At 41.1% G+C, this 72,089-nt stretch overlaps 1 protein-coding gene and 1 pseudogene across 1 annotated transcript; one reads left to right on the top strand and one right to left on the bottom strand.

The window, feature by feature from the left end:
• Positions 1–34,754: 34,754 nt before the first annotated feature.
• On the top strand, positions 34,755–37,865 carry LOC148011116 (pentatricopeptide repeat-containing protein At2g39620-like; annotated as a pseudogene).
• A 17,377-nt stretch (positions 37,866–55,242) lies between these two features.
• Positions 55,243–62,278, bottom strand: LOC148011115 (uncharacterized). Its single transcript, XM_087669885.1, has 7 exons — positions 58,542–62,278; positions 58,272–58,448; positions 57,821–58,099; positions 57,575–57,771; positions 57,237–57,478; positions 56,567–57,158; positions 55,243–55,491 (listed from the first exon to the last, which is right to left on the bottom strand). Exons 1-7 carry the CDS (start codon positions 59,053–59,055, stop codon positions 55,243–55,245), a joined length of 2,250 nt encoding a protein of 749 aa, XP_087526011.1. The 5' UTR covers positions 59,056–62,278.
• Between the last annotated feature and the right edge of the window lie 9,811 nt (positions 62,279–72,089).

The raw sequence follows: 72,089 nt of genomic DNA, 5'->3' as shown, positions 1-72,089 counted from the left end.
ATTGGCCCCAAGATGCACCATGAACACATAAAGCATGTATGACACATAATCCTCTCTTTTAATTAGTGTTCCAAGAGATGTGATATATTTCTTACTCAATTCTTGCCAAAGGAAATGAGCCACTAACCCTACAGCTTAGGATACTTCACCTTCTCAACATAGGTCATCACTCATAAAAACAATTGATGTGCATCCAGGATGATACCATGCTTTGCATGCAATGCAATTGTGTATGATTTATAGTGCTCAAACAATTTTCTTTATTGACAACTAGTATTGTGAAGGTGCAAAAACATGTCTTTCTGTGCCTTTACTCTAAACAAGATTAATGCATTACCTAGGGCCAGCACCGAGCATATTGGACTCTCTTAATTTTTAAACCACACGTGTCCTATATGCCATGCATAAAAAAGTCATTAGAATTCAATGTATTATGAGCACTTAACACCCCCTTCTCCCTATTGTTTAAGGTTGTGCATTCGGTCGTAGGTTTAGAGAGCATTTTTTATGTAGTTTTCCTTCATAAAAGTAATAAATACCCACTTTCACATAAAATTAGGACTCAATTGAGGTTAAACCTCATGCATTAGACTTATCATACGTTCATAAACACAAATGTGATTGTTTTCTATTTTTCGGATGTAATTTTTTTCTTTTTTCTCTTTTTTTCTATTTATTTTTTATAATAATAATATTTTTTAATTTACTAATTTAGACTAATCAAGCTTACTAAGAATATTTTTCTATCACATTCCATCCCATACAAATATCATACACACAACAAAACCCCAAAACCACAATGTTGTGGGTTTTGCGTGTTTATAAAGAAAATATTAGATGACTGATTTTTTAAAATTTCCTTAATATTTCTAATCAATCACAGTATTGACAACCAAATACAACCATTTACAACCAAAATTTATCGTAAAATGATTAAATTTACAACTTACTCATAGAATCGTGCTTTATATCATATGTATCTCGTGATATTGGAGGCCCGTTGATGCTTTCCAATAGCTGCATCCACTGATGATCCTTCCAACCTCGATCTTTGCCCTTCGCCCTCTAACATTATTCCACAATCAAATTACGGTTAACCTCTTCCTACAGAAGAATACTCTCAACATCAGATAATTTCAAGATAGCAGTAGAGGCACATAATGCAGTGCGGAATACATCCCATGACTCATTAAGAGTACCAAGCAAGAAAAGAGGAGTGACATCCTCTGCAAAAGTGATGTCCTGTGAAGTCAAGTTCTTAAGTATAGCATGGAACTGGCTCAAGTGAGCAGACATAGTCACATTCTCCTTCATGCACAGATCCATAAGCTGCTTCAGCCAATACATCTAACTCGCTGGACTTTTCTTGTCATAGAGATTCTTGATTTTATCCCATAACTACCATACACTCTATTTTTCCTCAAATACATTGTAATGAACCTGTTCTGTGAGAGATAATACAATAGTGGACTTGCATAACTCATCAAGCTCAAGCCATTTCTCATCTGGCATAATTGCACGCCCCGCTCAACCTCAAAGGTTTGATTTGCAATTTCTGCACCAACACTTGTCAAATCTAGCTCTTCCAATAAGAGTAATTCGTACCATCAAGCTTAGTGATGTTGAAAATAGCATGATCAGTGGACGAACTCGCCATAATGCAGACTGGAAGACTGTAGACAATTCAAAACTGCTTGCTATTTACTGTAGAAAATGACCAAAAAAATCACCAAAATCGAAAGAAAATGGTGAGAAAAGTGTAATCAAAGTTGCTGCCACCAAGTACTAATGAAAGTACATCATTTCAAAAATTTCAGCATGAAAAATCCATGTCAGTCCATATGTATATGCTTGCTGTAATAAATTACATATTTCGGTAGATGAGAGCTAACAGTGCCAAAATCGGATCCCAAGTCAATCAGATACTGCCGAGACTAAAGCCGGCATCATGTGGGCATAACATAGGCATATGATAGTCGATAAGCATGACTCCAATACCCAAACATGTCATACAAACATCTGCCAATGAGTAGGCACACCCCCCAGTCAACGTGGCAAAGTGTTCCTACCACTACCAAGACTTGACACAAGTAGGTGTCAGCTCACAAAGAGAGGGACCCAAAGCAAAGAGTCAGCTCATAAGCATCAGAGGAACCAAGACATATGAACCATGCATCATTCTGAAGGGTAAAAGATCCCAAATAGTCTCAAAAGCTCAAAGAGCATAAAGCGCCTGCTCAATGGCTGTCAAGCATCCAAAGACGCTCCCACTGGCACAAAAGCCGTAAATATCAAGCAACAAAGCTCGAACAAAGCATGTACAAGCACCAGTGACAAGTTTCCAAGATCAAGCATCAATTGTACATCCAGGACATGTAGGCGGTAGAGCATCCGTATGTAGCATCCATAAGCATGTAAGACATCAAGTACATCCCAAGATACAACTCTGGCAATCCAATAAATAGCTCAAGTAAGCCAATATCGAGCTCCAGTAGCAATAGACTCCAAACAATGTAACTAGCATGTAGTAATGGCATAGGCTAAGCATGTCAAGACCGATCCAAGATAAGCAATATGCATGCCATAAGTACATCCAAGATGGAGCATCCAAATGCTTTGCAAAGTGAGCTCAAGCTCAACCAACGATCCCGAATCAAAACCAAGCTCTATGTCGAGTCCCAAGTGTCAATACATCACCATATATGCTCGAAACATAGCCCGAAAATCATAGGCATAAGCATACATGAGTAAAATAACTTCAGCCCAACTGTGTACAGCAGTGATTTACTATTCAAAACTGAGAATTTCAGCACCAAAATCGGCTCCAAATGGTTGCCAAACAATAGGCATACATTCCCCTAGCATCCGAGCATCAAACGGGACCAATAGGGCATCAAATGACAATGCCAAACAAGCTGTCGCATCAAATGTCAGTGTAACACTGTCAACTACCTGTGGACTGTTATGACAGTCCCAAAACAATGTTAAATCAATCCAAATGTTATGCCAACACATCAACCATCAAAAGCAAGCATCAAAGCATGTTCATATGCCTGAAATGGAGCCTTTCCAAGTGCCAATGGAAGGGGAGAGCTGCTGTTGTGACTGTCAATGCTGAAGACACATATGGAAGGGTTGCGTGATTCCACAACTGTAAATGCTAGTCTTGGGGCTGCAAAAAATGGTGGCCAAGCTTCGGAGGGGTTCGGTTAAAGCCAAGGAAGGCCTCAAACAAGCTCCAACAAGGGGAGAGCAGCCCATATATGAAATGAGAGCTGGGAGTGTAATGGCTGCCTTGTTTCAAGAGGGCCAAAAACTGAGGTAAACCCTATAAAGAGTGAAGCAATACCTCTGTGTGAATGTCTTGAGGGTGCCCAAAGGGTCCGGAAAGGTGCTCGGGAAGCCGGGAGTGACAGGAGCTCGAAGGAGTTGAATATGGCTACTGGGAAGGAGACCCAATGCGAGTGGGGAGTTGATGGGAAGCTGAAGAATGCCATGAGCCAAGCTCAAGAGTCGAGAAGCTGAGCTCTGATACCAGTTGAAAGGTGAGAAGGATTGAAGCTTGCACTCGAGAGCTATGGCGGGAGAGCAAGAGCAAGAAAGAGAGAGACAAGAAATGGGAACTCCAACAGTCACAATGTGTGACTGGGCCTTCCTTTATTCAAATTGTTACTAAAAGAATAAAGAATAAAGTGACGGTGACAGGCATCCCCCACCTGCAGTGTGCAGTGGTGGTGACTGTCAGTGTAGTAATACACAGGCGGCTAGGCGGAGGTGCCTTTACCCCCAACAATGTGGCTCATGAGTAGCTTCAATCCTTTGATGCATGCTGTAGGCAATTCCTACACTAATATCTTCATCCACTTGTTGCTAATGATTTTGAGCCTCATTGCTATAGTTTTCTTGCCTTCGTTGATTGGCATATGCCTTCTATCAATGCTTGGCAGCTTGAATATCTTACCTTATAGCTTTCACGTGTTGATCCATTTCTTCTATCATTTGCCTAGACCCCCGTAGAGAGTAGGTATATAGTGCCTGAAAAGGAGTCATTTGGATACTTTGATGGTATGACGCATTGTAGGTGAATTCAACTTAGGGTAGGTATTGGATCCACCGTTTGGGTTCCCTATTACAATAAGCTCTCTGACATCATCATTCATTGCTTTTAAAACAATATCCTTCTTCTTGTTCTTGGCCATTGAAAGAAGAGTACTGTAATAATAGACTACATGTTAGTAAATCCTTTGTATCTCCCCAAATATAGCTCCAATCCAAGTGTTCTATAGCTTAATAGGAAGCTTATAAGGTAGGCATATAATATTTAAAGAGGTTTCAACTAGGGATAAATGTCTAGGTAAAATAATGTCAAATAGTGTTATCCTATCATGTTGTCCAAGTGCGATCCTACTATACCTCTTGTTAGTAAAATTGAAATATCTTGAGCTTCTGATATCAGATCAATGAGATTTTTTATTCCAGAGATAGTCCCAGAGACAGGACCAGAGGCCCAAGAGATAGATGATACAGAAGCACTTCCAGAAATAGAAGAAGTGCCGATGTTGCAATTGTTAGAAGAAAAAGGAAAGATGAAAATGGGTGTAGCCCCATTCCCCAGCCGGCTGGAGAAGCCTATGGATCCTATTAAAGATTATGACTTGGTCAAGGACCTAGACACTTTTAAACCGAACCTAACATTCTAACAGTTGTTGATGCTGTCTCCCAACTACCGAAAGAGATTCAAAAGCATCTTGACAAGAAGGCATGGACTAAGGATCACTCCGTCAACAGCGACCAAGACCAATAAGACCCTAGAGCCTGTAAAGGAAGTAGATGTGGCTAATGCCTTCCTAGATCCTGGAACCCTAGAGATTAGTGTATGGATAGAAGGATGTTTCATTTCAGATGCATTGATTGATGGAGGCTCATCAGTAAACATAATGACGGATGTCACAATGAAGGACTTAGGGTTGCAAGGAATTCAACCTACACAGTGGCTTATCAGATTGGCAGACCAAAGTAGAGTCAAACCGTTGGGCATCCTCCCATATGTAAAAACAACCCTTGTAGAAAGAGACTATTGGCTGACATATTTGGTGGTCAAACCAAATTCTTATGGGACTTCATACCCTCTGTTGTCGGGAAGACCTTGGCTTTTTGAAGCAAGATATAGGACGGACTGGTTCAAAGGAACCTTAACCCTAGGCAGATGACCTAACAAAGCGGTGTTAAAGTTGTATGGATCGCAAAAAGGCAATGGATCCACATCCATTGAGGTCATAACTGACTCTTCCAATGAGGTGACAGATGGTACATTAGGAGATGAAGAGGCTGTTAAGAAGATCTTTCCTAAGAAAACAGAGACACAGTCCCTAATAGTGGGCACTGTAAGCCAACTGCCACGGGATGTAAAATCCTTGTCCATGGGAGAATACCTCCTGCCTCAACTAGAATCAACTTCTGAAATCACCTCTGACAGTGAAATAGAAGCATGGATGTATTGTTCTCCCTGTTACATGACAGTCGCAGAGACAATGCAGAGACAGTATAGAGACAATACAGTTACAGAGCAGAGATAGTATAGAGACAGAGCAGATACAGAGCGGCTACAGAATAGAGACAGAGCGGATACAGAGACAGTTATAGAGACAGTAACAGATACAGAGCCAAAGCCAGAGGCAGAAGCAAAGTCAAAAGCTGTGACAGAAGCAAAAGCACATGCAGAGGCAAAAGATCTGTTCTTCTCCTACAGAGCCTCTACAGAAGCAGAGTCAGAGCCTCCAGAGGATGAGGATGAAACTAATGAGGAAGAAACTAAAGCAGGTTATGAAGGTGCAAATGATGAATTCCCTCTGATAGAGGATGATCTTGTTGATGTCCCTACAGAGACCTCACAGGCCGAATATCTCACGGTACTGGATGGAATGATCATGGTTCCGTTTAGGTTGGTCAATGGACCACAAAGTATGCAGAATCTGTATAAAGCAATGGATTAAAAGCATAAAAATTAAGTTAACCAGTGGCTCCTGTCACCCTAACTGTTCAGTCCAAAGAAAAGATGATGATGATTCCCCCTGCCAGCAGAAGCCCAAGCCCTCAAAGCCACGGCCTTTAGCAGGTCTGTGCTATGTGACATTCCTAGACGCATCCTCCGAAGATGAATCCCTAAGTCCAAAAGAAATTATCACTCGCACCGAAACAAACAAAGCTCTGATACCCTTCCAACAACCTAAACAGATGAACGAGCCATCTGCTCAGAAGGACACTGGTTCTAGTGGGACATCAAACAAGGATACTACTCTCTTGAAAGAGTCAGACCTCTATCCAGAAGCAATCCGTGGAACGCTTATTTGTGAAGTGGAAGGTGAAAGACAAGTAACGTTCCTAGATGCCTAGGGTACTGAACGTCACCTCAAAGTGGGTCTCAATCTTCCAAAAGAAGAACTGGTGGTCTTGCGAGACCTACTAAAGGAGAACCTAGATGTGTTTGCTTGGTCATACAAAGACCTAAAAGGGATTGATTCCACAGTATATCAACATCACATTGACCTCGAGCTTGATGCCAAACCTGTAAGGCAAAGACAAAGATGGATGAATCCTAATTACTCTGCTCTGGTGAAGGCCAAATTATTGAAATTTCTTGAAGCTGAGTTCATCTATCCCATGGCTAACAGTGAATGGGTTTCGCCCATTGTGGTAGTACCCAAGAAGAACGGGAAACTTCGAATATGTGTTGACTTTCGGAAGCTCAATTCGAAGATGAAGAAGGATCATTTCCCTATCCCTTTTATAGACCAACTGTTAGACACAGTGGTAGGCCATGAGCTTTATTCCCTCTTGGATGGATTTAGCGGATATAACCAAGTCCAAATCACAGAAGAGGACCAATCCAAAACAACCTTCACCACGGAATGGGGGACCTATGCCTACAGAGTGATGCCATTTGGGCTCTGTAATGCACCTGCCACCTTCCAATGAGTAATGATGGTTGTCTTCCAAAATCATCTGCATGATTTCATAGAGGTGTATCTTGATGACTTCTATGTCTATAGTTTGATCCGTGAGCACTGGGGACACCTAGAGCAATGTTTTGACAGATGCCGAGAGTATGGGATTTCTCTCAACCCCGACAAATGTGACTTTGGCGTCTCTTCAGGAGTTATTTTGGGCCATATTGTCTCTGCACAAGGAATTGCAACAGACCCGACAAAGATTGAGAAGATTGCCGCCTTAACAGCACTAACAAACCTCAAGCAATTAAGAGGATTTCTTGGTCATGTGGGCTATTACAGAAGATTTATTGCACATTTTGCAACTAAAGTAGCCCCTCTACACAAGCTCCTAAGGAAAGAAGCTGATTTCCTTTGGACTGATGACTGTGAAGAGGCCTTTAATACCCTAAAATAGTGCCTAATCCAAGCACCTATTTTACAACCTCTTGATTGGACGAAGGAGTTCCATGTGCACACAGATGCATCAGTTGAAGGGCTAGGTGTTGTCCTATGTCAAAAGGGCCCCTCTAAATTAGATCAACCGATATATTATGCAAGCTGAAAGGTCAGTGATAGGGAACGGAACTACACAGTGACAAAGCTTGAGTACTTGGCAATGGTCTTTGCACTGGAGAAGCTTCGACACTATCTATTGTCAACTCATTTCAAGTTCTATGTGGATCATGAAGCCCTGTCCTTCTTGATGAACAAAGCAGATGTTAAAGGACGACTGATGAGATGGTTGCTTCTATTCCAGGAGTTTGACTTTGAAGTAGTCACTAAGCCTAGTCGTTCCCATGTCCTAGCCGATCATCTATCACAGATCCCTCAAACAGAAGAAGAGGAACAGGATGATACAGACCTTCCTGATGCTTCCTTATTTCTAGTTGAAATAGTTACTCCCTGGTATGTAGACATAGCCAATCTCCTAGCAACTCAACAATATCCTCTTCGCATCTCAAGCCGTGAGAAGAAGAAGCTTCTGTTAGAATCGGCCCCCTACACTTTGCTAGGCGGTGCACTGTACAAAAGAGACAAAGATAAAGTGCTGCGAAGGTGTGTTGCAGGGGATGAAATCGGCATAGTATTGAAAGCATGCCATGACGAACCATGTGGTGGACACTTCGCAGGAGAAGTGATAGCCAGGAAGGCTCTATTAGCAGGATACTAGTGGCCGACCCTCCACAAGAACATATATGATTACTGTAAAAGATGTGATGCTTGTCAGCAAATGGGGAAGCCCACCAAAACAAGTGCCATGCCACTACAACCCATTCTTCCCCTAAAGTCGTTTGAGAAGTGGGGGATTGACTTTGTGGGTCCCATTGATCCACCTACCAGACGGAAGCAAAACAGATACATCTTAGTATGTACGGATTATGTCACAAAGTGGTGTGAAGCTAAAGCCCTAAAGCGGGACGATGGTAATAGTGTCGCACTGGTCATGTACGAGAATATTATCACCCATTTTGGCAGTCCCCTTGAGCTGGTAAGTGACAGAGGTACTCATTTCCTTAACAAGATTATGGAGGAGCTGACGGAACTGTATAAGATCCACCATCGTAAGTCCACTCCCTATTACCCTAGAGCCAATGGCCAAGTTGAAGTCACCAATCGCATTCTTTGCTTGATTCTGACAAGAACAATTGCCGCACATCGTCACGACTGGGACGATCGACTTACAGAGTCCCTCTAGGCGTATAGAACTTCTTATAAGGCAGCTACAGGACAGACCCCTTTCCAGCTAGTGTATGGTACAGAAGTCGTCTTCCCTGTTGGGCTGGAATTGCCCTCCTTGCGAGTGGCAGTTAAAGAACACTTGGGAGATAATGAGTCACTACAACGCCATCTCCTACACTTGGAATGCTTGGATGAGATACGGCGGATGGCCCTACAGTGCATGGAAACCACTCAAGCGCAACGCAAGGCCTATCATGACAGTTTCATCAAGCACAAAGAGTTCAGTGATCTTGTTCTACCTATGATTCGAGATTTGGCAAGTTTCCTGGCAAGCTCCAATAACGGTGGATGGGCCCGTACAAGGTACTGGCCATCAATCCTAACGGCTCTATTCAGGTGCAGACCGTTGATGCCTCTGATGATCCTTTCCTGGTTAATTGATATCGCTTGAAGAAGTACTTCCCTCCCTGGGGATCTTGACAATCACAGTCGACCTACCCTTTCCCTTTTGGGCATCGCATTGTCCTTCTTGTCATGCTTCTGATAGCCATTATGATTCTCCTCATGAGGCGGTCTCATTCTGCTACCCCCTCGCAAAACCATCTTAACCCGACATTGTTCTCTTCTCGTCTGATCCAACAATGGTGGCGAGGTTAGTCCTGATATATGGTATTTCTACCATTCTCTTTCTTAAGAAAAAAAACACAAGAAAAAAGAATAAGAAAAAAAGAGAAAAAAAAAAGAGAGAAAAGAAAAAGTAAAAGAAGAAAAAAAAGGAAAAACAAACGAAACTGTTATGGGAGAAAAGAAAGAAATTCCCTGTCATAACAGGCCTCGCTCTAAGAAAAGATGGAAACACCCTTAGGCGAGAAGCTGACTGTGGAAAAGGTGGTAACACCCCACAGTTCAAGATAGCTGATTCAGCAGTAGAATCTCTTCAGCAAGCAATTTGAAGCCACCTCCCTTGGTGCGCTGTCTTTGCAATATCAATCCGTCTGCCCTTCTTAACAGATGACTCTTCTTACAAATCATTGACGTACGAGATTTGTAGGCTGCCTCCCTGGGTATGCCTCCCCCTTAAGATCCTGACGACAACAACAGCCGACATGATCTTCATCACCAACCCCTTGAGTGATGTGAACTTTCATCCTAACCGGATGGGGATGTGAGTATGGGCTGCCCTCTGTATCTATCAAAGAGTGAGATAGAGGGTGGGGTGAGTGACCAGTCTTTCCTTTCAAATCAAATGAGAGGTGAGATGTGTGAACAGAGTGTTACACGTACGGGATGGGCCTCTCTATGCACAAAGCACGATCTGTTCATGTGCACTGCACCATAAGGCTCCCTGGCCTTCCTTCTTGCACTGTATGCCGGCATAGGGCAGGATGCACAATTGCACCATCAAATGCACACAAGGCATACAACCTTTGCACAAGTGACCGTGAGGATTACATCAACGGGTTTCAGGACATGGCTGCCCTCGGTATCTTTCAACAGAGCGTGAGACAGAGGGTGGGCTGAGTGTGAATGGCATTTCTTCAATCAATTACCGAGAGGTGAGAATTGAGGGACGTTACGACATTTGGAGTTAGATACGTTCCCGTTTTCCTATGCACCCATGGACTGGGTTTCTGCCATCAATACATGACACATCATTCTTTTCTACAAACTGCACTACAAGGCTCCCTGGCCTTTCTCCTTGCACCTATGCCAGACGGGTTGGACGCACTGATGCACCATCAATTATGCACCCTGGCATACTCCCTCTGCATCATTCTTTTGTCAATTCCTAAAACTAGGTGTGAGCTCTTGGTTTCCTCATCATTCACTCGAGTGATGTCAGTAATGGGGCGAGTGACGGTTCTTTCATTCCAGTTGAGTGACCGTGAGTTGAGTTCAATATTCCTCATCATCGACGAATTTCCTGCGATTCTTTCAACCAGCTACCTCCCTGGGTGCTGCCGCATGGTCCCTGCCACAAAGGATGTGTGCTGTGAAGATACCTTGGTACCTCTTGCAGCCGACAACGACAGTGGACGTGCCATCGACAATCAACCTTGATTCTCGACAACATGGGCCAAGTTTTTCTAACCCTACACCTTCTGTTGTCAGTGTACAGTCATGTTTTAAGTGTGGGGACATTGGCGGTTGGTCTGTTGTGTGGTACTAGGTTCATGTTGCTCGATCAACCCTATCCATTAAGGTTAAGTGTTGGGATGCGTCCCTGCACGTCTACATTGCATACCCCTCTGCATTTGCCTTAACCTGATAATGCATCTATGCCTGACCTGCTTTTACCCTGATGGGGTCCCTTCCCCACCCACCCGTCCATTTTCAACCCACCCTTGGGGCTGTTCCCTTGCAGTTTTCCTTCATTCCCTGATTTTGTTGTCCTTCCATGTGAACGCATCCTACGTTCACCGAAATTCCAATCCATACTTATAGCCCTATTCATCCCTTTGAACTGGCCATTTTTTCTTTTTACCAACCCTTCTTCTGACAAACGGTTCTAAAGTTATTAATTTTTGAAGTATTTTGCGTAACTTGGTTGGTTTTCCATATACACGCGTCTTTGTTGCTTCGGAACGGTGATCTGACATGATAGCCATGACCTACACCTTCCCCCTGATACTTTTCCTTTTTACTCCCTATCATTCCGATGCACGGTTCATCCATTATTAATTTTTACGGGTTTTCAAGGCCATTTTTGTGCGTCTTTTTCATATTTTTCCATGTGAACATGTCGTATTTTCATCACAATTCCCATTTGATGTGATGGCCGTGTTTCTTCCACCTTTCCTCACATTTTTACTTCTTTCTCCCCCCTATTTGCACGTCGCATTTTTAGTTATTAATTTTTCAATGTGTTTTCGGGTCCATTTTTCTTGTTTTTTGCATGTGAACCCCTCCTAATTCCCCTGGAACTAAGTTTTGATATGATAACCTTGTGCAACCCCTTCCCTTGCATATTTTCCCTTTTTTCTACCCTCTGTTCCGGTGAACCAATTTTTTGTTATTAATTTTTGACCTCGTTTTCGTGTGCAATTTTTCTGTTTTTTCCATGTGAATGCATCCTATCTCAGTCGAAACTGTGTTTTGACGTGATAGGCTTTTTGGACACATTCTTCTACACCTTTTTCCTTCTTTATGCCCTGCGTTCCGGCGAGTGGATTTTCCGATATTAATCTCTGTATGTGTTTTCGAGCTTTTTTTTGCATTTTTCCCATGTGAACACCCTCATTTTCCTCCGGACACCCCGTCTTACTTTTCCATCATTTTCCTCTCCTCTCTAGGCCCATTTTTTCTTTTTACAGATTTTCGTTTCGACGAACGGTTTATGAGTTATTAATTTTTCTTTGTTTTTTCTTGTTCTCGCGTGCCTCGCCTTGCGCGTGAACACGTGCGTTTTCGTTTTTCCGTGTCTTGAGACGCCCCCATCGCGTCCGCGACTTGCGTGTCGTCGTCCTCGCCCCGTCAGGTCCCACTTACGCAAATTTCTTTTTACCCCCGCCCCACGCACGCGCGCGGGACGGGAGCGTGCCACCTTTCCCTCTCTTTTCTTTCTCCATTAATTAATTCATTTGTTAATTAATTTTATTTATTAAAAAAAACAAAGGGAAAAATATTTTTTTTTTTTAAAACAAAACAAAAAAAATCTCTTCCCCTCGCGTCCCAACCAACCCCCCTCCTCTCTCTCTCTCTTCTTCTTCTTCTTTCTTCTTTCTCTCTCCTACCCCTCTTTCTCTCTCCCCGTTGGGTACCCTCCCCCACCCTCTCACCTCCTCCCTCCACCCTTCCACCCTCCTCCTCCTTCTCCCCTCCTCCTTGCTGGCCAGCCGCCGCCGGGCTACAGTGCCGCGCCGCCCGCCAAGAAGATCCCGCTGCCGTTGTAACGCTGCTCCCTCGGCCGCCGCCTCTGCTCGCCTGCCGCCTGGGCGCTATTGTGGCCGCCGTTTCGAAACGCCGCCCGCCCGCTTTGAAGATGCCGCCCGCCGTTTGAAGGTTGCCGTTCGCCGACGAGTTCGTAGAGCCGCCCACCGTTTGACGTTCGGGCCTCGCCACCGCTATCTCCTTCTCCTTCCTCTTCCTCTTATTCCTCCTCCTCCTCCTTCTGTTGTCTCTCCCCCTACCACCCCTCCTACCTCCTCCCCCTCCCGTGGCGTTTCCCTCCCAAAACCCCCCAACCACCTTAACTAAACCCCCAACCAAACCTACCCCTCCCTTAACCACGGTTGTCCCCCCTAGTTTCCCCCTCCTTAGCCCCCCTTCCCACAAACCCACCCCCCGAACACCCAGAGACAGAAAAAACAAAAAAAAACACACAGAAGCTCTTCCACAGCCCCTGTTCCCACCCAAACCCGCACGCCGCCAATGAAACCCAAGAACAAAAAAAAAAAAACAACCCACCCATTCACTAACACAACCCAACACCCCCCGAAGCCGGTGTTTATTTTTCTTGTTGCCTTGGGCCACGTGTGGTTGTTCGCGTGCGCGTGTTCGTGATCGTGCTCGTGAGCTCTTACTGGTCGTTCACGCGCGAGGACACGCTTTCGCCTTGTCCGTGCGGTGGTGCGTTGAGCCAGCCGTTCACACGCAGTTCTTATCAGCTGTTCACACGCAGCCGGGTACTGCCTTTTATTTTAAAATCTCGAAAAACCCTAAAAACACATTAAAAATTTAAAAATTCATTAAATTTCAAAAAAATTTACAAAAAATTCCTAAAACATTCTTAATATTTCTGCAATCAATTGAAATATTTTTCCAAACTGAAATTATCAGAAAAAATTACAGAAAACTCCAAAATAAAAAATCCTTTCAAAAATACATATAAAATGAGCAAAAATTTATTAAAATTGGTAAAAATACCAATTTAATTGCAAAAAATTTCTTGAAAATTCCCTCAACTTCTTTGCTTATTTTTGGAATATTTCTTAAGTTCAAAATGCTTTGCCAATTTATTCCATTATTATTTTATGGCAAAAATGCTTTATTAAATGCTTAAATTCATGAAAAATCCTTTTTAATTCCAAACATAAGCTGAAAAATTTTGGAAAAATCCAGATACTTTGTTCACACTTGGTGGATTGTTTTTGAAATTTTCCAACATCTTTATGTGTTCCATTGTCAAAATTTTACATCAACAACATCAACAAAAATACAAAAAAATATTACCACAAACAAAAACACAAAAAAAAAACAAAAATACATAATAAACAATTTTTTTTAAAAAAAACCACTCATAAGTCATCATTCATCCAAACAAATTCATCTCCACTAACCTTGCTATGTTGTGTGGCACATCATTTTCAGTTCGTGGTTTTTTTTCCTTTTTGGATTGCTGACCTGCATTTTGGGATTTGAGACGTATGCATTTCATTGCATACACATACACCCACTTTCAAGTATTCTTCTTTTGCCCTTCATATTTTTTATTTTTCGCTACCCCAAAATTCACGCTTATTTCTTAAAATGAATCCTAAACACCACCATGGCACGCGCACTCGCGCCAAACATACCTTTTTCTAATTAAAATCAACCCGTCGTTCACTTAGCACGCGCTACGTGCGCCTCAGAGGCACCTTAATTTTTTAATAAAAAATGAACCAGCTGTCACAAAAGCACGCGATGGCAAAAAAACGCTCCACATCACATTAATTTCTAATGAATGAATTTGCATTTAGAGACCCCACTCTGGGTATCGAAGTCCGGGTTTCGTTTAATGCACCGCTTCACCCTAATAATTTGTAATTAAAATTTTAAGAAGGAACCGTCGTTTTCTTTTTAAGGTTTAGCACTTAATTAAAAATTCAACCATTCCTTAATAATTTCTAAAATGAACCGTTCATTAAACTACTTCCCCTCACTGCACTTCTTTTCCCTTTTTCAATAAATACGCTTCGTGGGATGGGCACGTGCAGTCTTCTGAGTTGTCTCCATTGTCCAACCTGATTATCAAAGTGGTGGTCATGACATGTGTGGGTTGTTGTTGTATTATGGTTTGGTTTCTTTGATGCGGTTAAGGGTACGGTTTGTACTTTTCTTTTCTGCCTGACACGGGGATATTGGGTACTTGTTTGTTCTACATATTCACCAAGCTTTCGGTCGCATATATGTAGAAGTCATGTCGAATTTTTTCTAGGCTGTGGTTTGCTTGGGGATAGTCGGTCGAGTCACATTTTACCATCTTGGTTGATATCTTATCCTTGGTTTTCCTCTATTGTTTTGTAGGCATTCTCTTTGTTTGTCTGTGTTTGTGGTGTGTGTTTGTGTAACCATTTGAATGGCGCCCTCTCGTACTCCTCTCCCGATCCAGTATGTCCCTCTGGCTTTACATGATTACTCTTTGTTACTGGATTCGGACGTTGTCGCTAAAGCAGGCTTGTCCAAGTTCGTGAGCCTTTCTTTACCACTGGTTCCAGATGATCCTACCATTTGTGAAGAATTTTTAACCTCTTACAGTAAGAGGTCTAGTCTTGTCCGTGGTACTACCGTTCTTCTGACACCGAAGAATCTAGGCAAGGCTCTTGGTCTGCCATATCGTGAGGAGTTTGTCCCTGCGGCCCAACAGTTGTTTGTCAATGATGATATTTTGAAGCTGTTGCAGGAGCAGACTCAAGATGTTCTTGATCCGAAGAAGGTCGTTACCACGTCAAGAGTCAGTGTCTCCATGGTTTCCAATCCCCTGTGGAAGCAACTATGTCAATTCCTTCAGGATAGGTTCATGCCTGCAAAATCCCCATCTCATTACCTTTCCAAGGAGTTGTTCACAACTTCACGAATGATTTCGAAAGGCATTACTATTGATTGGAGTACCTACCTCCTCTCCAAGATGGATCACCATTTTATCCGAGCTACTCGAGGAAATGTGACTAATACTACATTTGGGTCTTTTCTCTATATCTTCTTGCTACGTGCTGCCCCTGCAAAGGAAGTCCCTTTACCTCCCATTGATTCTCTAGAATTTCCTCCTCCGTCTAATAATGAAGATGATGATGTGATAATTGAGGATGATGATTCTCCCCCTCCCCTTGTCATTCAGAGAAAACGCCTAAAGAGGGTGGCTGAATCAGTGCCTATTCCTCCTCCTCCAGTTCTAATGACAGTTCCTGCACAGTCTTGCAGCACATTGCATGCATTCTTTCAGACGCCAAATCTTTTCGGAGCCCATAGAGATGGGGTGCTAGAGCTTACTATTCCTTCTGTTCACCGCCTGGTAATAGGATATGCCATTCCTTTCTTGTGCAAGGATATCTAGAGTTCTATTGAACTTTCGATGACTGCCTATATCCAACAACTATATTCTTCATTTTATGATGAAGTTCAGCAGTCTAAGGAGGAGCTGAATAAGACCAATGCTGAGTTAGCCTCTGCTCAGGAGAAATTTTCTGACCTTTATACACAAATGGAGTAGCAGAGTAAGCTCATGGATACTCAAAAAGCTGAAATCTCTAAGTTGAAAGCTGAGTTGGCAGAAGCTAGGTCTCAAGCGGTTGCTGTAATAGAGGAGAGGGATAAGTTACAGAAGGAGAGTCAAGAGATGAAAGAGGTGATAGCTGCCCAAGCAGAGAAGTTTAAATCCACCACAGCTATCTTAGACAAGAGCAATGCTCAAATCCAGCAACTCAAAGATCAGTTGGCTCAGTCTCAGTCTAATACACAGAGTCCTGTGCAACTAGTTTCTATTTTATCCCCTGTAGACTTGGCAGCTCTTTAGAGACAGGCTACATTATGTCCATTGTTTTAGACCAAGGTGGAAAGATTGCAATCTCGCATGGATTTATTATGGTCTTCTTTTGAGTAGTATCAAGAATATGTTCCACCAGATCAATCCTTTTTTGTCCATTATCAACAACAGAAGTTGGCCTTCTACATAAAACTTTCCACGATGGATTTACCTATTCCAGAGGATGGATGGAGTGTCATCTGACTTGCTGATAGAAGTAGTAAGGATGGTTCTCGAAGACTCTGTCACTCCAAATACGATGCTTCTATCCTATATGTATTTGAGGGGTGATTTACTGATTCCAGATGATGAAGATCTGGCTTGGTATGTTGGAGATGTGGTATTGCAAGCTTCTTTGTATGTCCGACATTTGGAGTTGAGGATTGATGAGATGTTCCAGGGATACTCTTCAAAGGTGACTGAGTGTCCTGAGTTTTCATGGCATACTATGGTTGATCCTGTCTTTTTGAATCACCGTCAGGTCAAAGCTTCAGCTCATGCCTAGAACATTAACCAACTGAGGGTGGATCTTTTAGCCTATCTCTCAAAACAACCCCCATTCGATACTTCATTCTTTGAAGCCTATCGTCGTCGCGATGCCTTAGGTCTGTCCTTACCTTGCCTATCTCATTATCAACAAATGGCCCATAGGTATGATGCTTATATTTCCCTTTATCAATCCAACCCAAAGGTCATTTTACCCCTTCTCTTCCAACCTCAAGGATCTCCTCAAATTCCTATATTTACCCATTGTTCTTTCATTGAAGATCGAGTTTTTCCACCACCTGATTCTTGTCCTTTCCCATCCCCTGACATTCTCTCAACTTTTCAACTTATCTTTTAACGCCTTTCTTAACAGAATCTCCTCAATTTTTAGCGAATCCATTTTTAATCCATTCTTCCTTTTATGATTTTTCCTATCCATCGCTTCATCCTCTTTCATTAGTCCCTCTTCCATCTCCTACCACTTCTGTTTCTAATCCCCCTCAGTTGGTTAGTGGGTATCAAGGTTTTGATCAGAAGATTCTTCGAAGACGAGGCTGGAGTTCAAATGATTCCCTTACTGGACCTCAAATTAATTGGCCATTGATCCCAGGAGAATGGACAAGTGCTAGTTAGGCCTATCAAAATTATCTGCATTTCGCTCAGCAATATTCTCAGTCTGCAAATCCTTTTATGCGATTAACTGCTCATTTTACTTGGTACATGGCGTATATGCATAGGCATTCCCATAATGATTCAAAGTCTATTCCAAAGTTATGCATGAATGTCAATGTGAGCATTGATTCCCAACAACTGGATGTCTTGTATTTTCATGCCCTTTGTTTGCCTAGCCGATACCTTCTCTTGTTGGAAAGGATGTGCTGTCTTCAGTTCTTTCAGAATCCTCCCAAGACATTTGTGGATGAATCCTTATCCATGGATCGTTTTCGAAATCATCAAGCCTTCAAAAGGGATCATCTTCATTGATACCTTTGTAATGCATTTTGGATCATTTTTAATGATATATCTCTCTTTTTGGAGGTGTCATTCAGATGGTTGTGTTGTGTTTAGTGTTTGTGTTGTGGGTTAAATTTTATATGATGAGATTGTGGTGATTGCCTATTCGATTTGCTTTTGCGTGAGATACATTTTTGGAGAATTGCGGTGATGGTGATGTTGGTTGGATAGTTCGAGCTGGAGAAGAAGAAACCTATTATATCCTTTATGAGTTTGTTATGATTTTTAATTTTATAAGAAGTGTTAATGTATAAGGGTTTTCCTTTCGTTGTATTCTTTCTATCAGATACAGATTATAAGTTGGGGTCATGGTTGGAGGGACTTTTTCTTGAAGATTTATTGAAGATCAAAGTTGAGCTCTTGCATGAACTTGTATTCCTTTTTCCTGGGTCGTGAGGACGCTTCCTTATTAAGTGTGGGGATATGTTGAGTATTGAAATGTCCTATTTTTTGGCTGATTTTTGTTGTTTTTGAGAGCTGAATGGTTGATTTTATGTGATGATTGATTGGTTTGGAAGTGGTTTGAGAGTTTTTTGGATAGGTTGGAATGGTTTTCTTAAGCTCATGATGATTATTAGTACATATATGAGGTTCTGTGATGTTTTGTTGATATTCTGATATGTTCTGTTTGGTTCTGATACCTTCTGTTGAGCTTCTGTTTTGTTCTATTTTCTCTGTGTGTGGAAGGATGGAGTATTGATTGATAAGGTTTGAGATTGTTTGAAAGCTTATTGAGTGCTTTTTGATAGTTTGGAATGGTTTTGGTATGAGTTATGTGGTTCTAATGCTTTCTGTTGACCTTCTGTAACTCTCTATTGAGCCTTTTGAGTTTCTATAGACCTTCTGTGAGTTTCTATAGACCTTCTGTATGCTTCTGTATGCCTCTATATGTGTTCTGTTGGATGAGGATGTAGCTTGGGAAAGTTTTCTAGCCTTGGAAAGAGGTGAATACAAGTGCAAAAGAGCTCAAAGAAGTCAAAGAAGTAGCTGCTAAAGACTCAAGTAAAGACTGAAGTGAAGTGACAATGGTGAGCTATGAAGAGTCACTGTAGTGGCTCTGGTGCCTCTTCGCATCTGACACACCTTTTGGGAGGTATCTCCACGACCAAAGAGGGGTTATTATGAGTGATTATTGAGTGATTGTAGAGAGGCTATGATGTATTATTGAGAGCATACTATTGTAAGAGAGATCATATGCAAGAGAGTCAATTCTATGTGAGACAATGTATCTTTCTATGAGAGAGAAGACTATGAAGACAATGAAGATGAATACTATGTGATTTCTTTCCATCAAAATGATGTTTCTCTTGTGTTCTCTTTGTCTATCAATGAAATCTATGAAGAAGATGAAGAACATAATCAAGCTTGTTAAAGCTAAAGCCGTGGGAGATTGTTTCTATGATGCTGCGTGAAGATTTCTTGTCTTTGGTGTTGTTTTCTTTGTGATGGTCATATAAAGAATGAAATAAAAGCTTGTTGATGTTACAAGACAGATTTTCTTGCAAGAGAATTCTCTTTTCCTTGGTGTTCCTCTTGGGGCTCCATTCAGGGAGTTGAAGGTACAACATACCACCATCGAGGTTGTTAAGGATTTGGATATTACCTATTCAAAATCACATACAAGAGAGATTTAACATTTGTGACATATACCATGTCGTAATAAAAGTTTTAAAAACATGAGTTCATGCACCTATTCACAATCGATTGGCAATATAAACATGTCGCACAAATCCGTCCATCTTTTCTCAGAATCTATTTCGAGAAATCCAAATGGACCTCGTCGAATAATTGCTCATTGGCTCCTTCTAGTACCACTTTGAACCACTACACATCGAATATGATCATGGAGAAGCTATGGTAATCCACCGTGATAATACTTTGTAAGTTCCCAAAATACTCCATCTCTTCTATAATGGTGTTTGGATCTGTGGCTCGCCGTGGCTCTCTTGCTCAAACCTTTCCACGATACCACAATCCGTTGTGGAGCTCATTTTGTTGATATGCTCCACACGGAAATGTCATCCGCACAACCATACCGCACTGTATATTTTATAATTTACATTGAAACAGTTAATTAGTTGTCACATATAAAATCTAGATATGAAAGCTTATAAAACATGTGGTCACCTTTGGACTACATTCCCTCGAGAATTCCCACTCCTCACTAGTAGAGACCTCCACCCCTTCGCGAGAGGCTGCAATCAAAGCTCCATGCAACCATTGCATAGACATAAACCGCGGCATCTCTTCCATGCCCTCAGGATATCGAATTAGTCAGTGGCACGTACTACATCGAAATTCTGATCGCGCTTCTTCTCGATCTTTCCTAGCTTACTCACACCTAGCGAGCCACATCTCCATGGAGGCATTGTGCAACATACAAAAACGATTCACTTTCTCCTCCATTGTGCCACGTCTCCATGGAGGCATTGTGCAACATACAAAAACGATTCACTTTCTTCTCCATTGCAATATCCATCCTTTTTCTTATAGTTTGCTCAAAGTTTGAGATCGCTTGATCAACGATCTCCGATTAAAACTCGTCGAAGCTTCGTACGTGTTCTATAGACAAATGATACTTTTATCTGATTGCCAGCTTGCATTGAGAGCAAGGACACAAGACACACTGATTAAGATACGCCTCGCGATTTTGAACATCATGACCTTCATCATTTTCCATTTTGTCTACATTATGACAAACAATTTATTTTCGATCTCATTCTCTTTTTCTTTCTGAATTCATTTGAGAAGGGATTTCTTCTCTTATAACTCAACAAAAGTAGCGTCTATTGCCATCTTGGTTTTCTCCTCGTTTCTTTGATTCTCCCTCTTTCTTTGTGCTCTTAGTTTTGTGTTCTCTCCCATTTCTCTTTCTTTCTTTCTCTCTCTCTCTCTCTTTCTTTTTTGCCCCTATCTTTGTTTCTCTCCACCCCCTTATGTTTTCTCCCTCCCTCTCTTCCCCTCTCTTTGTTTCTCTCTACCCCCTCTTGTATGACTATGGTCTTAATAAGTGATTAGTTAGCGTGGATCTGAGGAAGACACCTCTTGTGCTCCAAATTTGTTATATGTTCGATGTGTCATATGGTAGGTGCTAAAAAGCTTGTTGCCTAATTTGTCATTGTTGGCTAGTAAGGCTCATTTAACTGATGTGGTCTCTGTTGCATGGTGTATAAGCTTTAATATTTTTTATGATAAGGTCCATTTTTCACAGTGTATTTTCTTTGTCTAAGCTATGATTGTAGGGGTTTCTAGAGCTAGTCAATATTTGGTCTTTCTATTTCTCAAATTTATTTATGTATTTTGTGATTTTTTAAATTTATTTCTTTATGTATCTTGTGTTCCTTTGTTAGAAATTTCAATTTTACTAACTTGCAAGTGTATGTAGGTGCACCATGCACAACTAGGCTTTTGCTTTCCACAATCAATGTAATTCAATATAAATGCAAGTATCTTCATGATGATGGTGCTCAAACTTCCAATTCAATTATGATATATGCAAAAAAGTATTCAATCACAATTTTTACAACACTATACAATGTGTGAACTCTTTTTTTGATGATCCAACCACTTGAGAGTGATTTTGTAGACTAATTAAGGTGAGATCCTAGTCCTTTTAGGGTTGTCATCTCTTAGATGTAGTCACTTTTGATGACCTAGCTGCAGGAGGTCCAAGGGCTTGACTATCACTATTGATACTACCTCCACTCAAGTTGTTCTCACCAAATGGTTACAAGTGAGCTTAAGAATAGTTTTAGGTTGACTACTCAAGTTCACTTCTCGAGGTATGAAGTGAGCCTTTAGCACTTAGTTTGGAAGTGAGTGTATCAGAAGTGTTGGCACAATCTCTTTTGTCTCTATCTAATGCTCTGAAAACACTCCTAAAGGTGTCCAAACAAGTGAGTTGAGTTGAGCTTCCCGTTAGTGAAGACTTGGTTACTCCTTCTCAAGTACAATGGCCCTTGTGATGTGTCAAGGTGTAGGGAGTTTCTTTCACCAAGCTTTTAACTATGAAATGTCCTCTTGCATGACTACAGTCTCTCTTTGTTTTTCTCTATCCCCTCGTGTTTTCTCATTCATTATCCTCCCTCCCTCCCTCCCTCCCTCTTTCTCCCTCTTTCTCTCTTTCTTTATTATGTTTCATGTTTATTCCCTCTCTCTCTCGTTCTTTCTTCCTTTTCCTTTCTTATTCTCTCTCTCTCATTTCCTCTCTTTCTCCCTCAGTGCACCTCATTCTCAACAAAAACAAACAAAAGAAAAGGAGAAAGAACAAGAACAAAGCAAGAGGGAGCAATATACTCACTCCAAAGGCTCAAAGATGGATTCTTCGTCTCCTCTTCGTGTCAGCTCCTCTTCGCCCTTCGTACACTTCCTCCCCTTCGTGTCGTCTCCTCTTCGCCCTTCGTACACTTCCTCCTCTTCTTTGCAAACGGCGGCGATAGCAATGGGGAGAAGCTCTCCTTCCTTCTCTTTCTCTCTTTCTCTCTTTCTCTCCCTCTCCTTTCCTCTTTTGCTCTCTCTTTTGCAAAATGCTGCGCTTGGGTTTCGGCTGCGTTTTTTTGTTTGAGTACCATCGCTATTTGCATTGCTAGTGATGCTGCTAATTTGTGTTAGAACTTGGCATCACTATTCCCCCCTTTCCTTGTAGTGATTTACGCTCCTTTATGCTCCAATATCATTCCACAATCAAAATCTCTCATCTCAACCCACCCCCTTCTCTCATAAAATCAACCATGGAAACACACAGTAAGAGGAGAGAGGAGAGAAGAGCGAGGAGAGAGGAGAGAGAAAGACTAAAAACTGATCTCTTCATTTATTGCATCATTTTTTATGTGATTCTTGTGTTGGATGGTGATAAAATTCTTTATCTTACTGCCCTCTTGCCTCCCTCTAATGCCAATAGCCACCAAAAATGATTTTTTAAATCAAGAAGGGAGTGCCAAAAAATTTAGCACCTCCACCCTATGATTTAGATTTGAGAGTTTTTTAGCCTTTTAATTAAGGCTTAAGTCTTTAAACACAAAAAAAACTAGTTCATCTTCAAGTTTTCACACTATATCAAGTGGTTTTTTGTCGACAGAGTCCCAAACAAACTCAATTTGCAAACGAACTAGACAATCAACCTCACAGTGTCAAAATCTATCAACTTGGCCTCTGTTATGCACTTTTCAGCTCCCAGATCACATGGTTGTTTTATAACACAAAATCTTGCGAGGATTAAATGGGTAGTCAAACAAATCTAATTGATGAATTGAGACTAGCATTGCGTTCATGGCATTGAACTCTATCTAGGAAAACTCTAGCTCATCGATCCGCAACTATTTCATTTTCCATGAAACTTTGGTCTTTTACACCTCCCGAGCACTTTTTTGCTTCAAAAACAGGTCCCAAAATCTAGCTCTTACTACTGTTTAGACTTGCAAAACCTATAGGAATCCATTCTCCACATAATTCATCTCCAAATTGATCAAGATTGAGTGCCATAGGTTCAGCTTAAACCAAAATATGGTCCCATAATGCTTGCCCAATATGTCTTCAACTTGTATTAATGAAGAGTGCTCTAATGGATGATTAGAAATCCATGCTTGGGTAGATTCATTCAATCACCATAGGAAAAGAGCCTTTGAGTAATGAAGAAGCATTAATTATTGATGGAGATTAAGAATAGAAGAAGGTATTATACAATCAAATGTCCAAGAGAGTGAAAATGACTTCAATCTTGATTATATGTCTCAATGTTAGCAACATCTTGGCAATGTGGCTTTACTCCCACCTTCCTTGAGTTGAATAAACCATAAGCCCTATGGTTGGAGCCTCATTCAAGAAAAAATTTGAAGAAATTTACGGCTACCTTATTTTCCCCCAAATTGGAATGAAGAAATTGTTTCAAATCTTGCCAAGAAGCTCCAATGTCAACTCAATGATGAATGTAGATGCTTATCTTTAACTTTGAGCTTAAGGAGCATAAATTCCCTCTCAAATCTTCAAGAAATGGTCAAAATACCCTTGTTGTCTTGAATTTGCCATAGCTAGGGTTTCCATAAAGCTTCAAGGGCTCAAGAAAAGAGAAGGAGCTTGAGTTTAACAACCAAGAGCTCTTTGTTAGAGAGTTTAGAGCTTGATTAAAGCACAATTGAAGCTAGAGAATGTTTGCCTTACTGAGAATGAAGAATCTCCAAAATTCAGTGTAAATTGCACTGATTTGATGGTTGTCCATGTGGCAAGGTTCCCATCAACTATGGTGCTTGTTGAGCTTGTAGAGAGATCAAGAGTCAAGCTAGGGGTGCCCCTCTAATACTAGAACAAAGGGAAGAAGATCTGATCAAGACTGATCCATGGAAGCTTGAGAACAAGCTGAGAGAAAGAAGAGAAATCCTTATTTAACAAAAGTAATCCCTATTTAAGTTTTTATTAATCTTCATTAACCTCAATTATACCAAGAACCTCCAAAATGGGCCTCTTCTTGACCACGAGTTGCCAAAATGTCCAAGAACCTGCCATTTCCACTTCAAATCTTCTCGAAGAGCTCTAAAATTGGTCAAGGCTAATTGCATGAAATCCTAACTAGTCATAGTTTGAAGTGTACCAAGGCATGTAACCAAATCTTGAATCCCAGCTACTCAAAATGGTGTTAGTAACCAAATCTGGACTTGAAAACGACCTTGCCAAGAATCAAATTCAAAGCTTTGATACCATTGTAAAGACACAAATTCTCACAGAAATGCCAAGAAAGACATAGCCAAGGTAGCTAGGCTGTCATGAATCATGGTATCACTTGATTTACAAAGGTTGAGATTCATTCATGAGAAGCTATAGTATGATATCCTCCTCATGCTATGGAGAGACATGGAATCTACCCCGATGCCATGGTGGCCAAACATAATTTTTACAATTGGCAAAAGATCCTTTGCAATTTACAACTTAGGCCTTTTATATCTAACCCTAGACCTAAGGCTAAATATTGGCTAAGGTACTAATTTTGCTTTATTACACTTAATGTGTTTTTTCCTAGCATAGAACATAGGTTCCTAGCTAACTATATGCTACTTATGTTGTCACAATGAATAACAACTGGACCATCTCCCTGCACATCCAAATCATCCAATAACTTTTGTAGCCATGCCACCTCACATGCTGCCATAGCAATACCTTTGTACTTAGCCTTTGTACTTGATAAAGCAACTATAGATTACTTTTGTTGCTCCACGTAACTGCTACATACCAAGGAAAAACATGAATCCACTAGTAGATATTCTATTAGACGTGCAACCAGCCCAATCTACATCTATGTATCTAAACACTAGCATATCCTTATCTACCATCCATAATGCAAAGTGGACTTCATATACCTCAATATGAGTCTAATTGCATCCAAATGAGGCGTTCTAGGCATCTTCATAAACTAGCTGATAAGGCCAATAGCGTAACTCAAGTCTAAGTCTTGTGATAGTTATGTAAATCGATCTCTCTACTGTCCTCGCTCCAATGGCATTGAAAAAGGCTTACATGTTGTCATACTATACTTGGACAACATATCTAAGCCATACTATCTTTGGGACAACCATATACCATTATCACATCTAATCACCTCAATACCAAGAAAGTACCTCAACTCACCCAAATCCTTCATCTCGAACTTCTTCTTCAAAATGTCATTAACTTCAGCAATCCTACTATCATTGTCATCTGTAATAAACAAGTCATCCACATAGATGACTATGATGACCAAGCCTACATCTTCCTTTCTCACATAAAGTTAGTGATTAATATCAAAAACATAAAAGCCAATGTTAACAAGATACTCTCTGACCTTGTCAAGCCATGCTTTAGGTTCTTGCTTCAGCCCAAAGAGTACCTTCTCTAACCCCTACACACATATGTGGGATGCTCTAAATCCTCATAACTTGTTGTGGTTGCTCCATATATATCTCTTCTAGCAATTCACTGTGCAAGAAGGCATTCTTGACATCCATTTGCTGCAAATTCCAGCCTTTGGTTGTTGCCAAAGAAATCACACATCTAACAATTGCCATCAGCCAACTGGGCTGAATGTCTCTTCATAATCTATGCCATATGTTTGAGCATAGCCTTTTGCAAAAACTAGCCTAGCCTTATACCTACTAATAGAATCATCTATATTATGCTTAATTTTGTACACCCACTTACAATCAGTAGCTTTCTTGCCCTTAGGCAATGATGCTAGATCTCAAGTATTTTTTGGCTTCTAATGCAGCTATCTCCTCATCCATTGCTATATTCCAATGGGCATGACCAACAATATCCTTAAAGCAAGTGGGCTCAACCACCTTTGCCATATAAGCATAATGGTAAGCTGTATAACCTTCAAAATAAAATCTTTTAATAAGGTATCTAACCCTACTAGACCCTCGTATCATTGTATCAATTAGTAGAGGCTTTACATTATCATGTGCTCTCTGTACACCTTGTGTCCTGACTAAAGGAATACCAAGCTCATCATCCAAATTCTTTGAACCGCTGGAATCTCCATCAAACCCCAAATAATTAGCATATGCATCATTACCATTTGACAAATTCTTCTTTCCTTTTTCTTTACCTACAATACTAATAGATACACCTGAAGATGTGGAACTGATTCTTTGTCTCCTAGACCAAGGGGAGCTAATTGTAAATGTAATACCATATGATGTTTCTAGTCCACTAAGGCTCTATGATTCTTTCTTTTCTTTTTGCACATAACTACTATGATCCTCATCATCATCTAATGCATCACCACTAGATGAATACCAACTGCTCATTTCATAAGAAATAGCATCCCTGCTCACTCTGAATTGATCTATGACATGGCTATGACAATAATATATTTTTTACTCTAAAGAGTATCTAATAAAACTATATTTTTCAACCTTTGAATCAAGGTTCTTTCACAGCTCATCTGGCACATGAACATATGCAATGCAACCAAACACTTTGAAGTGTAACACATCAGGCTTCTTGCCTATAAAGCATTCTTCGAGAGTCATTCCATGAACTGCAGATATAGGAGTTTTGTTCATAATATAGACATTAGTATGAATAGCTTCAAACCAAAAATGTTTTGGCAAAATTTTTTTAGCCACCGTCAATGCCAGTGCAACTTTTAGAATATGTCTATTTTTTCTTTCTACAACCCCATTTTGTTGTGGGGTATACCTGCAAGTAAACCATCTCTTTATCCTATGAGACCTCAAGAAGTCATTGAACTCATTAGAGAGGTACTCTTTCCCTCCATAAAATCTCAAGCACTTAATTTTCAAGCTTGTTTCTGTTTCAACAGTATCCTTGAAAGTAGCAACCCTATAACCAACCCTTTGGACTATATTAAATTTAGCCTTTGTACATTTGCATGTTTAATACATTTGCATAGAAATCATAGCAAGAAGTCTAATATCTAAGGTGAACATGTGCCAACTCTACTTCCTTTTGCGACCAACCTATACTTATCGTTAAAGTCTTCCAAAAAATAACATTTAAGATGAAATCAAACCTACAACCCATGCTCTACCATTTGACCAACACACACTAAATTATTTGTGATGGATGGCACATGTAATACATCTGACAGACTCTTTGTTTGATCATCATGCAAGGACAAGGGAACTCTGTGAAATTGGGTGACATGAATCATCACACATTTGCACAAAACCTCAAATTTGTAAATCCTACATCTCTCCAAACCATTCAACATGATTGGTCATATGATTAGATGCACCTTGAATCAATATACCATACATCATCATGTGTCCCCTTTCCTATAACAACATTCATCATATGTTGCATAACAAACATATGCTTATTTTTGTCTTCATTTTATCGAAAGAGGATGTATAATTTCCTTGCTACAATATTTACCATTGTGGATATAATCCTTCTTAGCATAACAATGGGTTGTAATATAATATGTTTTGCTAAAATAATGGTAAACAATAGTAGAATTGCTAGAATCTTTGTTTTGCCATCCACCTCCACCTCTAGAGTTTCCCTTGCCTCTAAAGTTTCTATGGCCTCGTAAAACTTGCATTTCACTGAACTGGTAAATTAACGTGTTTTGCTAGTTATCACCAACATATCCCATACCACAGCCTCTTTAAAAGGATCTGCCATGTCCCCTTTCTAAACTTGAGTAAAATGCTTTGACTTGTTCACCACTTCTTTCAGATGGTTCACCTTGCATCTTGATCTCTCTAATGATCATGAGAGAGACCAACTCATCCAAAACTGAAAATGGCTTTCGTACATATATAGAAGTGACAAATGATTTCCAAGTCTTCTCATTATCTAGGTCACCTAAAGTAGATGAAACCAAATCATCATCATCAAGCATTGCATCAATAATTGCTGAGGCACTTGCAATGCTTCTCACTTTCAAATTATACTCATTTACAAACATCTTCCCTTTCTTCAAAGTGTTCAACTCTTGCTTGGGTTGAATCTTTCGTTTCTTTGTATGTACTGAACACATTTCTCAAAAATTGTCCAAGTTGCATGTGAAGTTTTTTATTTTTGATATGTCCCAATATAGTATTATCACAATGACTACAGATAGCGAATATATCACATTTTTTTCTTTTGCATTCCATTCTTTCCACGCCTTTAATTCTTCTGTACTCGTAAGATTACTTAGCTCCAACTCATTTCTTCACGTGAAACAAACTCATAGAGATCATTTCCAATAAGGAAGTTTGTCACATAGGACTTCCATGATAGGTAGTTATTCTTGTTTAGCTTCTCAATGATTGCGCTTCCATTGTTCTCTACCATTATCACAAATTTGATACAAAATAGTAAGCAAGTCTTCTGCAACATTTCACAGCAACACACCAAGCATCCTTCATGTCAGGATTCACGTGGTTGGGCGACTTGCTTGAGCTATTGCGCCAAACACAAACCATACACATGAGAGGAAGCTCAGTCAACAACACAAGAAGAGAGATGGAGGCCAAAATGTTCTCTTGCTTTTTTCTTCTTCTTCTTTCATAGGCAATACAATGTACGCAAAGTATAGATAAGAGACAACATAAAAGAAAGTGGCCTACTAAGTCAAATAGTGCATAACTGACTTTAACTAGCATTATAACTATGCCAACTATAGGTAGGTGCAATAAATGAAATATAATAAGTGATAAGTTAGTAGCCATGTGAGGATCTAATGACCATCATTGAGTGAAGTGTAGATGTGTAGAGCCATCTAATTAGGTCATCCATCATCAATGCCAGCACGTGTTGAGCTGATCATCTCAACAAAACCACTAGCCTACACTAATTATATCTATAACAAAAAGAAAATTGATGACTGAGGGTAGAGTATCTAGGTCTAGGATGTTATTAGAGTTCCCTATAGGCCTTTATGCAAGTTTTGGTGTAATAAGAATAAGGAGTGCTTTCTTCAATGATAGAGGTACTTCAGATGAGGAGAGCCTAAAGAATCAGACTATGGAATATTGCTAGAAGAGGGTTTCACATATCAACCTCAAACTTGCCTTTGAAATTTTTTAGTGGTATACCTGCATCGATGTGCCCACTAGATGAAATCTTCATCCTCTACTTTATTGATTTTGTAGGTGTAGTTTCAATCTGCATTTTTTGAAATATATGCTTAAGTATCAAGCTGAGCCATGTGCCAAAGGTTTCTTAGGGGAATAACATGCAAGCACTTGTGGGTGAGCGAAAGTAGACTTTTGATGTAAAAAGTCCCAAAAAAACTAGGCCATGTGTGAGTAATTTCTACCTACACAAGTTGATGGAGTAGCAATAAATTCTACCTACACAAGTTGATGAAGTAGAGGTTATAACACGTGTGGTCGACACACTTTCATTATTGTAACTGATGTATCAACACTTTGAAAGTTGATGGAGTATCCTCTAAAAATGAGGGTACTCCATTAATTTGTTGGAGTACTCAAGAGTTATCAATTGGAGATTGGTCAATAAGACCTCTCCTCCTTTATGCGTTCTCTCTTTTTCTTTTTGTGTCCTCTCTCTTCCTTTTTGCATTCTCTCTTTGTGACTTGGACTCGTGCATAGTCGTGTAGACCTAAAGTCCTCACAAAAATATACTTGGGTGTGGGACAATTGAATTGTCTTTAGAGGTTTTGTTTAGGTGTATAAAGCTCTATGCAAGAACATCTAGGTGTATAAGATTGCCTTTAAGATTCACTAATAGGACATAACACTCTACGCAAGAACAACTAGGTGTATGGGATCACATTTAAATGCTTTACAAAGAGTGATAAGGGATTTTGGCTTTCCCAAGCTCTTCTATAATATGATTTAAATATCACTAAAAAAGAAAAGGTTGAGAGTTGTAAGACTATGAATTATATGACATTTGATCTTTTTAACAGTCTCCCTATTGTATTGCTCTTTCGATTGCCTCATTTAAAGTCATATGGATGTGCATTCCATCTTCGATCGATGATATTTGCAACCTAACTCGAAGCAAGATAAGCTCCTTGAGGAATTTCTACACATTAGGTAGGTAGATATTTTCTTCTACCTTCCTCTTAAAAATCAAGTGCAAACCTCATAGCTATGTCTTGTGTTTAGTTTGCAAGATGGTGGGCTATTGTAAGAAAAGAAAGTGAAAAGGCCATCAAGATATTAAGAATTGAATCTCAAATTTGGAATCTTGTCAAACAATAACTTGGCTTTTGCATATACTAGGTAAAGGAGCCAATAGAGTGACATCTAATGGTCTCTTATTACATCTTTTTTTCTTTTCAAATAAGTTACATGATACTATTTAATAGTTGAGGTATATATAACATATGATACTCAAAATGGAATAAACTGGTATATTTTGATATTTTTATCATGTAGACCTAGTTATAAATAAAGGGTTCACAAAAGAGTGACAATGAGGGGTCAATAAATTCCCACACAAGGATGCATTGTTTCACAATTTTAGAAAATTCAAAACATAGAGGAATTTATACGGTCCAATAATTTGACTCACATTAGATTTATATATAATAGATAAAATTTTGTGTCAAATCTTTAAGTGGTTAATAAGATGCATCTTTTGTGCAAAACTCTCACTAAGTTGGGGCGGAGTGAATTCTACTTTTGGGGAGAGCTGCCTTATTAGACCCTTTACCCTTATGTGAATGTCCTCAAGATTATTGATTCATTTTGATGTGTGTCTCTTTCGTGCATGCATGTGCACGTACCCACGTGCCCATTAGATAGATGAAAAGAATAAGAGACTTTAATATTCAAGTGAATTCAAGCCAAGAAAAGAGACACGCATGCGTGCGCGTGCGCACGTGCACACACACGCATGTCCTTACATTATAGTTGTCTTATTTAAAAAAGAATGGTGAAAACCCTTATGTATTTTGAGGCAACAAAGTCTTTGATGTTTTAATAAACAAGTGAGGAACTCATTGCCATCTCCCATTATTCTTTGTGTTTTTTTGTTTTTGAACTTGCTTTTTCCATGTTTGTTCTTAAATTTGCCACATTCATATCATTCACAAGAGTCTTGGGTTAATCATTTGCATTAAAGTCTTGAATAATTCTAACCATCTTATCCTCTTGCTCGTCTCTACTGATACCACCTTTAAGTCTTTATAATTACTTGATAAGCAATTACTGTCTCTTAGTGTTCTCTCCTCTCCATTGTTTCAAACGCTTGCTTGAACCAACTTAATTTAACCTATATTGGTTGCTACTAATGACCAAGGCAATTTTAGCTCTTTCCATCTACATTTGATTTGTTGTCTTATACTTTTCTCATTCCTCATATACTTGGACAATTTTCCATATGACTAGCTGCAAAAGATCAACTTAAGAAATCCAGTTGAGCATGGAAATAGGTGGAGACTTAACTTTGATCAAAGGTCGTTTTCTAGGCTTTTCACACCTTGCTTTTCCAGCAACATTCATGGGAGATGAATATGATATATTAACTTACATTACTTTATTTGAATTGCTAATTATTGACTTAGGCAATCTCTTTTGATAAAAATGACCAACTTTCCTACTTTCAAAATTTCTAAAAGGAAGTAGTTTCTTAAGGTTTGGTATAGAGTCCCTTTTGAACCATTTTGTATTAGCGTTATTTTTATATAATTATCATATATAAATTGATCTTCTAGTGACTCATACTAATATAATTTTTGCCCATATAACTCAATTGGCAAAATGATGGATGGTTAATCTAAGAGTCACACTCCAAATCTTACTATACTCAAAGACACTAAAATGCTTTAGGTAGACAATACCATCCAATAGAGATTGTTATGCTATGATAATCTCCAATGTGGACCAACCTTTTCTAAAGAAAGCAAGTATGAACTTGTCCCTTCATTTAGTCATAATAAAGAAAACAAAATATCTGAAAAATATTATCACAATGGATAATTACTTTTTCTTTTGTTCCTTTTGGTTGTGAAAGGGAAATTTTGGTCTTGTGAAAAATGGATTTTTTAAAGAAAATAATACAATCACTTGGCATTCATAGAGTGCCTTTGTATATGTTTTTTTCTACGAGTTTATCAATCAAATTGTATCTAGGAACCTATGCATTTCCTTCATAAGGTTGCAAAATGAGAACAATTAATGAGTAGATTTATACAAGTGATTAATAATTTTAGTTTATTTTCATGATTTTTTTATGATTTCAAGTTTTTGGAAATATTTGTTTTTCTCGACATGTGGCATTCCTCAATGGCATAACATTCGTTAGGCTATCACCTGAGAATTGCTAATGAGTATGAGCAGTGCCACACCTAGACACTTTACTAGGCTTTCAAATGTGTAGAATGTAGAAGTAGCCACATTTTTAGCACCTAAGGAGGCAAAAGGCAATGCCTGTAAAAGTTACATGACACAACATATAGAATCTAATCAAGGAATAGAGTGTACACAACAAATTAGAGAATAACTAAGAATTCTTTGGTTGCAAACAAACTGATACAAAGGTGGCCTATCCACCCATGCACTTCCAGTGTGAAGCTTAGATGGCGATCTAAATAGATGCTAGATGGAGAGTTTAAGTGGAGCCCCAAGAGGAACACCAAGGAAAAGGGGATTCTACTACAAGAAAATATATCTTGTAACATCAACAAGCTTTTATTTCATTCTTTTGATGATCAAAACAAAGGAAACAACAAATCTTCACGCAACATCATAGTAGATATCTCCCACAGATTTGATAAAATCAACCATATTCTTCAACAACTTCATATAATCCACCAATATAACAAAGAACACAAAAGAATACACCATCTTTAAATGGAAATCAATCACATATTATTCATCTTCAATATCTTCATAGTTCTCTCTCTCAATCTCTCATATACAGTTACACTGTTTTGATAGAATTGACTATCTCTGGCTCTCTCTCACTCTCTCTCTCAATAGTACATCATATCCTCACTACAATACTCTTATAATAACTCTCAATAATCCTTCTTAGGTCATGGATGCACCTCCCAAGAGGTATGTCTGATATGAAGAGTCACTAGAGCCATTACAGTGTCTTTTCACAGCTCACTACTGTCACTGTCACTTCAGTCTTCTCTTCATTCTTCAGCAGTTGCTTCTTCCACTTGTTTTAGCTCTTTTGAACTTAGATTCATCCTTTCTAAAAGTTTGAAAATTTTTCCAAAGTCACACATACATTCTACAGAACACTTCTAGAAGATCTATAGAACAATACAGTACAATACCAGAGCAGCTACAAAACAGTTACAGAGCAGAGACAGAGGCTCTACAGAAGGTCTACAGAGGGTTACAGAAGGTCATCAGAACCTCATAATTCATACTCAAATCATTCCAAACTATCAAAAACTATTCAATAAGCTTCCAAAAGATCTCAATCTTCATCAATCATCAATCCATGCTTCATACAGAAGAAAATCAGAACAAAACAGAAGCTATACAGAAGGTGTACAGAACCAATCAGAACCTATCAGAACATCATAGAGCTTCATATTTCTACTGAAAATCATCATGGACTTTCAAAACATAATCAATATCATCCAAAACACTCTCAAACACTTCCTTTAACAACCATACATCACTCTAAATCCATCAAAAATCAATCATTCAGACCTCAAAAACAACAAAAATCAATAAAAAATTCAGTCTTTTTCCACTCTCAACATTAAGGTTGGTTGGAAGAACTTTGATTGGGCAAAAGCTAGATGATCATGGTTTTGAGGGTGTCTTTCTATTATAGCTTGTGAAGATGGTTAAGTCGGAACTAATTGACATGTCTATCAACCTTTGCTACTTGGCGAGGGAACATATCTTTTGCCATTGGGTTGGGGGTGTTGCCCCCCAAACCCCTATAAGGGGGAACCTCCTAGCTAGGGGCTACCTCTATGACCCTTGGGACCTCAAAGGCTAGACCCAAAAAGGTCACCTTTTTGCCAGTTGGCCATATATACCTCATTTGACATAAAAGTTAGAACCCAACCAATGTTGTGACTCATTTATGGCTTTCCCTTATAATGGAGGCCTTATAAATTTGAGCACCCTAGATCATTGGTGGCACCTTTTGAGGGTGGAGTATTGAGTATATTTAACGCTGTTGCACCATGTTCATTATGGCACCACTCTAAGCTATGTGAGAAATCAATATTTTGGTTGATTTTCCAATTCATGATTCTTTCTAACACCCTCCTTTTTATTTTAGAATATGATGCCACTTTGGCAATTTATTCATAAGGGTAGAGCAAGAAATCCACTAATTCAGTGTCTTAATAAGGAATTTTAACTTTTTAAATATATTAATGGTAGGAAGTAACAGGAATATCAACAGTGGATAGTCCTAAAATAAATAACGGTAGTTTTTAAGGTTTTTTGACACATGGCATCATTGGCCATAACGTTTAATGTAGAATAGATGTAGATGTAGATGTAGACGAGTAAAACTTCTGTACAAGCAAGTTCTTGCAGAGTAGCTAATTTTGCACTACAGTCTAATGGCTCCTTCCATCGATCGCTTCTGAATGGCATGCGGAGGCTTAGAGAATCTATGGTGGCATGCAGAGGCCCAGAGAATTTATGGAAGGAGTCCTACTTCTGGCACAGGCGGAGCATCAGCAACAAGGTATATGAGCCTCATCTGTCACATTCTCATTCTCGTTTAGGAAGTAAGCACTTTCCGACATTGGATCATCAGCCAAGGTCCCCTCACAGACAGACTAGGCAGCCCCTTCAGATGGATGATCGCCACAACAAAGAGGAATTAAGACCGAAAGCTGGAGAGTTTTCTCCTTTAGGGGACCTCATGGACTCCATCAAGGCTTGTGGCAGACAGAAGGACCTGCTTAAAGGCAGCAGACTACATGGCGATGTCCTCAAAGCAGGGCTGCTCCAAAGGGATGCTTACATAGGCACCGCCCTAGTTCGAATGTATGCCAAGTGCGGTGCAGTTGCCAATGCTCAAGAGGTTTTTGATATGCTTCCGGTTCAAAACGTGGTCTCTTGGAATGCACTAATTGCTGGATATGCGCAGCACGGGCTTGGTGAGGAAGCTCTGAAGTGCTTTGAGCGGATGCGAGATGAGGGCATCTCCCCAGATGCAACCACCTTTGCATGCATTTTGAAAGCTTGTGGCAGGATAGGAGCAACTGAGAAGGGAAAAGACATACATGCGGAGGTCCGCAGACGGGGGCTATTGGGAAACCAGGATGTTGTGCTAGGGACTGCATTGGTGGACATGTATGCCAAGTGCGGTGCGCTTGCAAAAGCTCAAGAAGTGTTTGATGGGCTTCAAGTACGGGATGCAATCTCTTGGACTGCACTAATTGCTGGATATGCCCAGCATGGGCTCGGGAAGGAAGCCCTCAACTGTTTTGGACAGATGCAAGTTGAAGGCTTCTCCCCTGATTCACTCACCTTTGCATGCATCTTGAAGGCCTGTGGCAGTGTAGGAGCAATTGAGAAGGGTGAGGAGATACATGCAGAGGTCCGCAGGTTGGGCTTCTTGGAAAAACATAGCAAGGTGCTTGGCACTGCATTGGTGGACATGTATGCCAAGTGTGGTGCCCTTGCAAAAGCTCAAGAAGTGTTTGATGGGCTTCAAGTACGGGATGCAGTTTCTTGGACTGCACTAATCGCTGGATATGCCCAGCATGGAATTGGTGAAGAAGCTCTGAAGTGCTTTAGGAGAATGCGAGAAGAGGGCTTCTCACCAGACAAAGTAACCTTTGCCTGCATTTTGAAAGCTTGCGGCAGCATAGGAGCAGTGGTGAGGGGTGAAGAGCTGCATGCCGAGCTCCACAGACTGGGGTTATTGGAAAACCATGATGCTGTGCTTGGCAATGCATTGGTGGACATGTATGCCAAGTGTGGTGTGCTTACCAAAGCACAACAGGTGTTTGACGGGCTTGCAGTACGGGATATAGTCTCTTGGAATGCGCTAATTGCTGGATATGTCCAGCATGGGCTTGGTCAGGAAGCTATAAATTGCCTTAGGCAGATGCAAGATGAGGGATTCTCCCCAGACACAGTTACCTTTGTATGCATTTTGAAAGCTTGCGGCAGCATAGGAGCAGCCGAGAAGGGCAGAGAGATCCATGCTGAGGTTCGCAGGCTGGGGTTTCTAGAAAATCATGGTACTATGCTAGGCACTGCATTGGTGGACATGTATGCCAAGTGCGGGGCACTTGCCAAGGCACAAGAAGTGTTTGATGGGCTTCCAGTATGGGATACAGTTTGTTGGAATGCACTTATTGCTGGATACACCCAGCATGGGTTTGGTGAGGAAGCGCTGAATTGCTTTAGGCGGATGCGAGAAGAGGGCTTCTCCCCAGATATAGCCACCTTTATATGTGTTTTGAAAGCTTGTGGCAGCATAGGAGCTATTGAGAAGGGTGAAGAGATACATGCAGAGGTTCGCAGGCTGGGGTTACTGGAGACTCCTGATGTTGTGCTGGGTACTGCATTGGTGGACATGTACACCAAGTGTGGGGCACTTGCCAAAGGGCAACAAGTATTTGATGGGCTTTCAGTACGGAATGCAGTTACTTGGACTGTGCTAATCACTGGATATGCCCAGCATGGGCTTGGTGAGGAAGCTCTGAACTGCTTTAGGCAGATGCGAGACGAGGGCTTCTCTCCAGATGCAGTCACGTTTGTATGCATTTTGAAAGCCTGTGGCAGTATAGGAGCAACTGAGGAGGGTGAAGATATACATGCCGAGATCCACAGGCTGGGATTTTCAGAAAATCGTGACATTATGCTTGGCACTGCATTGGTGGACATGTATGCCAAGTGTGGTGAGCTTGCCAAAGCTCAAGAATTGTTTGATAGGCTTCCAGTACGGAATGCAGACTGTTGGAATGCACTCATGGCTGGATATGCTCTGCTTGGTAAGGCTGAAAGGACATTCAGCTTATTCAGCAAAATGAGACGTGAAGGCATAGAGCCAGATAGTGTCACCTTCGGTGTTTTGCTTACTGCTTGCAGTCATGCAGGTCTAGTGGAGGAGGGGCGGATATACTTCGATATGATGAGCACCGTCTATCACATTATTCCAAGTTTGGAACACCACAGCTGCCTGGTTGGTCTTTTCAGTCGTGCAGGTCATTTTGACAAGGCCATAAACGTGATTGAGAAGGTGCCAGATTCTGATTTGTCGTTGGCTCTGTTGACAGATGCTTGCCAGAATTGGGTAAATGTGGAGCTTGGGAGGTGGGCCTTTGAGCATGCACTGCAGTTGGATGATAAAACTGCTGCAGCATATATCTGTATGAGTAATACATATGCAGCTGCTGGCATGCAAGAAGAAGCAGACAAGGTCGAGGCTTTGAGAACAAAAAATGGAGCTTGGAAGGTACCAGGATGTTGCTGGTGGACTGATGTAGTTGGAGATGTACATTCCTTTACTGTGGGCGACATGAGCCATCCCCACAGCAAGTCTACACATGTAAAGCTAAAGGACATTGGTAAAAAATTACGGCTGGAGGGGTATTCCCCACATTTTCATTGGCTCACACAAACCATGTCAGATGATGGAAAGGAATATATGCTATGCTAGTATGTGAGAACTTGACTGTTGTGCATGATCTCCGATACCTCTAAAGGTACACATACAGATACCATGAAGAACATGTGTGTTTATGGTGACTGCCATTGTGGTTACCTTGCTTATTTCGCAGATGGAGAAGCACAATATTCATGTCAAAAGGGGCAAACTTCATTCACAATTTGAAAATGGAGAACCCTAGAAACAGGGAACAAATGGTTCCCAGGATTGCCAGAACGGTGTTCGCAGACAACTATCTTGGGGGCATGTCCCAAATTTGGGGCCATCCCTTTCCTGTCCTTAACAAGGAGACAGGAATGGTGGTGCATCTTCCTGTTGGGGATATGAAAGAGGATGGTAGCAGGTGTTCAGATTGCTCCCCCTATACATATTGTCAGACACACAAACATACTCTTTGTTTGGTGGGAAAATATGTATTAACTATCATAAAACAAAGTGGCTGGGACTGTAGCTGAGTGCAGCCTACAGAAAGTTCAAAAGGAATCATGAAAAATATCATTTTGAGGTTTATCCAGTCCTTTTGTGACAAGGCTGTCAGAAAGAGATTGGTACAGAGATCTTCTGAAGTAGGTGTGGCCTTCAGAAACAGCAGACTCAAAAGTAGCCATGTTGTGGAATTTGCAGCGAGTCCAGAAGCACACTCAGGAAAAGAAAGCAGCATAAGGCTTCAAACTGGGAAAGATTCAAAGAGCCAGAGGAACTTGCCAAGTCTGAGAGAAAAACGCTGGCTGAAAAGTGCCTGCAAATGTGGACAATGCTAAACACTGTTCAGAGAAGTCTCATGCAGAGCACCACATCTGTGACAAGTAACAAGAGCAATCCTTCTGATGGCAAGAATAAAACTTGAAGGACGAACACTAAGCCTACATCCCCATAAGGAAAGTCTCTCCTCAAGTTGCAGTTTGTTGGTCCTAAACCTTGATGCCATCTGATGAGAAAAATAATATGCCAAGTGGAATTGGCATGATTAGATATCTGGGTTTCAGGTTGCAAAATAATAGACATTCTTTTGCATGCTATATCATGAAGAGAATAGTTTGTTCCATTCTATGGAATGCTCCAGTGAAAAGAGAAACTGGTTGAAACGGCTCGATCATATTCTGAGTCAAATTCCAAAGAGGCCTTCAAATTTCAATGATGGTCCAAAGCATAACATTCTTCGAGCTTGGGGAAATGTCAAGAGTGCACCTTGGTGTAACAACTGCCAAAGGGGGTTAAAGACTTTACTCCTAAGCAAGCTCTACATGTGAAGTGAATTCCTGTTAACTTTTATTCTAACCATTCATTCGATGTGAGAAGGGACTTCTTTCCCGCTAAAAAGCAATAATGCAGCAAAAGACGGACCTCTTTCCAGCTAACAAGAAATAATGTAGCAAAAGATGGACCTCTTTCCAGCTAACAACTATGAAAATGTCCAAAATCCAATCCTTCACACTAGTGCATCAATGGTCTAATCACCAAATGTATAAATGCAGGATTTGTGCATAAAGCAACCAACATTTCAGGCCAAGGTCGCTGACCATCATTAGATCTTTGCAGAAAGCCAATGTGCATGCCAATCCATAATAATGGATATTAAGGACATTCAAGCCACCATGGAATTACTGCAAAGCAAACTTTTTCATAGCCAATGTCTAATACATTTTGTTATGTCTATAAGTTTTCCATAAAGGCTCATTTCCATGGACATAAAAGTATCAATTTCATTCGTGTTCTACAGGAACAAATGTAGACTACTTGTATATAGGCCATAATGATCGAGAGGACAGTTTACAATTGAACATGCAATGACCATGTAGACAATTTCCATAATCACAATTGGCTCTCAAGTGATCTAATACCCAACTTGATGTTAGTTTGAGGATAATATAGCAGCAAATAGGATAATCTAAGTGTCCGAAAAGACATGGAAATCTGGAATTTCAATTGGACATAACTAATCATACTAATCCTTCACATTCGTACCAAACTGTTTAGATTAATTCAAAAGCTTGCTGCCAATGCGAAAATTTCCAGTGTGCTCATTATGCAATCCTCTTGTTCGTTTCTATGGAGGAAAAAAGTATCATTAATATATGCTTGAACCCATAAAATGGAATCATTTGGAAGCTATAACCCATCAAGTTGATTAGGTGCAACAAGATGGTCAAGGTAAGAGAGTTGTGTATGGGTGGAAAATGCGTACAACATTTTGTTGAGAGGACAACCTCACCTCACCAATTTGCCCAAACTCCAAGATTCTGTCAGGTTCGAACCAAGAATGCAATAAACATTGCTGCCCCGATAGAGCCAATAAATGATATTGTGTAGTTCCAGTCCAAAACCTAGGCCTCCTAATGACTGCGGGATGAAATCCTAATGCATAGATTCAAATTCTTTCTCCACGTCAACATGCAACACTAGAACATGTTGATTTGTATGTTTAGCATATTCAATGGCAAAAAGTACATCCACTAGATTGCTTGCAATTTGTATTGTAGGCACAATGGCACATCCACTAGATTGTTTATAATTTGTCTTCTAGGAATAATGCCATATTCGGACTGAGGCAACATAGCATGAAGAACATCTTTCAATCAATTAGCATGCATTTTAGTAACGAGGTAAACACTACCAGCACCAAAGTGATCAGTCGGCAAGTGCTTTACAAAGTTCTCTTACGAAATAACTTAGCTAGCCCGTGCTAAGAACATGCAACTTCCTGAGAGCCATCCCATTTAGGAGAATTTCCATTCCCTAGCTTTTGACGGGTCTAAGGCAATGCTTAGTCAGTGAAAGATTTTTCTAGCAAAAAGCATCTGAAGCATCAATGATCGGGTGAGCATGACCCAAGAGGGTTCCTCTGTCGTTCAAATTAGGGAGTACAGAGGAAGATTTTGATGTACCAATATACTTGTAGAATGTTGGGCACAAAGCATTTCCAATTCATATTTGGAAATAGTCCAACCATCATCAGTCTTCATAGCCCTTTTAATAGTCTTATTGTGATGAATAATGCAGGCCCTTCAAATAACGTTTTGAAGAACCTCCCTTAAGGACAGGCAAAACTCTGTGTGAGCGCGCAAAGCCTCTGTGTGCTGTCCATTCGCACTGCTGTTTGGTTATGTTCCGTGGCAACCTGGTGCATTGTTTGCCCTGGTCTGCCACCTTTGCCCCTGAAGATGTGTTACTCTCTCAGTGCCCTATATGGGTATCTTTCCCCATGGAGTTTTCAAGGCCGTTCCCTCAACAATTGGTAAGGTTTTGTATGTTCCCCCGCTTCCATCCAACCCCAAGGGTGAAAGGAGAGCTTGCATATTGTGGGACAGGCGGGTTGAATCCCCTGATGTACTGGAAATACATGACAAGGGGGCCTGGAACTGGTCTGTGAAGTCCCATTCTTTAATTTCCCTGATGTCTATTATGTATGCCATCGGTCTAGCCATTTTGCGAAATCATACCCTCAGAAAATGGTGAAGGAGGGAGGAGGTGATGATCCGGAAGGCTCTAAGGAGAAAACAAGTGAAGTCAATTCTTTAATGAACACGAAAATCGCCCTTTGTCATCTTCAGCAACTGGCAGTGCTAAAGAAAATGAACCCAGCATGGAGAACAAAGTAGTGCCTATAAGGCTTCTGACAAAGAAAATTAGGTCAACATTAAGACAGAGGACGCCAAGAATAAGAATGTCAATCCTAAGATCTCTATCAAGAAGCTTTTGAGAGGGGGACAGCCTTTTCCCCCCTTGCTGATGTTGATTCTTCTCAATGAATTTTGCAAGCCTGATCAGACCTAATGCAATATCTTCACTCTCTCATGGAACGCTCGAGCCGTTGTTCAAGGGGGAGGTAATACTTATTGATTGCTTTGTCTCACAGAAGCAAGCTTGACATCATTGGTGTTTAGGAAGTCAAGCTCGATCTTGGAAGTGCCTTGTCTTTGGTTTTGCCGAGATACACTTGCTTTCCCAACGTGTGTGAACGAGGAAGAGGAGGATTGATGTCGTTTGTCAAGGATAAACTGGAAGGTGAAATTGCATGCAGTGACAATAATGGTAATAGATTGGGGATTAAGGTGTTCATCTCAGGAGAGCTTTTAGAATGTGTCTCAGTTTACATGCCCTATGTTTCCCAGCTTAGAGTTGGCATGTGGCAAATGATTAAGTTACATGTGGTGGGTGATAGGATAGTACTATTCGGAGATTGGAATATGATCATCAGTATCAAAGATTGCTCGCATAGGCATGGTAACATGATTGAGGAGGAGAGACTTGAAAGGATCTTGGAAGGACATGTCATCATCTCTTGGACTGGTCAATGCTGCCTCCCTAGCCTCGTGTCTATGGTAAGGGGGGGTCTTTAAGGAGGGGAGAGTGGTGATCGACGGCCCCCTTTTTGCCCCCATCACATCCGATCATCTGGGCCGTCGATCACGTTGACTGCGAGATATCTGTCTTGTCGCCCAAGTGCCCGGCTCCGAATGTGCCCGGCCCAAAATGTGCCCGGCTCCAAATGTGCCCGGCCCCGAGCGTGCCCGGCCTCGGAAGTGCCCGGATCCTGGGGTGCCCGGCCCCGGGCGTGCCCGGTCTCGGAAGTGCCCGACCCTGCTTTTTTATTTAAAAAAAAAAGGGAACAGAGTTTAAATTCGAATGAAAAAACCGGGCTTGCACCACCTTTGAAGCAACCCAGTACGCGCGCGATATGCATGGAGAAATCGTGCCAAGCTTGATCCAGCTGGATTCGTGCTTGATCTGCAGAGATGGAGAATGCAGTTAACTGAATTTGTACTTGATCCAGCTCGATGCACTGAATGAATGGATAAGGTATATTTGAAAGCTCGCACCACCTTTGAAGCACCCAACATGCATGGAGAATTCGTGTCTTGATTTGGATGCACTGAATGAATGAACAAGGTACATTTGAATGCCTGCACCACCTTCGAAGCACCCAATATGCGACATGCACGGAGAATTCATGCCTTGATTTGGATTCGTGTGTGATCTGGATGGAGAATGCAACTGAAATCGTGCTTGTTCTGTATGCACTGAAGGGATAAGGTACATTTAAATGCAAAATGCAACTGAATTCTTACTTGATCTGGATGCACTGACTGGATAAGGTACTTTTGAATGTTTGCATGGCAATGGATTAGTGCAACGGAATTCGTGCTTGATCTGGATGCACAGAATGGATAAGGTCTGATCGGCGATGCATAGAATCAAGCGTTCTGCAAAGAAGGCAACTCCCCTGCTAAGTAAACACATTCCTTGCAAATGGCAGGCTCCATGGCATATGCTTTTGGAGAGGATAAAATTCCAACAGACATCATTGACAGCAGTGGAGAAGATTGCATGTCTTTAGATGTATACTCCTCAGATGCTGATTCTGTTTCTGTTTCTGAAAGCAGCGAGGAATCCAATGGAGGGAACAACTCCTTCACAAACGACCATGATGCTTCAAGTGATAACCGCAAATGGCCACACACAAATGTGCCTAACGCGCAAGATTTCCTGTCATCCAAATATTTAGCCTTTACAAGGCCGCTGTATGAGACAATGACTCAGGATATTACTGGCACAAATCATGCAACCATCGAGAGCTTGAGGCATGCATGTCCGTACAAGAGCATTGATATACGAAGATGGCGAAAAATAAAAGAGAATGTATGCATTGCTGCGAACGGCCGTTTGTGCTTGAAGTCAAAAGACAAGCTTTACATTGCATGGGTCGAAGAATGGTCTGATATCGTTTGGGATGCTCACTTCGATAGAGATCACGGATGTCACAGGAGCTTGGCTGAAACTCTCAGCTTTCTGAAAAAGCATTGGTGTACAGATATCTTGCATCATGGGATTCCAACAGGCTATGTGACTGCCCTGGTGCTTGCTTGTGCTTGTCAAAAAGTGCGCCGTGTATCTGCTGAAGAGTTTAAACATACTTTCCTGGCCCAAGAGAATGCGACTGAGACATTTCAGTGTCGGATAGACGAGGTGCAAGAAGTGTTGGCAGAAATTCAGATCAAGCACAATAGTCGGCTAAGAAAGGACAGGCCATGGAAGAGAAGCTGCCCGGATGTCAGGTATGAACGGTACGATTGCCATCGTAGCGGTAAGCCCAACAGAAGAGGCACAACTGTGCGAAGACCTAAACAATCCAAGCGATGTGGCTGTCCCTTTCGTGTGAATGTAGTTTACAAAACAGCGCTTGACAGGGCTACAATATTTCTATACACAGATCACAAAGGGCATCAGCCGGGTACTCGTAGTGACAGATACAATCTACCCGTGCACGAGAATGTAATGCGTTGTTGTGTGGATGATTTGTTTGACGTGGGTTCAGTTAAACACGTAGCAAAAATGAGCTCAAAGAAAGAAACATGGCAGATGTCCAGAGTTCCTCTTTTGGATAGGGCAAGACATAGATTCTTTATGATACCAAAAGAGGTTGCTCAACTGGCATACAAGTTGCGGATGGGAAGTCAGGTGTCTGACAATGATTGGGTTTCAATGATGCACGAGGCATATAAGTTGAAGGAGGCTGGCAAGGTGTTGTATGTGCAGCCATATGATCCAACTGCTGAAAATGTGGCAAAGCAACCATTTATTTTGATACTGCAAGACGAGTGGATGTTGGAAATGTGCAAGCGTCTGTCTCCTAACAATGCATGGGCTCTAGATAGCACTTTCAAAACCAATATGTTTGGTCTTCCGTTGTATGCAGCCATCGCACCAAACCATATTGGGCATGGGATTCCTCTATGGCTCATGCTGTGTTCGGCTGATCCAGGGACTGCACAGGAGATTGCTGCACTAACAGTAACCATCAAAGCTGTATTCGCAAGAATGGATCACGTGAGACCAGTGGCTATTGTTATCGACAAATCTCCTACAGAGTACTCTGCCCTTCTTAATGTCATTGCTGAAGATCCACACTGCTGGCAGTCCCATGATGCTGAAAGACAGCTAGTAGCATGCAGAATTTTACTATGCTGGTTTCATGTCAAGAAAGCTTGGGTAGAAAACTTGTTGCCAAAGGTTGGAAGCGCTGATAGAAACTGCCTGTACCAGAGAATGAGTCAATTAATGCATTGCACAAGTGAGAAAGACTTTGACACATTGTTTGATGCAACCATGCGCGAGTACTCACAGTTTCCAGATGTCACAAGCTACATTTCTCATGGTTGGTGTGGTAGAAGCTCCCAGTGGCGATATATGTGGCCCAAATTTGGGCGATTGTTTTACCATGGAAACGTTGACACGACAAACTTGGTAGAGCGATTGTGGCAGTACATTAAGTACACCTTGCTAGATGGAAGGATCAATCGATCCATAACTGAGCTTGTGCATGCATTGGTTGGTGATAGTCAGACGGGCACAAGGATGGGTGGAACCGCTCTTGAATGGTTCAAGATGAAGCAGGGGATTGCAGAGTCGGGCAGATATGCACACAGAGGGGCATCCAAAGACCATGCAAAGCGCTTGCAAGGGGGATACCGTATATGCAAGCTCTTCGAACTTGACCCATCTACTGTCCTAGTGGTTAGTGAGGAGTCCATGATGTTCAAGGTTTTAAGCGAGTCAAACTCGGACATTTGGTACAATGTTTCCGTGCAAGCAAGTTACTGTGACTGCCCTGACCAGACCACAGAATGCAAGCACTTACTTGGGTTAAGACAAACTTTACATACCAAATTCTCACATCTTCGCGATGCTCTTCCTGTGGTTGACCATGTTATGTCCATGCGAGGAGCATTGCCAGCAGTTGGGGTGCATGAAGATGTTGATGCTGACGTGGATATCATGGAATCGCAGAAAGATGCATGTCTGCAGGCTGAAATCAGCGAGCTACGTCGGAGTTTGGAAAGACTTGAGGACGTAGCAACCTCTTTGTCTGCTGCTGATGTTAGGGGCTGTATTGAAAACATGAAAGCATTGCAGAGCCATATAGCTGGATTGCTTGCCCCTGGAACCACTGAGATGCCATCCGGGGGAAGTATTCGGCAGATCCAAGCAAATGTGACGGAGACAAGACTCGGGCATGGTGCAAAGAAGAGTGATGTTGATCCGAAAATTGGAATCTCACCTAAGCGCCCAAGGAATCAGACAGGCCGACTGCCAAAAAAACATCAACGAGGCCGTAAACGAATCAGGTTTCCTCAGCAAGATCGTATTCAGTGTCCACATTGTTGTAGCAAAACATTAATCATTGATTGCCGGTCCACATTTGCTTGCAAAACATGTGATGCAATGCTGCCTTTGGGTGCTAGAGATTGCAATGCAGAGATTGCTCGTAGCACATTGACTGGTCTTACAATCACTGCATTCCATGGCGATGCAATGTTGTGGGATGGAACAATTGCAGACATTGCGTATCCAACTGAAGGGGGGGAAAGGAGCTTTCTTGTTCAAATGTCAGGTGACAGCTCAGTGGAGGCAATTAGGGCCTCCAGATGCAGGTTGGTCCCCCGCTATGGCCTCTAAGTAGAGAGCACGGCTCCTTGGGCCACACACTGCTTGCTGTGTCCCAACTTTTGTCTGAGGACGAACATGTCAGTTTGTTTCTTTGTGGCAGACTATATGGACTCTGTGGACACAGATCTCTAAGGCGGCAGGGATGTCCATTGAGTCCACAGCTTTTTGTCATATCCTTTGTTGATGTTTTTACGGCATGCATTTCAGCTGGCTGCAAGTGCCAGGTCTAGTATGCCTTTCTGGCCTGTGGTTGTTGTCTGATTCTGAAAACTCTGCAATCGTTTGCATTTGGTGGGGAACTTTGCTGAGAGATGATAATGATGATGATACGTGGGTCTTCTGATTGTCACACCCCCAAGCTGTTGAATAGTTGATTGCTCTTCACCAATTGTTTGCTTGTGGGTCTGATCACAGTTCAAAATGTGAATTTGTCTATATGTGGGTGCTCACTCTTGCAAAGTTGATACTGGGGCTATCTGTGGCCAAGTCTTCTCTCAGCTCCATGGCTACCTCTGGTATATAGCAGTTGATTATTCTGATATCTAATGAAAAGCAGAAAGGCAACTATGCAGACCCCAAGGCTATTGTATGCATATTTTTTAGGGAAAACAAGACTGACAAACGAGATAATCAACTGCATATTGTATGCATATTCTGTTTGGCATTGCGTGATAATCATGTCAGCGTGACACAGTCTACAGCAGTTGATTATTCTGATATCTAATGAAAAGCAGAAAGGCAACTATGCAGACCCCAAGGCTACTGTATGCATATTTTTGAGGGAAAACAAGATTGAGAAACGAGATAAAATGTACTAAGTGTGGGGGAGGGAGACAATTAGAGGTGGGAAGGGACTCTTTGACATAGAAACTTTGCAGATGAATCTTTGGGTGTGTGGATGGCCATTGGGCTGTTCATATATTGAACTTGCAAAGGATTGTGATGACTTTGTTTGGTTTCTGTGATCGAAGACGTGGCTTTGTCTGATCAGATTGCGAGGCACCATCGTCAGGTTTCTGTGAGGGTGGTGCTGACGGTTCTCAGCATAAGAGATGGCAGCATAGCTCATTTGATTGTTAGTCTTGTTCTCGCAGAACTCTCTTGGATCCAGATTGATGTGGTCTTTTTCTAATGGAGCTTATTGAGAAGGTGATAAGCAGCCTTCCAATGGACATGGAATGCTACACTCACACTTTGGAATCTGTGTGCAATGCTTGCAATACTCTCCAAGCAGGACCATGGTGCTTGGCAGACATCGCAGAAATGGAGGGAATGGCTGTCTTTGATGCTGTAAAGGAAAACATGAAACCATTCACCTAAAATGGAGGCCTTGTTGGTCTCAGAGATCTTGACTGGTCTGTGCATATTCTTGGTGACGGGATTTGGTGCTTCCAAGGTTTGTTGGAAAGTATTTACAAAAGCGTTCGACTTTCCTTAGTCCAATTTCCATCTTGTGGAGAGAGATGCCTAGGCTCTCCTGATTTCATTACCTTGCATGGCATTGATTGCCCACATGTCCTCGTTGATTGCCCACATGTCCTTATTGGTTTCTTTGCCTTGGATGACATTGATGTCTCACATGTCCTTACAGAGGATGTTGTTCTATCATTCAGTACCATGGTTAGAGCACACAGCTTTGCAGAAAATGATGGGTCAGTTGTGTTTTCTAGTATCGCTATAGTACATTGGCCATCTCAGTTCCAGTCTTTTGGATTGTTGTTACAAGAGTTTATGCAATGCAAGTTTCTCAATGCTCGGCAATGGAATTTGATACTAAGAATTTGCATATTTGAGGGAAATTGTACAGTGTCCAGCTTTCAGCTTACTTGGTAAAAGGTTTCCGATCTCCGTCTCTTCCTGGCACCCATGCTTAAAAGAATGTAGTGCAACCCATTCTTTGTTGTTGTGGTTTCTATTTAGAGCGGCTCTCTTCGTTGTGGTCTGTAATTGCTCTTTGGAGGGGTGGACGTGGCTGGGATTGGATCTGATCCCATACTGAAAAGGTCTGTAATTGCTCTCCGGCTCCCATTCGCAAAGTTGGCACATCCTCTCGTTTACTGCAACAGCAATCACATCATCTTCTGATACACTTGAGCCAATAGTAGCAAGTTGATCAGCTATGGTCTTAATCTCCGTGGTATACACCTGGATGCTCCTGCCATTCCTACACATATTATTGAACTGTTGTTTCAAGTGGATCTTCCGTGCATGTGTCATGGTTCCATAATTTCTCATCAGTATATCCCAAGCATCCTTCGGAGACTCACAGCCAATGATTTGAATAGCCATAGCATCGGATATACATAGTGAAAACCAATGCAGTACCTTACATGCTCTTTCAGTTCATAACCTGTGAGCTTTCTTCTGTTCATTTGTTGCATTTGCTTCAGGCAATTCAGGAGCTGCTTCATCTCCTGTGCATAAGTCCCAGTATCCTCTGCCAACCAGAAAAATTTTCCTTCTGAATTTCCATAATGCAAAGTTTTTGTTGTCTAGCTTTTCTCCAACTATTTGCGTGATATTATCAGTCCCATGTGCATTAGCCATGATGCAACAGCCTGTATGTCAAATGCCTGACTCCCTGCAAGTCAATAAGTCCGACTGACTAAGTTCAGTCCACTACAGTTGATGACAATTTTCTACAATTAAATGCAGTAAAAACCCGGTAAATTTCAGCCCAGTATCAGCCCAAAATAGTCCACAATCAAGTTGTCCAGCTCGTAGAAATAACTGTCAATACATATGCCGTGTACTTGCTTCAGATTGAACTCCTGCAGATCCACTACCAGGGTCCAAAAACATGCAGTCTAAACCTGTAAACTGTGATTAACAGCGACACTTTTGATGCCAAAAGCAACATGCACACATGTCATATATGTCCCAAGTCTTCTCAGATGATTGCAAGTACATATGTCACTCGAGACATGAGCATAGAAGGACAAAACAGTGCATAATCAGCAAGTACAAGTATCAACAGTTTTGTTTGCAGGCTGCAATCAACCAAACACCAGCATAACCAGCTTCAAACCACTTCAAAGTGTCTTCAAACCAAACCATACATGTGCTCCAGTATGACAAGGTCAATGCATGACTATGTAGTGACCATAGACTGTCTATCTCTAATGAGCAAAGTCATATGCCAAAAGACGAGATTGCATTTGCTTCAGCTTCAAAAATTTCAGCATTCAGTGGCACTTAATGCTTTTCTCAACCCATGAACATTCTGACATACATATGTCAGTACATACATCTCATAGATGTCACCAAATGTCACAGTATGCTTCAGTAAATAACAAATGCTTGTTGTCCATGTCAAATGACAGTTTTCAGCCTGTCTGAAATGCTCCACATCTGAGCATTTCAGTTACCAAAATCAGCTTGCAGTGGATCACAACAGGTACATATGACCTCCAGCATATACCTATGCTCCAAGAGTACTTCTGGGCTTGTTAGAGAGCTTCCAAAGCTCTTCAATGTGTTGCATATACCATGTATGCTGTGTATACAACAGTGCTGGCCTTTTTTTCAGATCTGCCCACTCTGATCTGTCCTCTGCTCCAGCAACTGATCTGTTCTTTTTTTCAGATGTGTTGCATTTGATGAAGTGCAGCCCAACAACTCATAGCAGCAAACACGCGCAGTTCACGCAAATCTGACCTCTGCTCCAGCAGCTCGATTTGCTGAGGTTGATGCTGATGGAGCACACACTAGTGCTTAATACCTCCTTCACAAGGCTCTAAACAAGCCACAACCTGCAGCTTGACCCATAGAGTAGGCAATCACTCAATGCATACCTTCAGTTTACAATGGCATTCAGCTTGTTTGAAAAAATAACACAAGTCTTCAACTGCAGATCATCTTCACCCCCTCCTGCTCCTTTGAAAAAATAACACAAGTCTTCAACTGTAGATCATCGATGGGAAGCATTTAGAGCTTCTTTTCTGTGGTAATACGGTGGGCAAAGGTCTTCAGCTTGTAGAGAGAAGATAGCTTTATCCAAACCTTAGCTTTGTCCTCCACTGAACAAGGTAGCGGGGTTTATCCTCCACTGAACAAGATATTCCCGTGATTCCCGTTCATTACAAACCATCCCGTCTCATAAAGTTTTTGTCCTAAAAAACAAGGGATGTAGTCATGGATTGTAAGAGTGTGCTGTAGGAAATCGGCCATAACTTTGTATGGGCAACTCCGAATGGGACAATTGAGGTGTCTTTACGGAGCCCATGAGATGTACTTTCAGCCCATGTGGCTGGGGCAGGGCTGCAATCAGGTCAGGACCAAAACTGGTACAAAATAAAGGGCTGTCCAGGAATTTCTAGCGTGCAGTCCCAGATGGTATGGCTGGAGAAAAACAGCCATAACTTCCATTAGGGAGCTCCGATCGGGGCAAGTAAGGTGTCGGAATGGAGCCCTCGAGGTATACTTTCTGGCCATGTATGGAGGATGGGGCTGAGAGTGGACCAGGACCAAATCTGGTACAAAACAGGTGGCTGTCCAGATGCAAACTGCAGCCCAAAACAGGGGTCATGGTGAGGTGCCAGCCAACATAGCCTCCTTGAGGTGTGGGAATTCGTCCAATATAGATGCTGGGCGCCAAGAGGCTTCCTCTATTGGTAGGCCTTGCCATTTGATCAAGTGCTATGGGAAATGCCATGGGTACCACCAAGACCTTGTGAGCTATGCCCAGTCTCCAAGGGGGGAGGGCGATTAGCGTCACGGGGAGAGACATACTCCTTGGGTCGATCTGAGGGGGGGGGGCAATGGCGGGAATGAGGGCGCCCATGTGCTCTATGAGTCAGTCCATCTTGGCCATCATCTCGGAATGACACTGATCTTGGCGGGTTTCCATCTCCCTGTGGCGTTGCTCCATCTCTCTATGTCGATCAGCATGACGGGTCTCATGTTGGCATAGGGTTTGGTTGAGCAGAGATAAGCGATCTATCTCGGGGGCACCTTCTTCAAACAAGTCTTCACAATCCTCCTGGGCATAGCTAGGATCGTTCATTGAGGCATGGGAGTCCCTTATTTCACGCTGAAATTCCTCCTTGGCCTTTGCTTTACCCTTGTGGCCTGTCATCCCAAGTGCAGTCTACCAGACCCCCTGTTACAGAAATGATGATAACTTGAGCTAGGGAACTCCGATTGCCAAACTTTCTGATTCAAATGAAAGCCCTCAATCCCCTCTATGAGTCTATGTAAAAATATCTCCGACAGTAAATGATCAAGGCTTTTCTGTAATCACTTTTTGTGGGCTGACTGTGTAGGACCGCTGCCTGTCCCACAGTACCTCTGGGTACAAAACTGAGTGTATCTCTCAAACCATAGGGCGGAATGTGGAGATTTTTAGCTTAGATCGAAGGGAAAAATGGCCTCTTCGAGTCAAGCTATAGAGCTTGCGCTCAATCGCACAAAGAGGCTTTGCTGTAATCAATTCTTGTGGGCTGACTGTGTAGGATTGGCTGTCTGTAATATCCTGCAAAGGCTCCCTCAAGAAGCATTATTTATCCCAATGGTGAGGGTCTTATCCCAGACATGTAGGGCCTCAATGGTGGCTCTCAATGCCCCATAAAGCCATACATTCTTTGCATCCATAGCTTATTGCTTAGACTAGTTCCATATTGCATTCCCTACCCTTCTTGCATTGCATCCACCATACATTAGCAAGCGGTTTATGACATTACCAATGCATGTAAGGGTTTGTAAGCTCAAGTGATCAGCGTTCAGGCTATTCCATCAAATGTACCTGCACCTGCAATAATTCTTTGGGCTCCGGATCACCGGGAGGTGGGCAAAGTTCCCCCCGGGCCAGGTTGTGCACCCCTTCAGGGTCTTTGATGGCAAGGGGGATCACTTCTTTGATGGATTTTTTTTCACTTCTTGGCTCAGCCAATTCACAAAAAGCCAAACGGGTTATGGGTAAGCAAAATATAATCACAATGAAGCTTCAGCATGAGTAAAATCCATTTCAGCACTATAAGATCAAAGAGAAATGACTGGGACATGAGAATCAGCATGCATTCAAGGTCTGGGTCTCCTATTATCTACTTGGACTCATACATTCTCTCAAAAAATTGGATGGGATTCAACAAGAGGCTTAAATGGAGAGAATGAGAGCCAAGAGTCAGTTACCTTGAGTCTTTGGAGAAGAAGGCAGTCACTGATGCCACCTCAGTCCTCCATGAGAGCTCCATTTGATCCCGAATGCTCCATGGCTCCAAAATGGGTATGCTTCCTCAAGAAAGGGTGAAATCAAGCTTGGGGCAGGATGGTTCAGGACCTCCCCATGAGGGTTCTTGCTCTCTGGAGGTCCTACTCCATAGCCATGGCTACCCACAAGTCCATGCCTTCAAACCTTGCTTGTGATCTTCTTCCCGTTCTTCTTAATGGCTGAAATCTCGAGCAATGTTCAAGAGGGACTCCCGAGGACCAAGGAGAGACCAAAATCTTCGGGATTTCTGAGCTCGAGGCCAAGGTTCCATGGCTGCCATCTTGGAACCTAATTCACTCAAGATTGTGTTTATGAGTCCAAGCTAATCTATCTTGGAACCTAATTCACTTGAGTTACAATCTCTCATTTTTGATAATGTATCGTGTATTTGATTTGCATCCACCATAGTTAACTAGCTCTACATCCGTGTTTATCAACAGAGCGAGGGCACTGGATGAAGCTGATGACAGAGAGAAGCACCGGACGAGGGAGGAGTGCCACTGGATGTCGGAGAGTGCTGAAATTTGCAAGACAATGTATCTGCCAATATATTGGGCCAGACATAAATAGCTGGAAATTACCAAAACTAGTCGACTGCTGCAAGGACATGTCAAAAATATGGTGGACCTGCTCTTGGTGCTGAACTCAATGCAATGATTGATCAAAAATGGCAAATCATTATGATCCCTTTGGTTATGATGTGTTATGTCTACCACTGATACCGTGTCTACCAAGTATTTTGATAGTGTTGCTTCTAAGTAGTGAAGCACATTACATCATGGTATGTCCTATTTATATTCTTAAAATGTACACCTAATGGGGGTTCGGTCACATGTGCCAATGATGTCTCTCAGTTGTCAAAGGCATTGGAAAGGTCAGACTTGCGTCAGTCTTTGGTGATGTATTTGCATGTGCTTTATGTCACACTGGTAAAGAAAAATCTAGCTTCTGTTTAGCATCGCCAAAGTTGGATGCCAAGTTACTTTTGATGGTACTTGTTGCTTGGTCTATGTCTTATGCATGATAGCGGTATAGTGTTTACTGGGACTCTTGCCAGAAGCTTATATATTCTCAATGCTTATGGCAGAGAGGCTGTTTGTGGATGCTTTTAGTGGCGCTGCTATGTTTGTGACTTCTCTTGGATTTGTATGCATCCTTTTCAAACCTAGGCAAGGCCTACAGGAGTAAAAATATATTTTAAGATTAAGACATTAGGTTCTTTTGGGATATGTGCATGTACTGCAAAAAAGTTTAGCAGTCCAAGCTAGAGACAAGTGGTGAAGTTTGTGGGTTGACACACAACAGAGTGTACACATGATCATCAAATATGTTGGAATTCACAAATGCATGTCAATCTATCACATCTTTGGTGATTGCTTAATATAACCTGGTGGTTAACCCCTTGCAAAACTCCATTTAATCTTAGTCTAATATTATCAAAGTATGAGTGTTATGTTTATGGTCAGGTCATTTTCTGCTGACTGTTTTTGAACTTCAAGAGTACTGCACCTTTAGAGAGCTCTCAATTTTATTGTAAGTGATTTTGATCAATTTGAAGGACCTCAACTGCCTCATGAACTTCTGGGAGGGTCCTTGAGACTCCTTCGAGTCCACTCCTATGCATGGTTTTAGTGGAAGCTGAGATAAACCATTCGGCAATGTTGAGGTGGTTGCTATGAATATATTGCTGGACTTGGTATACAGTAACTCCAAAATTACTTTTAAGATTCCTTCTGTTTCTGCTGCCTTGGTTTTGTAAATCTCAAAAGTGCTGATTGCCCTTCTTAAAGCTGGCTGCTCCTGTGTGTGTGAGTCAGCAGCCTGTTTTTCTGCATTCAGATTGCTTGACAGCTCTATGTAGCATAGTGTTGTATCATCCCTCACAATTTTTTCAAAGACTTACTATTTTATCAGCATGATACTGAGGAAGGGCTTTGGGTCTATTTCTATCTTTTAATATATTCTGTGGGTCGATCTCTATGCACTGGAGTGTTTCTACATTTAATGAAAAGCTTAAAGGCAGAAATTCTTTCCCGATTGTCAAAATATGCTTTTAAGAACACAATGTCAGAATTCAAGAACACAAGATGATTGTCTATTGGGATTCCAGAGTTTTACTATTTTACATTTCAGTCTAAATTTTTGGTTTGACAGTGGAGTTATTTTTCATGACATGTTAGCCATAAAACTTTGGATTTCGGATATAATATGTATGTGATTCAAGCTTGAACTTTGACTGTTTGTGTACATGTGGAATGACAACATCTATATATGGCTAATTGGTTCTTATAGGTGATTTGAACTTTGACTGTCTTTGTGAACATGTCGAATGACAACATATATATGAGCAATTGATTCTTACAAGTGATTTTATAGATTCTTGCTTATAATTTGGATTGGTGTTGGTGGATTTTCTGAGACAAGTCAGCATGCGTGTATTTGTTTAATATATATGTGCTTATTGCTCTTTCCCTATTTTGTTAGGTAGGGGCAAAACAAATAGCAGGCAAGACAAAACACTGCATACATGAGAAAAATTGTAAGGTTTGAAACAAGATACACCTATAGGAAATGGTCCCTATGCTTCCATCATTGAGCTACTGTTCCTAGCATCTATCTGGCTGCTCCAGCTTGATATCGCCTATAACACCTGTAGTTGATCTAGAAACAAGTACTATTTCAGACTAAATTCTGAGCTAGCCATAAATTCACAGAGACACTTGCTTGGCGGTTTGTTGTCTTCCAGTTTCAGTGATGCATGCCAGACTTTATGCATCATGGGTGCTGCTACTCTGTCAATGTCCTTCCTGCCATATCCTTGTGGTGTTAGGTTGCCCCTAATTAAAACTGCTGTGTCCATTAGCTTTATAGTCTCTTTGTAGACAGGGAACAAATTGGGAAGATCCTGTGGTAATCTGTGAGCCTGTTTGACAAGGATTCTGTTGATTGATAATGTCAAAGGCTGTTGAATTGATTGCGGGACATGCATGTGTATACCGTGTGCACTCCACACATGTATGTTACGTGCATACATACACACCCTTAATGTGCACCATGTAAGTGTGTACTGCTTGCAATATTAGGTAGGTTGAGGTGCTTGAATATTTTGCTAAATCTCGACTCATGAGACATCTACTCAGCATAGGCTTTTAAACTTTCAATTCCTAAGTACCATAAAGTTGCCTGCAAAAGTAATTGTTTGGCATGAGATGATTCCTGTTATTGAAGATCATGATTTTACAAACAAAACTTTTTCTGAAAGGTTTGCCTCTGGCCATGCGAGAGCTAGGATATCCATTTATTAAGCATGATGTCTATTTTGGTGCCCTGAACAGTTGTATATTTCCTATTTGCCAAACACGTTTCATACTTGTTGCCATTTTGGTAGACTCTTAGTTAAAAGATTGGATCATGTTTACAACGTGTTGTTTTAACCTATTAACATACGTATGCTAGCACCTTTTTCAAATGGAGACCACTTTTGCATAGATGTGTCACAGCCCCAAATGGCGTAGTCAAAATTTACCATGAATTGCAAAATTAACTCAGGGTAGACATCAAAGCTGCAAATAGAAATATGTAATCTTCTTAATGAGTGTCAACAGTTTACAAGCCACATGAACGTGTCAATGGAAGCTGACAGTTTACAAAGACAAAATTGATCCGCCTCAAGAGAAAGCGGATGCACAGTCAATTGCTGTTGATGCAAACATGAAGTCTTTACAAGAGCCTCGCCAGAATGGCCTAACATGTACAATGCATTCTACCCATCCCCAGGTCCACAGTTCAAAAACATCCCATGAAACTATGGCTGGAGATCAACACCCACTCAGACATTGCCAGCCACGCGAGAAACCCACTGACTCAAGGTCCTCCTCATCTGCACAACATCATCATGCTCGAACCATCGCTTTGTCAGCTGCATGAAGACAAGGATTCAGATTAGATTGAGCCGACCTAAATCAATCCATATTAGTGCATGTACTAAATATACTCACAAAAGATGCCGTAACCACTCCCTGCAAGCAAGCCTCCACTAGCAGGCGCATGCAATGCATCACATAATACCCGCAATCAACGGCGTTCGGTTGGCACGGTATCACCGCCTGCACAGGAGGGTTGCTTAGTATGGTTTCATGGCGACGCTCCGCAGCCCATATCTGCTCCACGGCCAGCTTAACCATCTCACACATCAATGGAGTGGGTGGCTTGTTCATAGGATCCAAGAATAGCAGCCCCGGCTTCTGATGCAACTGAGTCACCCCATGCCCCGAACAGTTGAAGCACACAAACAATGTCCAATGACCGCTCATGACCAAGGGTAAAAACACAATGTCACATAGCTCATCAATCGGAGACATAAAGTTGGCCAAGCTCGACTTTGTAGATGCAGTGCCTGCCAAGCCAACCCACAAGGGATCAACAATCCAGAATTTGCAGCTTATTTCCTCCTGTAGGCTGAACTCCATCCACAGCGCAAAGAAGTTCATGTCCAAGGTGCTGGCCTGCTGTGCGGGATCTTTCAATTGTTCAAAGAAGTCCCCCTGTACTGGCAACTCCAGTTGGAGGCGTGTTGACTTGAATCGATATCTGCACAATATAATCAAAGTGTTAAATCAAAGAAGCTGACAAATAGGTATCCACAAGAACAATCAATTGTATACGAACATGATCCTGCGTGTGTCCCTGTCACCATCAGAAAATGCATATAGCACACGACCAGGCAAAACAGTAATGTCGTAAGATGCGATCGACAATGAAGGCCCCTCTGGCGATAAGAGCTCTATGGGTGTGTCCGCAACAATGTATTCTGCAGCAGCATCCTCCTGATCTGCGGCGTCTATCGATTGTGCATGGTGCGATGACTGCGTCCGAGCTGGGCCCCCAACATCTGTGCTTGCAGTCCTCCGCTGTTGGCAACGCAGAAAAGTAAGTCGACTGCAGAAAAATCAATGGAAACCAGCAAAGTCAACTGCAGAAAAACTGAAGAACAGAGATACACTTACATATCTATCGAATCCTACGGCAATGCGAGCACGGATCCTCTTTATGTGATCATCCTTCTTTGCATCGTATCTTTTCATCTGTTCTGCCCATCCTCTGAGAATCTGGCAACTCACTGTATATCCTCCATCCTTTGACCATTGAATCAGTCTCATGCTTTTTTCTATTTTTCTGCCACTTGAATTCCACATCCTCGAATCTCTAGCGGCTACGATGCTCCTCGTACTCCGTGTGGGTGCCGTATACACGTGCATCAGTAGGCCCTATTCTACCTCCAGCAGGGACTGCAATGTTCAGGCCATGCGCAGCTTTTAAATGTTCCTCCATGGCTGAGCGTCGATAGAAGAAGTGTGTGCGCTTGTTGCAGAACTGGTCACAAGTGCACCGGCGAGCCAATCGACCATTCTTGTCAAAGACAATCTCGAAGGCTCGGACGATACCATCATCCGTGGGGTGCACAAGCCCAGGGCGTGCTCTAGGACCACCTCGGTCAATGCCATGTGTGTCTGCACTTGTCGTCGTTTCGCCTGGCAAAGCATCAAATGGCACAACAACAATGTTCAGAATTCAATCTGACTTGATGACAGCATTCATACACAATATTTTCTGACGCGAGTTTCTGATTTGCAGACAAGAGCAACAAGAAATCCATAGTATACGTTTTTAAAATCATCCCAAATGGGCATGCAATGTACTCACTTGGTGCCAACCCCGAACCGGCCAACGAGTCAGCAGCAGGGACTTGATGTTCTTCATCACGAATATCATCGGCAGACCTGGCAGCGGCTTGATCTTCCTCATCGGTAAGATCAGCCGAAGGCCTGTCAAGGACAGGATCCTCTTCCTGGGCAAGATCGTCTGCAGGCTCTTCCGTACCTGCATCGTGGTTAACTGTTGTTTAGGCAATGCAATTAAACCTCGGTGCAAAAATAAATTGAAACCACTTATATGCGAAAAATAAAAACTTACAAGTGAACTCCCTTGAAAGCATCCGATTGATGTGAACAAATGGCAGTTGTTTCTTGGTTGGAGATTGTTGCGCCTTTGCTTGCTTTCTGGGAGCCGGCGGCACCACAAATTTGCGCACAGGAACAAACTTGCTAGAGCGGAGCTTCCTTGGTGAGGGCACGTGGGGTGTCCTCGGGAGATGGCGATGCCACATGCATGGCTGGCTGAGGGGAGAGTGGTGATGGCACGTGCATGCCTTGTTCCCCTTGCGATCGGAGCTTCCTTGGCAATGGCACTTGGGGTGTCTCGGGGGATGGTGATGCTGCATGCATGGCTCGCTGAGGAGATGGTGATGCCACGTGCATGGCTTCTTGCCCTTGCGATCGGAGCTTCCTTGGCAAGGGGACTTGGGGTACATCGGAAGATGGTGAGGCCACATGCATGGCTTGCTTGGGAGATGGTGATTGCTGCCCTTGCGATTGAAGCTTCCTTGGTGAGGGGACTTGGGGTACATCGGGAGATGGTGAGGCCACATGTATGGCTTGCTTAGGAGATGGTGATTGCTGCCCTTGTGATCGGAGCTTCATTGGTGAGCGTGCTTGGGGTGTCTGGGGGGGTGCTGATGCCACGTGCATGGCTTGCTGCCGTTGTGATCTGGGTCTTTTGCCCGGCTTCATTCTATTGGAGCCAGCAAACACACGTTTAATTTGAAACATGCACTTGGACGAACTCCACAACACACCTGGACACAAAAGCCCTAAACCATGCTGTGCGGCTACGCTATCGACTACGGGCATGGATGACATACCCTGTAATTACTGCAATTAAGTGGAATTCTTTATTCTATGCCAGGTGCAACACAGATCGCAAAGCTGTAGAGGAACTCACCTGAGCAAATTCTCATCTCGCAGGCCGTCGATACTGAGGGTCGACACTCCTTGCTCCAGAGTTTGCGCGCACCACCCTTCTGCTACTGCTCCATCGTCAATGTCCATGATATAGGAGAATTCGTGCTTGCATCACCGGAGAATTCGTGCTTGCATCACCTCTAATCCCAGGACTAATCCCAGTACCATAGCCCCGTGAGCCTGCACATATCGGCCGAAAGAGTTCCAGACAGATAATTGTTTCTCTCCAAAAGAACCCACGTCAAAATTGAGCTCGCGGCACCGAATGTGCCCAGGGCCGGGCACCCCAGGATCCGGGCACTTCCGAGACCGGGCACGCCCGGGGCCGGGCACCCCAAGAACAGAGCACTTTCGAGGCCGGGCACGCTCGGGGCCGGGCACATTTGGAGCAAGGCACGCGCGGAGCCGGGCACTTGGGCGACAAGACCAATATCCGTTCGAATTTCCCAGTCAACGTGATCGACGGCCCAAATGATCGGATGTGATGGGGGCAAAAAGGGGGCCGTCGATCACCACTCTCCCCTCCTTAAAGACCCCCCCTTACCATAGACACGAGGGCCTCCCTAGTGTCGGATGATGGGAAATCATCACTTGGCATAATAAACACTTTGATGAGTCATGGAGAGGGGCACGTCTTGACAGGTTTTATTTTAATAACGAAGCTGAGTGGGCATCACGGGATATCAGGTATCAAGTGTTTGTTGACTGGTTATTTTCTGATCATTCGCCCATCATGATTACTTTCAAACGCATGCAGGCAATTACTAGGTTCTGCAAGTGACATGGAAGACATAAAGCTCAAGCTGGGAGATGACATCTCAATATAGCTGAAAAGTGCCGTGGTAATATTCTTGCTTCAGCTCTTGCAGAATATTGAAGCTTTCATTAGAGGTAGGGAACTTCATCAGGTTGCAGGTTGGAGACCAAAGCGCTTTTGCTGCATGAGGCACCCACCTCGGCGTACCTGAATGCTCTTAAAAGAAAGCAAAAGAAAGAGACCTTGACCATGATTGAGGATGACGATGGTAAGAAATATTTTGATGAAGCTGGCATTTCAGAGGTCTTCAAAAGGCACTTGTCAGCAATAGTGAGCCCGCCTTTCAGACATCGAATGAGTGGAAGCATAGATTGGATGGCTTCCTCAAATATATGGATGTTTTGTTGGCCGAGTTGTAGCACTGCTCTTTCCAGGCCCTCTACAACTAATGAGCTGTTGTCTACAATGAAATCCATGCGTAAAGGGCATGCCCCTGGACCAGATGGATTTCCTGTAGTTTTTTTTTGGGGGGAATCTGGGATGTCGGCCACATGACCTGTGTGACATGCTTAACTATTTTCGAACCACTGGTTCTATGACAAGGTCTGCTAATCACAAGGGATTATCAAGCTTATTTCCAAGCTGGCTAAGCATCGAAGGTCTGGCCACTGCCGTCCTCTTACCGTGTTGATTGCACCTTATAAGGTAATGGCCAAAGCCATAGCAATTAGGACCAAGTTTTTACTAGGGCAACATGTGAATAAGTGCCAATATGGTTTGGTTCGTGGGAGGCACATTCAAGATACTATCCTGAACGTTTTGTTTAGAATTGATCATGCCTTGTCCTTGAAGGAGGATTACCTACTTTTGAATATGGATCCCAAGCAAGCTTATGAAACAGTTTGCTAGGAATTCATCCTAGCAGTCCTCCATAGAGCTGGCGTGGGGGATCAATTTTGTCACATGATCAGAGCTTTGTTTTCTAGTACCTCAGTGACTATATCTGATAATGGTTATGCTTCCAGCAGCTTCAATCTGCAGTGCAGTGCTCGTCAAGGATGCCCTGTTGCTCCCATTTTGTTTGCTATGGTTATCCATCCCCTGCTCTCAGACTGCTGTATTGATCGTGCTATTAAGTAAGGCACGATCAGGCCTTTGGTGTTTGATGATGGTCAGTATCTTTGTTCACGAATGTTTGCAGATGGTAATTCCAACATTGTGCATGGTGATCCAGTGTCGGTTGGCACATTGCTGGAAATTTATGATGAGTTCTCCCATTTGTTTGGATCTAAGGTTAGTAATCAGAAATCTGAGCCCCTGTATCTGTCATGAGATGATAGCCCTTAATTGGGTGGCCTAGTTTGGCATCAAGTAAATTGCCAAAGATCATGTCATTCGCTACTGGGGGGTGCCTATTGGTATTGGGGTCATGTTGAGAAGTTGCTTTGAATGGTTTTTCAATAAGGTGCAAGTCAAAATTACTGGCAGGCTTCCCTTCACTTAAGGATTTGCTGGTCATCTAGCCCTGAAATGATATTGTCTCTGATGACTGTCTTTGCTGCTTCCATTTTTCCTTTTGGTAAGGCTAATTGGGCCATGATTGAGGCTTTGTTTAGATAAATTCTGTGGTCCATTGGCGAAGCTAGAGGATGGGTTGCCAGTCCTTGGGACCAAATTGCCTCTCCGATTGACAAGGGTGGTGCTGGATTGGAACCACTTCAAGAGGAGACCAACAGACTGTCCTCTTTGCTTAGGAGAATTCAAGATAGACAGCCTTGGAGTGTTATGATTACTAGCTGGATTGCTAAGGCTAAGGTCCATGGCGAGATTTGGCCCAATGCTAAATGGAGTGACCTTCTCTTAGCAGGGTCTGCTAAGGTTGTTATCCAACACTCCAGAGTTGCTCGGCAGCTGGTGGAATACCTGGTCAATTCTAATGGGAAATCTCTTACTGCTGTGAAGAGAAGGGGCGATTTTTATGAATCTAACTCTCGATGGCGCTTGAGAGTCAAGGAAGCATGGCGCAAAAACTAGAGCTAAGGGGATCATTCAAAACATGGGAAAAGTTTGTGCAAGTCTCTCCTCATTGTATCTTTTGTGGGAGGAAAGAAAAAATGTTGTAACATATCTGTGTGTAGAGAGAGAGAGAGAAGGTGAGAGACATGAGAAATGAAGAAGAGAGAAAGAAAGAAAGTTTTATTAATGTCCTTTTAGATCCCTTGAAGGCACATAGAAAAAAAGAGAGAAATAAAAAATTCTAGTTGCAATCCATAATGAGAACCATCAGTACAAAAAGAAACCCATGGCAAGGCATGATTCTCACAGCAAAGAAAAACTAACTACTAAAGCTATCAAAGTAGGGTAATATGCCACCCACAATTAACTTGGTGCTTCTATGATGTGGCTTTGCCACTTTTTTTTTATAATTGCCCATTTTCCTCAAAAGTAGCTTTGTGCTTATGCTTTTTGAACTCCTCTATAATGACTTTTACCACCTCAATAAACTAACCAGCAGCCTATCTAAATAGTTGAGATCTGTAAAGTGGTATTTCAAGAGGATAGGTAGCTAGCACATGAGTAGATTGTACAACCTATTACACATGGCTTGGATAGCCCCCTAATGCTAAGGTAGGAGTGCCACGGAATGATGGATGACTGCATGTCTTATAGGATCGATAGTCATTGATTGCCCTCGTTATCATTTTGTCAAACTCTTGGCTTGCCTTCGCTAATTTCTTCTTCAGTGGATTGATCCTCAACCATGATTTGAACACACCATTATATGCGGCCATTTGCTACCATAGAAACAAGCTTACAAACCATTGATGCTGAATTTGCACAAAGTTATTATTGTTAATGAAATTTCAATAATCTTATCATACACAACCTTAATTAATATTATCAAACAATAGAAGCAATCTAAGAGAACATGTGCAACAAATAATTGAAACTTTCAACTCAAATTTACAAGAATAATGAAAAAATGACACATTAATATCTTGCAAGTGCATACAAAAAAGAGCAAATTGTGTCGGAAGTATTTGCTTTATTATAGCTTATTGTGGTATATGCTAGATTTGGCTGATCTTGATATGTTATTGTAGATGTTTATGGTCATAAGCCATATGCAATCATAGGATTATATATGAAACATTGATGAAAATATGTTTTAGGGTTTTATATAAAGTAATGACAAACTGTATTTGCCGGGACAATGACTTATTAGTTCCATGAGCTATTCCACCACATCAAGCTATTGCTTCAAAATACCATATTCAAATTGACCATTAAAAAGAATTATGTATTACATGTATATGACATGCAAAACTAGATAAGTTTGAGAATATCACATAGTCATGGTAATGGTTTGATGTAGCTACTCCAATAGCATTTGACCTCTCATATAGCAACTTAATAGAAACATGATAGTGTGTCCTCTTCTTTTAGCAAAATATTCTTCTGATTAGAGCATGTAATTGGGCCTCCTCCAAAACACTTTGATTCTTTTTCGAATGAATAAAATTTACAATTTTTAAGAATTATCCAAATAGAGCGTTGGAAATTAGCAATGTTCTAAAATTTAAAATATTTTCGCTTATACTAAGGTACCTATAGGGTATATGAATGCAATCTAAGACTCTATCTCTTGATGATGGTAAGGTCTTCATCACAGCCTCTTGTTAAAACATGGCATTATTAGCATCTTCAACACATGGATGATTCTTATTATAGGCTTAAAAAGACAAATGAAGTTAGTTTTGCATTTCTACATTCTAATTCTTTCTTTCAAAAGAAGTGATCATACCATACTTAAGAAGCAATTGTGGATCTTACACCATATTGTAGAATGTGTATTAATAAGATTGTGATCAAGTGACGTGGTTGAAATTCGTTGAAGAAAATAGACACGAACTTATTTCTTAGTTTGCAGTAATCCTTGAAAAAAAAGGATAGTACAACGTAAAGTGTTCTAACATGGTTAGTGTGCAAGAAAGTTCAAAGACCTAAATGGTGACCAATGTTGTCATCAAAGAGCATATGCACATAAATATTGCTAGCAATGATGATTTGGAAAATGAAGGGGAATTTGAATCACTTTATTAGAAGGAATGATGTAACATATTTGTTCTCTCTACTTAGTGAAAGTTACTTTGACATATTCATTCAAAAATAATTAGTAAAGTCATTTGCTCCTTTGCATTGATCAATGTGTCATCTTGTATAACTAGTTTTTTATTTTCTCCATGGACTCAATTTGTTTACATTTAACTAGTAATAAGAGATATCTAAAAGCTAATCTATGTTCCCACAAATGGTCTCACTTGAAATAATTGTGACCTAGATGTAGAGTACTAAAGACAACGTAAAGTGATCCATTGCCTCTTTTGGCTTCTGTAAGGCCATCTTTTTCATGTTAAGTTGAGCAAGCACAATCACAAAGAAATCCTACATTAAGGATTTTAATTGGGCGTATTCCAAATTTTTTTCTTTTACATAAACACATGATGAACATTTAAAGTTTCTAATTCTTTTTAGAAGCCATTTTGCAATGCCTTGCCAATCCTACAAGATGGAAATAAGGATTCTTTAATCTCACTTGGGAGGTTTGTGTTGCCTTCAAGAGACTTGTAGAGGAGGTGTTTTGGACTCTTTTATTTATTATGTGATAGTTGGGTAGACTAGATCATAGCATAAAATATTACCTCTCAAAAATATATTGAGTCAAGCACTTTTGTCCTTGATGAGGTCGATTTTTATTTTACACTCAGTCTATTTCCAATGATGTTCAAGCACAACCAATGTAATAATACTAGCACCAATGAAAACATGCTATATAAGGATAGATCATTGCAAAAGACATTAGAGGCTATTGTTGAATCGTCCCTCAAGGAGGTACCATAAGCAATGTGTATGTGCTACATTTTTAGATGTGAGTTTAGGTCTTTTGATCTTTGGAAGAGAGAATCAATTAACCAAGAATTCTTAGATGTTTCTAGTAACAAGAATCAAAGCAACACATAATCCTTCAAAGTTGCTAAATTTGATGATATTTCAAGGATGCCCAGAACATTTAGTATTGCAATACAACAAAGGAAATAAAGCAAAAAAGACCTTCAACATTATAATAATAAGTCACTAAAGTTTGGATTTTGTGGACATCAATGCTCAAGTAGTAGATGCTTGTAGATGCAAGGTGTTTATATAGTTTGTTCTATACGATCACTGTAAACATTCTAAATTAAATTATACAAGTTGATCAAGATGGGAAGTATACAAACATGCATTGTTTTTTAGATAGTCAAATTGCAAAGTCAATTAAACATGAACATGAAAACAAAGCTATTATAAAAAAATAGCATGTGATTGATCATTATATCATGCTCCTCTCATACATGTGAAACTAAACTAAAAATCATCATCGTCCCTCATTAGATACAATACTTCATCACAGTGTTACAAAGTTGTTCTCTCTCCTTATATTGAGTTGTCATAAATATTTCATCATCCTAGTCAAAATAATGATGCAAAGGATTATGCACAAGTGGGTCATTCAAATCAAGCTATGGCCTAAGGGCTCAACCTCTTTCTCATGATCAAAGAGTATATTTTTCCAAAATATAACAAGTATGTATAATATTTGGAAAAATATAACAAGCATGTATAATGTTTGGCAAGGATTGAAGATTAGGATTTTGGATGGCCTTGCCATGATAGAACCATGAATGTTTTGGCTCTCAAAAGCGTGCTCAATCACTATATACATAGAAGTCTACATGTAGTTGTAGTTGTGTCTTTTGTCTGTGTTGAGCTCATCCCTTTGAAAATGCATTATAAGCCAAGGGAGAAGATGGGTAGGCTCCATCACCAACAATGCTATTTTATTTATTGTTCATTAAATTCAAATTGAACACCAATTAGTCTTGCTTGCCCATTGTATAACATAAAGAAAGTAGAGTTTTGTAGTACTCTTATGTCATGTGTGGAACTAACCCATCCAATGTCTACCTATATGAAGAAAATGCATGTTTGTATTCACAATTTCTTGTTTAATCTATTGGGGGTAAAGGCACATGTGCCTATGTAGCCTTGTATTTACTACACACATCATGATCACACACTTGTACTCTACAGGTGGTGAGCACCCATCACTGTTACTTTATTCTTTATTCTTTCAGTGATTATTGAAAAAGAGAAGGCCAATCACACATTATGACTGTTGGAGTTTCCACATAGGGTGTCTCTTTGTCTTTCTCTCTTTCCCCATCCACCATAGCTCTTGCTTTGCTCTTGTTCTACTTGTGTACATCCACTCGGGCTCTACCTTTCGACTAGTATTAGAGTGGGCATTCGAGGAGCTTCTTCATTCTTTGCTTCAATCCAAGTTCAAAGCTTCAACTCGAGGTATATGTATCTTCCTCCCAAGGTATGCATTCAATCTTTCCTTAGCTTATTCAAGTGCTTATTGAGCCGAGAAGTAGCCACTCTATCCATTTTGAGTGGACATAGAGCATGTTGTAGAAGTCATGAACACCTATGATAGCTTGACAACACTTTTATATTTTGACCAAAACCTTTACATACAATATTGGATTCAGGTGGTGTTCTATAGCTAGAAATGAAGAGCGGTGTCGTGACGCTACGCATCCACCACTGTAAACCTAAGGGCGGAGATTTTAACCGAGAATTTGAAAACATTAGTCAATGTCATTATGAATTTATTTTCCATCGTGTGTGTCTTTTTGTTTGCATGTTTGCATGATGCACGAGCACATGTAGATAGGCTAGGCACATTTTCTGTAGTGCATTCATAAATTTTGTATGGAAGCATCGTTTCAATGATTGGATTACATGGTTTGCAAATCGCATGAATGATTGGGCACAAAATTCTTTTTCAAATTATATTTTTTTGATAGGGCACATTGCAAGAACAGGTTCATCTAAAGAGAATGTCTATTTTGAAGATTCCAAGGATGAGTATTCCATGCAAGAGAAGAAGGATGAGTTTTCCATCTCACTTGAAAAGAATGTTCACAGTAGTACAAGTGCAGGGTTCCTACTTTACTTTTGTTAAAGGGGCTCTAGGAAATATTCAAGAAAGGCTTCTTGTCGTTCCTCCAAAATATGTGGAGTCTTACAATCGCTATACACGCCAAGGATCTTGGGTGTTGGCTTTAGCTTACAAGAAATTGCCAAACTATCAAACATGCCAATCGGTGAATTACGCAATATGGACCAACAATCGATTGAGGAAGATCTTTCTTTTGCTGGCTACAAGGAAAAGGCTTTATCTCATCCTTTGGGACTTTATTATTCAGAAGTTCCATCACTTCAATTTGCCCCTCTTTCATGCATAACCATGGAAAATTACCCTCTCTTGTAAGCAAGGAGCTTTACATATCTTTTGAGAAAGATACATGAAACTTATTCTTTGAATGCATCAAATCAAGAATTTGGTGAATTGGATCATGTGTTCTGAAAAATTGTAAAGATGGAAATTCTTGTTTCCCATTTCACCTTATCATGCCCTCATCCGTATTTGATCGAATATGAATTCTAGCTTTTCTTTTTACTTCAAATATTTATCCTGAATTGAGTGCTCTTCATCAGTCATTATTCCCATCTCAAAGCATCCTTGCGGCGGCGAGCGAGTTTCATGAACCCCCGCACAAATTCCGTGCCAAAACAGGATGAGAGCTACACATTTGAGTACTCATAGAGTTGATTCTATGTAGTTTTTCATTCTTTGTTCTACGTAGTAAAATAGAATAGTTCTAGTTTAGGAAACAAATAGTAAATTCCATAATGCATGTTTGATGCTTCGGGGATGTTATTTTGGTGCCTGAATGGTATGATTATGCTTTAGGATGCTATTTGGATTTTTTAGAGCTTGATTAGCTTAGTTTTGTAAAGGTTTATTTCTATCATAATAGTTTGGATAGCAAGCATACAACATTGAGCTTCATGCTTTAAATGCATATTGTGCCTACATGGTATTTTGGGTATGTTACATATCTAGGTGATGTCTACCACTGATGTATGAGCCAAGATATGGTTATGACATGATTTAGCACTTGGATTTGAGCTATATTTGATGTACTTGGGCTTTGATCAGTTGCTTTGAGCTATTGTGCTTATTCACTTTGGGCATTAAAGCTTCATTGGATGCTTATGTCCTCGGATGTATTTGTGATATACTCGGGCTTCTCGAATGATTTAATGTATATGTTGTGAGATTTCTTACACTTTGCACTTTGGATTTGCTTCTAGTGGGAGATGCTTGTATTTACTTAGTAGAGGTTGGTTCTTTGAGACAGTGGGACTCTTGGCTCATGTATATGCTCTCTTGTATGCTATTGAATGCAATTATCACCACTTATGGGCTGATTTGATTCCATCTTCTTTGGACACCAGTAGTTACCTCTTTGAGTAATTTGTTAGTGATGTATATGTATGGTTTATTAACACTTTGACTGCTAGGGGTAGACACGATGGTAAGAGTGATAATGACTGTCGTGGTAGGAACTCATAGTGATCTTAGTCTCATGAGCAATCTCATAGTAAGTCCCATGGTCATACGTCCTCTCTTACATGTCATTATTGTGGGAAGCAGGGTCATATTCAATCATAGTGTCATAAGATGTGTGATGGTAACCGCAAAAAGAGAAGGGCAAGGGGGGTAAAGGGTAGGAAAAGTCTGATGATCACAACATTGTCCCTCGTAAGTCTAATGTAAAGATCGAAGAGATAAATGTAGTGTAGCTAGAGTCAGATGATGAATACATCTTAACAACTTTTGCTCTTGATGCTTCTCAGTTGTTGACAGATACTTGGTTTGCATATTCTTAGTGTTGGTTGCTTGATTCTAAGGTTTTCTTTCATGTTACACCACCGCATTAGGATTGGTTTTAATTCTATCACAGAATTTTGTGCGATTGGAAAATGCCTTGGCATTAGATATAATTGGCATTAGATATAATTGGCATTGGGGATGTAAGACTAGAGTTTCCCTTAGGTATATCCATCATGTACCAGCTCTAACCCAAAGCCATCTATTTGTTGGATAGTTAGATTATGCAAGCTATTCTATATTTTTTGGTGATTCTGTATGGAGCATTACCAATGGGAATCTTGTATTTGCTCAAGGTGCCAAGGCTAATAGCCTCTATCCTTTATTTGTATCTAGGTCTCTTGGCCATGTTTTGGTTGTGACTGACATACCACATATATCTTTATGGCATCATCACCTTGGGCACATGAAAATGCTTATTTATTTGCAATATCTTCCACCTCTTGATTACAAATGTTTTGATTCTTGTGATCATTGTCTTTGTGGTAGCAAACTCACAATTCTCATAAGAAGTCTAGCATTATGCACATGGGTGATCCTCTAACTCTTGTGCATTTTTCTGTATGTTGTCTCATGCCCTATTAGTCATTTGGTGATGTAAATGACTTTGTTACATTCATTGATGATTATTTACATAAGGTTTGGGCATATCTTATTAAGCAAATATCAGATGTTTTATCTATCTTTCAGCATTGGCTTGCTCTTATTGAGAACTAGTTTGGGTAAAGATTGAATGCCTACAGTTTGATAATGTGGATGAGTATGTTTCTAAAGTATTTGATAATTTTTTGATGAGATGGATATCAAGCATCTGTTGACTACCCCATACATTCCACCCTAGAATGGTATTGTAGAGGGTATGAATACAACCATTCAGGAAAGAGTCCACAGTATGCTTAGGTAGAGTTACCACAACATTTTTGGATGAGATAGTTATAACGATTGTATATGTCATAAGAAAATCCCCATGTACTAATATTGGTTGTTAGGTTGTAGAGGAGGTATAGTCTAAAAAACCTCCCCCATATATGCATCTTAGATGCTTTCCACCATGTATCCAAGGACAAACATAATAAGCTAGATTCAAATTCAATGAAATGCATATTTCTTGGTTATAGGGATGCATGTGATATGCGCTATCACCTATGGGATCTTTAGGCTTAGAAGGTTACGCATAGCCATGATGTTGTTTTGCATGAAGAGAATATACACAACTAGCATGAGTAGGTAGTTGAGGTACATAGGGTGATATTTTATGAGAAGCCTCTATTACCATACAATTATCTAGGTAGCCTGCAGATGATATTCTATTGGCTCATGATCATATTGTTGAATAGGATGTACAGACACCACAATGTGTTTTGAGGCAATATACTAGTGGTAGACATTAACCAGATCAGTTTGCACCCTCCATGGAATATATTATGGTGACAAATTCTTGTGAGCCCTTACTTGTGAGAAGGCCATGCATTAGACATGATAGTCACTCTTGGGAGGGGACCATATAGTCTGAGTTTGATTCACTACCAAAAAACTATATATGGGATTTGGTTTCTTTGCCTTGTGAAAAACATACATTGCTAGCAAGTGGATGTACAAGTTAAAGAGGATCCCCGGATGCCCCAAGCAAGTATACAATGCTAGATTGGTTGCCAAAGGGTTTTAAGTAGGAGCATGGTGTTGACTTTGATGAAGTCCTCTCTTGTGTAGATGAGATGACTATCCACTGAATGCATTGTAGGAGTCATAGTCATACCAAGATCTGCCACCAAATGGGACCTAACCATAGGGCCTTCTTGCAAACCTCAATGGATGTAATCTACTCAGTCTTGATAGTAGACAAGGCTATGAATTTATGCACCTTGGTGGATATCCAAGAAACTATGTATCTATCAAATGTGAAGACATAGCTAGATGTGGACTTTCTACTATCTAGATGTCCTACATACTCAAAGTCTATGTAGCCCACAACTCTAGTATCCTGGCTACCATAACAAATACACATGTCTATAGTGCCCTTAAGGTATCTCATGATACCATTCATAGTGTCCCAATGTCACTTGCCAAGTCTCACCATATCACAAGCCATAACTCCCACTACAAATGAGAGGCATATCCCATGTGTTGGGATAAAGGGTAATGCCCGTGTCCACCCATAAGGGCCAAGCTGTACATAGTACATATATCTATCTAAAACATTATTGAGGTACTCTTCAGTACCATAAATCTTGTCTTTATCTCTTCTCTCTCTCAACCTACATCTCTACAAAAAATCTCCATTGCAGCTAACTCAACAAAGTGGTATTAGAGCTTGGTTGAAGTAATTAGGAACTTGGCATTTCTTCAAGTGCATGAGCTTAAAGTTGATGAAGAAGAGTTCACTATGAAGAGTCTGCAAGTAGAGCAGCAATGTTTGAAGCTTCTTCTTGAAGATTGAAGCTTCCCTCTTCATTTGAGCTTGTTAGCAACCATCATTGGCCACTTGGGGACCCTCCCCAGCATCTCCAACACTTGGACCAACATTCCAATCTCTTCAGGGCTGAAGGCACCATCAGCGTAGGTATGTAGATTTAGTTTTTAGCATGCTTAAGACCTACAGTGACTACTCCTCTTCATTTGGCATCATGATTGTGCTCCAAAATTTACATCTAATGCTTAGCAATGAGCATTGAAGTGTAGTATTACACTTGGGGTTGATATACATTTAGTTTCAAGTCTAAAATAAACAATATTCAAATCTGTAATAAATAGGGTAGCACTTGCTCTCTTGAGATTGATACTCATATGATAGCTATTTGGATGTATCTTGATGTTGGATGCTTTGGGAACCATGTAGCAATGTCTTGAGGCCATTTTGAGCTAATCTTGGCAAGGATTTGTCTCATTTTGCAAACATATTTCTGGTTGAAAACATGGCAGCAACTATTTCTTGAATGAATAATGCTTATGATTTATTTATGTGATGACTATTTGAGGCCCATTTGGTGCTACATGACTTGGAGATGTTATGTCCATGATTAGAGATCATTTTGGGGTGATTAGAGTCATCATTTTTC

This window comes from Lygodium microphyllum, chromosome 28 (assembly GCF_053477565.2).
Source record: "Lygodium microphyllum isolate KBCC chromosome 28, Lygodium_microphyllum_v1.1.10, whole genome shotgun sequence".
Lineage (NCBI taxonomy): Eukaryota > Viridiplantae > Streptophyta > Polypodiopsida > Schizaeales > Lygodiaceae > Lygodium > Lygodium microphyllum.
Note: the sequence above shows the minus strand (reverse complement) of the source record. Positions and strands in the feature narration are given on the sequence as shown.

Excerpts from the sequence above, each read along its gene's own strand:
- LOC148011115 (XM_087669885.1), bottom strand. The coding sequence starts at position 59,055 with ATGTGGCCTCACCATCTCCCGATGTACCCCAAGTCCCCTCACCAAGGA. Across the intron at positions 57,772-57,820 it reads AATAGGGCCTACTGATGCAC|ATTCGAGGATGTGGAATTCA; the intron begins GTGTATACGGCA and ends TAGCCGCTAGAG. Across the intron at positions 55,492-56,566 it reads GAGTGGTTACGGCATCTTTT|GCTCACAGATTACCACAGGA; the intron begins GTGAGTATATTT and ends CTTGTCAAACAG.